Genomic DNA, 72,089 nt, shown 5'->3' with positions numbered 1-72,089 from the left:
ATGGTGCTATGCTAATTCAAATATTTATGACCGTCAATGAATATATTACCAGATTTAATAGATCGGTATATTAGAGCCACTGTGCAGAGACCTATAAACTATTGGACTCAGGCTATTCTAATACACTTTTTTTCTTCGAGCCAAAGTGTCCCCTGATTGTGTGTGTGTGTGGGTCTAAATCTCTTTTACATAAAAATCGAATTATTCATTAAGACATAAATTAGATTTTGACACAAACATGGAAGCCCCCCTCCTTCCAGCCTCTTTCTCTCTCTTTCACGTCTTTTTTCTTTAAAACGATGAAATGGCGAGTAGGCATTGCAGCTGCTATTCAGATGAACGAGATAATTGCCAATGAAAAGTCACTGCGTGGCATTATGTTGTCTGCGGGATCATTGTTCCTTTTTCCCATCGCTGTTGAAGACTATATTGAAGACCCGAGTGTTTCTTTTCAGTTTTTGGTATTCACGATGTGTTGCCTGGTAACTAATAAAGGGGGGAAATCGCCCACTGTATTAGCCAAGATGGGCCGCAGGCCGGCCCCATGCACCACAATGCAACTTTTGTAAAAGGGCGTTGATACAAGTTAATGACGCTCATGTTACAAAGCCTTAATGGACTTCTCCACGCTTTAATATGGCATGGGATGGAACGCAAAGAAGGAAAAGATGCTTTGGCTCAGCACCTTTGCAAGTTGATGTTGTGTGTTTTTGTTCCTCAAAGTGATAGAAAGCCATAGTCTGTCTGTCTCTCTCTCTCTCTCTCTCTCCGGCCTTTTCTTTCTCTGTCTCTTTGAAGAAACAACAATTTAATTCTGCCCTCATGAAGCCCTTGCCGACTTTGTGGTCTCACAACAATGATGGATAGCTAACAATTTGATCCACATTTATTGAATAGGCGCGATTTCAACTGCCCAATCAAAACAGTATCATTACAGAGCATCAATGGAGCACTTTCTACATCTTGGACAAACTTAGACATGCCGAAGGAAGTGCGAGCGTAGCATTGTAAACCCAACAATGCAAACACTTTTGTGATTTCTTTCCTTGACAAAGAGGGCTTACATTCACAGTCTACACTTTTGCAACGTTCCCGTTTGTTGCACTTGCTATTTAACCGAAGCGGACAAAGCAGCAGCCCTGTCACCCCGAGCAGAATAAAAGGAATCAGAGGATTTTCCCTTAAATGGACTAATTTTCCCCTTGAATTATGAAAGTGATGGCTAGGTAACAGCCTGTGCTCTGTACCCGACGCCTTAATTCCTTATAAACCCTTCCACGTGGCTCGACTAGTCCTGGCAATTAGGGCTCATTATAGGCTCATAAAGGTTCTCATTTGTGGGATTACTTAATAGACAATGAAATTTTATCGCACAGAATTATAGAAAAAAATAATATTGGAGCTAGGACGGTGTGATGTGGGCGCGCGCCGCATATCATTCCGCCTGGTTTGTTGGTTTGAGCTCTCTCTCTTCCTCTCTCTCTCTCTCTCTCTCTCTCTCTCTCTCTCTCTCTCTCTCTCTCTCTCTCTCTGTCTCCTCGTTTGAAATCATTCTCCATACCATAACAACCTTGCGCGCCTCCCGTGTCATACGCTGGATTCCCCTTTATTACAGCAATTACAGGCAGCGTGACAGATGCGTTTGTTTTTACCCTTATTTAGCTTAGTTTAAAGTCATATTCCATCGCATTTAATAATAAAAGCAGCCTCAGATGATGATGAATTTAAACGCGTATCATTTTAAGCACCCAGCAGGGGCGTCCAAAGGTCAATTGATATAACACCTATAAAAAATATAATATCGTTGTCTTCATATCAATTTGCGAGATAAGTGACGAAAAATGATAGATCTGCCATGCTATCATTAATCTTGTGGGACGTTCAGCAATGTGACTGCTGGTAAAGGCTGAGGTTTTGGCCCATGCTGTCATGACTTTGGAATTTAATGTTTGGATCATATAATGGCATTGTATGCGCTTTCGGCAAAGTTTAAAAATAAAAAGAACCAATGAAACAGTTGAGAGTTGAGAGTACAGCTTTACAGAGCGCGTTTCTCTCTCCTTCTGTTCTGTCTGGACGTAAGAGGCGTTACTTCACAGATGAAAGTGGAAGCCAGACCCGCTGCCCCGCCTGGAGATCAAACTCGCTAATTATTGTCACAAGATGAGGGATTAACGCATTTCTGAAATAGCTGCCTGTTTACCCGCAGAAACCTCTACAATAAACACTTTCTAATTGAATCCTAATCGCTATCAAATAGCCAGCACCCAGACTCGGCAGCAATTCATAAATCTTTAATTGGCAGACCTGGAATCTTGACCAAACGGACATGGGGGGGACAATTACATGGCAATTATATGGCCACACGATTTGAAACTTCAAATCGTATTTTCAAAGAGATCCTGAAAACACTTCTTACAAATAAAAGGGGATTTGAAACTACACACAGACTAGGCTGTTAAGCAAAGTACAGTTGTGATTGATTCAGAGTAAGTATCTGATCACAGTGTGTCTAGTAATTGGATGCACAGTAAACATTACAGTGCGAAGATAACGAAGGCTACTGTTACTAATATTGCTATGCCTAGTTGCTGGGCGCATTGCGCAATTTTGGATGACTATAACCTCAGGGTGTGTAGCAACACGGTGAACACAGGGAGATAACTGTTGGAAACAAACACGACTTGCGAAATGTTAGTGATTTAACATACCTTCAGTAAAAGTCCACTTCACAATTCTGTGAAAGAGAAGACATAATATGAAGAGAAACAAAAACTTATATTTCATGTATTATTAATGAACGATAAGATCACACGGAGGTTAAAGTGATTTGTTTTGTAGAGAGAGGGTAAGTTCGTCATGTCACAGATGCCCTCCTGGAAATATTAGACAGAGCCAATGCAAAACCAATAGCCCATTATATTCACTTCACGCATGTACACTTTTGTACAATGTTTCATCACCTTGATCTAAAATGTATATTCTGGGAACGGCATAAAGCTTGCAACAGATATGCAGAGTTTTCATGACACTCATCCATTAATAATTTCGTTGTACAACTTGTTTTGATGGGCATCTACAGCTCTATCTTGAGTAAACGAGCAAGTTTTGATTGGTAGCTCTCTGGGGCATCACGTGGCTCGGGTCACCGCCAGTACTAAAGCCCCCATAGTCTGGTGCGCACGTGGGTGACGTTTGGGGCTGGGCCTCTCCAGGGTCTCTTTTGTTGGACCATCAAACTTAAGCACCTTGCGATCTCCCAAGGGCTTCAGAGTCGAGCATATTTTACGATCAAGCGCACCTCGTCCCGGATTTTACGCAGACTACCAGAGCGCCAACCGCAACCGGCAACTAAGCGAAGCAGCCATGTCAAGATCCTTCTATGTGGACTCTTTGATCATAAAGGACACCGTGCGACCTGCATCTTTGAGCGACCATGTAGGACAGGACTTCCTCATCCCCATCAGTATGCACTCTCCGAGCATGATGGGCGTAACGGGACCCATGTGCCCATCTCGGAAGACTGGCACATTTTGCGTCTGTCCACTGTGCGTTACTTCGCACATCCACTCGTCCCGAGGAGGCATCCCACTGTTGAAGGGGCAATTCCCCGGGGAGGCTCAGTACTGCCAGAGGGTCGCACACCAACAGAGTCCGGGACTGGCCCACCCAGGACACGCACCTGTCTGCACTTCCACCACGTACAGCGTCACCGACCCACGAAGGTATCACTGTCTCTCATTAGGTAAGAACCTACACCTATTGTGGCTTTCCGTATAAAATAATGTTTTAGCAGGTCGTTGATAATGTTGAACAACTTGTCTTAAAAAGGAAGACAGAAGGCAGTGCAGACTTTAAGCCTGCTATTTTGCAAGACGACCACATTTACATTATTGGGCTTGCTTTTTCACCAGTTTATGGTTTAATACCTGTGCGTAAAATGCATTTGGATCTTCACATTCCAACAAGAGATTTTTCGATAAAATCATCAAAACCACTTTGTCAATCCTCACATGTGTATCCAACTCATATGACGTTGTTTCTTCACAGGCGCCTCTGAAAGCTCACATATCCAGAACGGCAAGAGGATGCGCACGGCGTTCACCAGCACACAACTTCTGGAACTAGAGAGGGAGTTCTCCTCCAACATGTATCTTTCACGATTGCGGAGAATCGAAATCGCGACATACTTGAACCTTTCCGAGAAACAGGTGAAGATATGGTTTCAGAACCGCCGTGTAAAGCACAAGAAAGAGGGCAAAGGAACACAGAGGAGCTTGCATGCCGGATGTAAGTGCGCAGGCGGCCACGCGCACTACCCGAGGTCAGAGGACGAGGAGTCGTTATCGCCAGCATCAGCAACAGAGGAGAAGGAGATTTCACCCATTTGAGGATGAAAGAATGACTCGACAGACTTTTACGTTTCCATTAGCACTTAGTGTGAATCCACCAGATCCCCTGTGACTGGACACTATTTCTGACTCAAACGTGTGTGCATAAAGTTATTGATGAGTCATTTGTACCTGCAGTTGAGTAACATACTTTGTTTATCATTATCGGAAGTCGTCACTGTTTTAAGGCCTGTCAGAAAGAAAACTGTGAATATATGTTTATTTTAAAGATATTATTGTGATGACACCGGCACGTGAACCAAACTGGCCTAATACTCCCAAACTAGCGATAGTCCACTGTGTATCCCGATACTTGATGTTCCAACAGGAGATAAGCAGTACATTCATCATTGTGTAAATAGATAGAACAGTGATCCAAAATTGTACTGTAGATAACTGAACAACTGTGAGTATTTCGGTTTAAGTTTGATGTTTTATGTAAAATGTAAAATGTGTATATTTGTATTTATTTAAATAAAGTGCTTCAAACCCGTCACACATGTCTCTACGTTACACTTTTCCGTTTTTTTTCTCTAAAAAAATATGTTTTCCACTATGCCAAACTCTCTTTAGATGAAAGCTTGCAAGAGAGAGCGAATATATTCATATTTAGACTGCTACACATATTTTCTGCTGATGTTTTACCATTCCTTACAGAATTCTATTTCTTGTGTAATTTTACCGAGATAATTTTTAAGTAAGTCCAAAGTTCAAAACTCAGGTTAGCTGAACAGCAATTAAGGGTTACAATAATTTCCCGGGCCCACATCTTCTGCAAAATACATTTCTATTATAGGTTTTCGGTATGTTAAGAGGACTTTATTATCCCTTATTGATGAACATAACTAACAATTTTACATAACTAAGGTTACAGATAAGTACACGGTTAAGAGCGAGGAGATAAATTACTTCTTGACAATATACATATGTTTTCAAGTGGGGGTTGGCAGTGCCCATGGCACGGATCGGTGAGAGCGCAGAGCGCGTTTGCGCTATCATTGTGTCCGCCTGTGAGAAGGTGACAGCTTGATAAAGGATTCAGAAGCCAGGGGAGGACGTACCCTCGTTAATGAACTCTCTGCTGCTACTTTCAAACTCTCAAACTCCTTCTCCATAGTTTCTCTCCCTCTTTCTCTTTCGTGCAATATCTTGCTTGTACTGCTTGTTCTATAGTCAAGGTGCGTCGAGATTAATAAATCGGCCTAACTTTAAGAATCACCACTTTAACTGAACTCAACTAATTGGAAATGGCTTTATTCTAGGCTAGCTGCTTTATAACTCTATTGCGGTTTTCCTTTTGTTTTTGCGCAAATCTACATAAATGTCATTGGGGAACATAAAGGATTTTATTTTTTATTTCTGTTCTGTACGAGAGTTACTTTGACCGCTTTAAAACCCTTACTATGCATGGGTGTTCAAGCGGAACAACTCTTTATTATACAATTAGCATTTAGAGTCACTTAAAGCTTCTTGAGTTAATGAAGGACAAAGTAAAGCTGTGTCAAATCTACAAAAAAAATGAACTATATTATTCCATGTGTGTTTGTAAATCTCCATAAAATGTTTTATGGCATATTGAAGACTAGGCTTTATCTATTGATTCTCAACTTCTGAATTATATAATGGCTGTTTTATGACATTGTTTTTCAGCAGCTGTTGTGCAACCTGATAATACATCTATTTGTTATTACACAAAGGTAGCCGACTTTGGAATTTCAGAAGTGGTTTAAAACGCTTCCAAAAACTTTAGTTTAGAATGCAGCCTTATAAGACAATATATTTTGTGCATGTTTAAAGAGATCTTTGTGTTCTGTGTCTACGTTAACCAAAAAGGAGTTTAATTGCAGTTTCTGTCCCACAAGGGCTGATTATGTAGCAATTCCTTGAAAACTACAGAAAAAGGCTATATAGAGTTGGGCAAAGGCTGTGACAGGTTAGATTGTCCTGCCTGAGACACGCATTTAGCTGACGGACCCCCGACGGCTGCAGCCTTCCAGGCCTTTCAGTAAACCGCTCCAGGGTTCCTCGGTGCGCCAGAGACCGATTTAGTCACTGTTTCATTAAGCCCTATTTGAACCTTTCAACTTCTGCTAAATTGAAGGGGCAAGCTGAAAATGAAGGGATTACATAGGAGGGGCGATAGGAAATTAGCAAACGGTTAATTTAACTCGTTTTCAATCCGAGTTTGGGATACATTCCTAATTGAGAAGGGAAGCAGGTGAAGTTTTGGTCCCACGCAGGCCCATTCAGCGTCACAATAAACGGACCCTATTCACGTTCCACTGGCGATCATATATTATCGAGGGAAAGCCACCTAATGAATATATATTGAATTTCTTATTAATCGAATTAGAACTCACCCCCTCGCAGGTGTGAGAGTGAATGACCGTCGCTGACAATGGAGTTTACAGCGTTTTGGGGAATGCCTTTTCAAATCGACATGGCCTGTCCTCGAACTGTCAGTTCTATAGGGCCTGTTTGGGTGATCTTGCTTAGTTAGACAGCGGACTGACATGTGAACGCCAACCAACGGACAAAATGGCGAAAAAAGAAAACAAAATAAACCCATTTGAAATAACACGTCAACGATGTTGGAGGACTATTTAAAGTGTTTCTTCTTCCGTAAAGTCCTAAGTTATGGAAGGAGATTACGGAAGTTAAGGAACAACACTGTATGCCCAAAATGGATTTATACCCTGTGGGGTATAAAATTATATTCATTGTACAGACGCTCATTTTTAAATCATAAGATAATATTGTAGATTGTTATGTTGCAACAAAATGCCCATGATCTGTGAGGCCTTTGTTGAATATGAACATCACTTGGCCTGTTTGCTGTTGTGTCCATTAATGACTCAGCCACCAGCCCACACACACATACACACACACACACACACACACACACACACACACACACACACACACACACACACGCACGCACGCACACACACACACACACACACACACACACCAGCACCTCTTAAACCCCTTTTCATGTAATTTACGATTTTTAAACACCCTCTCAACTCATTAAATGTGACCGTGCATGGCTTTTCCAGCACTTTTTGTGCAGGGGAAATGTGGGATAACTAGACATCGCCCTCTCAAACAATGTTTGAAGAGTAACCGACTCTAACGACTAGATATTGAACAGGTACAATCTAGACTGAATCACTTCTCCAAAGACAGTGCCCTATTCAAATCAAACCATTACGCTCAAGAAAGGACAATTAATAAGTGTTCCTTTCAAACCAGTGCAGCTGCCGAGTCGCTGGGAGGAGCAGGAGGAAACTTCAGGATGAATGCCCCTTAGAACCCGTTTTGTCTTTGGTGGTGGAGACCTCCACTTATTTAGTGCGTGAATCTGCAAGTACAATGTTGCACTGGGCGCTTAATGTGACACCCCTCTCATCCGGGTCCGAGGGCTTTTTAGCCGATGAATCATTTGGAATGGCAAAGGCAGTGGTACTCCTAGAAAACACTCAACTGGCTCGATCAGAGTCGACCAAACTGATATTCTAGACACGTGTCCCATCAAAGCTGTCTTTGGTGACTTAATTTAGTAGGAACTCGGTCACCAAACAATATGTCCTACGCGCTTTTGTCACGCTCTTTAGAATGGGCCCATTCTAAAACTTGTCAGCCACTTTATAAAGGCATCCTTTTGTTGGGCCCAGAGCGTGCCTCCTATATCATCAAGCAGGTTTTATGTTGCAACTAAATTAATATGTATAGCTATTCTAAAAAGCAGAAAGCCTGAATAGAGCAATGTATTGTGATATTAAACTGCACTGAACTATAATGATTATTCTATCATGTTAATATCTATACTACTCACACAATCATTTTGGCAATTAAATACTGTGTTTCTGTACACACTTTGACACACATTAAATTAAAAAAAGTAAAACATAACAAAAACCTCATGGCTAAAGTAGAAAATGTATGTAGCCATTGTTGCAGGCAAGACAGACAGCCAGAGAAAAAAAAGAATGTAAAAAATATTCAATCATTAGGTTGGCTTTAAATTAATGTTTTAATCCTTTACTTAAAACTAACGACCGATCAATACTTGGAAGGCACTGATAGGCTTTAGTTACCTGCCCCACGTTTGCGTGACAGCTTCACACACCGGCAATCAATCTTACGCCACTTTCGTTGACAGCTTTGATAACAACATGCGGCTGGAGTATACTTAACACTGCCACACAAAAGGAGCCGAGAGCGACAACATTCACAAAAACGAGAAATACGGCACTCCTCACACAGTATGAACTTATCACGACTGTAGAAATCAAGGGCTGACTTCAAGCAACAGGACGTGGGTACAGTCGTCCTTTCCAAATGTAAATAAGAAATATATGTTTGGCATGCAAAGATCATCAATAATTAGCCTATTATGTGTTCTGTGTCGACCACGTGACTACTTACAGGTGAGCCACGGGCTGGCAGGTGCACTCGAGTTTGTGCCCTGGGTGGTGAGCACACTTAGGCCACTTGTACAGCAAAAGTCAAGGGCTACATGAATTTACAGTATGGATACCCTGGATATTTTTTACGGCGATAGCTTTCCGTCACAGACACCTGAGGAGTACCCGCAAAATCCACCCGCCTGTCGCTTTTCTCGCAGCTGTGAGCAAGTTCCTTTGGCCCCATATGCCCCGTTCGAGGACGGAGGAAAAGAAGACTTGATACCTTATAACCTGCCACCTTGCCAGCACGCCATTTCCGAACAAATACACACCCATGGGTACCTGGCAGAGAAGGAACGAGTTGTGGATGACTACCAACAGATCCCTCGGCGTGAGCAACCTACTGAGCCCAGTGGACAGTTTGCTTTCCCGTGGATGAGGACCTCCAGGTCCCATCCACAGCATTCACCTTTACAAGGTGAGTTGACTATATGATGTTGATTATCCAGTTAAGTGCCATTTTATATCGGTGCCTCAAGATAATTAATATAAGCTACAGACCTATAAAGGCCTAGAGGAGGGTATGTGAATGAGAATGAGAAGGGCAACAATTTAGGAAAACATAATTGTAATTTGTAGAGGTTTTTTCTTTCTTCTTCCTGTTTTCCAGGAGGTTACCCCGATGACCCCGACGAACACAAGCGAAGCCGAACCGCCTACAGTCGCGCTCAACTTTTGGAACTGGAGAAGGAGTTCCTTTTCAATAAATACATCTCGCGACCACGCAGGTACGAACTGGCTACCACACTAAACCTCACAGAGCGACACATCAAAATCTGGTTCCAGAACCGACGGATGAAATGGAAAAAAGAGGAGACGAAGAAGGGAGTTTCGGAAACCAGGGCCCCAGACCAGAAGCAAGAACAAACTGCCTCAACCAGCTGAGTTTTAAACCACTTTCGGACAATTGTTTTTCTTCAGCACTGGACTATGAGACAACGAGAGCTCATTTATTATAATTGTAGCTATTACAATATTACATTGCCTATATTTAGAGGAAAGAATCATGTGTTTACAAGTTTAAATACTGGCTGTGTTCATATCAGGGTAACGTAGACTATGACATTGCATTGACGTTGATGAGATGTCAGAAACATACACAACACAACAGCATTTTCGTGAATGATGGAAGGGCCCTTTAAAAGTAAAAATATTAAATCTTGTTTCGAGGCTTGTTGAAAGAAAACCGTGTTCCCCATGGCTTGCAGGTCAGGCCCATTCTACCTGTAATACTTTGGCTAAAATGAAGGCTTCTTGTGTGGCTCATAGCTTTATTTTCGTGTTATTCTTAACAATAATGAACAGTCATTAGGATGTTTAATTCCTATGGTATCTGTGTTATTGGGCTTGATTTTATTTTCACGAAGGTATCTAAGTCATTTAAATGAATAGTCACGTTACTAGTTTGAATTCTCATGTAGACTATTCCCACCAACACCGACACCGTTTCTTAACAAAAACTTAAGCTGCTTTATCTTTTATGATGCAAGAGCATGCCCGTTCCAGCAGGACAAATTTATATGATGACGGTGATGGTTTACACATTATGAAGAATGAACAGTCATTAGTAAGCCTTGCCAGGGGCGCAGATAGCACTGGTGACCCCAATCCGTCCCCACCATTCTCCCTACGTAAGGCGACTAGCATCAGTTAAAAACTCTGCACAGCTGATTAGGCGATGTTAGAGTCCCCCCCAGTTTAAAAATCCCATCTGCACCGCTGAGCCCTGCCGTTTTTCAGTTTAGTTGCACTGGAGTCCTGGGACAGGTGCCCCTACCATTTAATCTGGTTCGTACGGGACAAAAGGCCTTAATATTGAAAGTCCACGTGTCCATTCCTTCGCACGAATAGGCTACAGCACAATGGATGGAGGTATGACGAACGCTTCTGAAAGTTATTTATTTAAGGGGTGTAGGTGAGGCCCTTGGCCAACAAAGTAACAATTGAGATTTATTTCAATTAATTTAACAAATAATTTCGCTTTCGTTATAGGGATCAGTTTTGCAGACATTGAGAGACAACCGTGGGATACAAATAATTAACGATATAGGCCATTTGGCACTGTTGCATTGCTGTCTGCCTCGATTTGACTATGAAAACAGAGAGAAAATACATGGCAGGGATCCAACTCCGGTCTGACTTTTGCCCCCTACTAGTATGTGTGCAAACAATGAACTCACCATCCTCACCTACACTCAGATTGTGCAAATCCTTGTCGCATGGCAACACGTCAACAGGAAATCAACACAACCCCAGCGGTGTTCTTTTGGTTTGACATGACGAAGTTCCACAAATACGAGGTGGTACGTTGTGAAAGTGATACGATAGTACATTTGGGACGTTCCCAGATTTAAGGCATGTGATTTTGGAAGTCAAAGAAATGTGTTCAGGTGGTTCAGGACGAGGGGCTTGGGCAAGAGTTGGCAAAAGCAGGTCATATTAAACCACTCTGACACTGTGCACAATGCTCAACTCATCTGAACCTATCCATAATTGGGTCAAGACCTAATTTGCCAGATAAGGCCAGTAAGTAAGATAACAACGTAGCATACGGTTTTAAAGTGTTGTCCAGCAGCCACAAATCATCACACAATCATTTGAGATTACATTGGTGCGTTGTCAGTTTGCCAGAGGAGATGAAGGCGTCATTTCAGAACGCTGGACAGCACTCAAGAGGGCGAGGCCGCGCCATGACTTGACCACTAGGCTTCATCGCCATGTGATCCAATGGATCGAGAAGTCATTTTAGCCCTGGCATATATACAGTCTTGGTATCAAGGCCACAAAGCCAAGGAACAAAACCGTTCTCCGTCCTTAATTAAAAGACGCGCCCGTAATCATGTATTCTGTACGCTTTGCATGAACCTTAACACCATCCATTTCAGAGATTTAGGTTGCAGGAAGGTTGCTCATATTTGGCATATTTATAAAGGTTAGTTATGTTTTTAGGTCATGATTATGTTTAATCATCTAAAGCAATTCATGTTCTTCCACAAAATGGTATGGAATAACGGAACATTGCATGCATTCTGAACTTAGATGGACAACATGAGGTATCTTCAATGCCCCGAACAATGGCCAATAAATACATTTTCCCTTTCCTGTGTCCAAACTGTGAGTGACCCAAATAAATCTGAAAATAACTTCTTTCTGTTTTTTTAAATGTGACACTTTGACAGCCTCACATTAAACACTTTCAAGTCAGCAAAAGAACTCTACTTTAATAACATGACTACTACAGTACAACATCAACACTACATGTCACACCCAAAGAGAAACAGGGCTGGGGCACCATGAATTTCAAAAAGGTTTTAGTCAACGATAAAGAAAAATGTCAGTAAGTACAAGTTACAACGAATAGTGCATTCAGAGACCGGACTGGAGTAGACTCGCGTTTCATCAGCTAATACATGATTGCTGAGTGTTGCCAGAGAAATGTTGGGGAATTCCGCAGGATATTTTTGTTTTATTTACAGAAGTGAACTAATTTTGCCAGTAGAAAAACAACTGTCCAATAAGATGTTCAATGTTTTACTGCAGCTGTAAGTAAAACTCGCTTAAGTTTTACTGCTTGTGTTTTGCTGGGTCTAAAGGACCCTTAAGAATGCGCATGTGTGTGAGGAGAAAGAAAAACAAAGACAGAAAGAAAGAAAGACAGCATTCACACTATTATCTATTTGACACGTAATGTTTTCTTGTCATATTTACGCCACGTTTCAACACTTTGTTGAACTCATAAGGGCATACGCCACCATGTGGAAATATATGTTCCTGCAACATACTTTGGCAGAAGCAACAGTCGCCTAATCTAACCCGTGCCCTGTGACTTTGTTTTGAGTGGCTTTGAGTGGTGTTATCTATAATCGACTCGTTCATTCCATTCATTCAAATGTTGTGAGCAGGTAAACTGTAACTGAGCCACTAACTGTATAACTAGCGCATTTGGTGTGTGTTTTTCTGCATGGGAGGTAGGTGGGAGATTGGAACAGCCTCGCAACAGCTGACTCACTGACGCATTTGTATCATAGCGGACATTCTGGATGAACATCAATACGGTTTTTTTTTTGTAAAACGCATTTCATGCTTACAGTTAGACAATATAGCAATGATTACTTTAAACATGGACAATGTTACCTTAAAGTTTACATTGAAGCCTCACCCACACCTTAGTCTTTCTAGTCAAATTTCAACTAGGCTAATCATTCTGGAAGCCAAGGGCACCAGTGAATACACGTTTAATACTTAGACAACTTACCAGGCTATAGCTAAAGGGCGAACATTACTCTTAAAACTGAAAAAATCACCAAGGGAATAAAATAGCACATTCGTTAGCTTATAATAACCACTGCAAATAACTCGACCATCTTAAAGTATTTGGCGAGCAAACGCATCAAGTAGCCTCTCTAATATGTTCATTTTTGAAAAGGTTTACAAGGCTACTTTGGGTACAAAGATTAGAGTCCTTTGTTGGGAGAACAAGGGACACTGTTCTTTTTGTGCACTTCGGCGAGAAGAACATGTGGAAGCAATCGGGCCAAGCGGCTGGAGATATGTGACTTTGCCAGAGAGCGCTGCGGGGCGAGCTCAGCCGGAGCACTTGAGCGGTACGGGGAGGATGGGATGGGGGTTGGGGGTTGGGGGTCTGCGGGGGGTGGTGAGCAGTTGGGGGTGTTCTGCCCCAGGGACTCCTATCGTTGCACATAGCCGGTCCTGTCTGTGCGGATTCGGGGGTCGCTTAGGGTTTCAAAGAATCTCTCAGAACATTCCAACACACCTTTTCCTCAAGAAACTTTTTATGTGATACACAGAGACGAACTATACATAACTATTACCTCAAACGGTGTCAAATCGAATGAAAGCACATCTCTCATTATTGTGATACTTTCCAAAACAACACATAGGAAAATAAATGTCAGAGCCTCGACTGTTACTAAAAGCTGGACAAAAGTTGAGCTCAAACATGAAAGCTCTGCTGTTTATGGTGTTAGAGCGCCCCCTGCGTCCCTCCCTGTTGGCATCCAGTTGTAGGAGTTTATCGTACCGCGGCCACTCCACATCACTACTACCTCAATTTGCATAAATGATTCGGTCAGACCAACCGGTGGATAGGTTGAATAGTAATTCCGTGAATAACCTATCTTTATATTAGTAATATATAGTAATGAGATAAGAGGAGTCGTTTTAATTTACACTGAATACCCTAGCATTTAAGAATCACGCGTTTATACCGTGCTTGTGCCTCAGCGCATGTACATGTTCAAACTTCCTTCAATAGGTCTCTTGACTTCATTGTCCTTCAAAAGGTCTCCCTTAAATTAAAAGGGCCTCTTTTCCTTCACACTTACGGAAAACATATGGCTCCCGACCCCCCTGTTTTACCATCGCATGCGCCTCCTTCCTAACTGCAGAGTACAGAGAAATCTGACGCCCGCCTGCAACTCGGTGTATAGGCTGGGGCTTTTATTTTGAAAGGAACCCCAGAACTGGAGAAGGAGGAGGGGGTCATTTCCTGAAAGTTATTTACTTTGAGCCAGATGATTAGTTCTCTGGGAAGGATGGACTGTAGCATTGAATCAATTACAGGTCGCTGTAGCTGAGGAGCATTTGTTGAGCGGCCGCGGACCCAGACGGAGGGGCGCGCATATGCTTGCTCTCAACTCGGCTAGAGGATTACCACTGCAACAAAAAGCCAGGACCCTTAACTGCGCCAATTGGAGTACTTTTGTATGGGCTATTGAATGCAATTAGGATTTTTTTTTTTAATCAAAGGGCACAATCAGAAGGAGTTTGAAAAGGTATTGTATTGTTAATTGGTACAACTAATTGGTTGCACTCTTACAGGATATTCCTTTTTCAGCATAACTTTGGAGTTTTGCTAACTTTAACATTAAAATAAACAAGAGCTTTTGGTAGATTGAAAAAATATTCTGAATGCATTTATGTTAGCAGCATAAAACCGATGTTTTCATTTGTTTAAGGCATTTATTGATTATTTGCTTATTTATATTCTCCGGGGATTTACCTTGCCGTTTTGGATTTAAAATTCAAGTCCTTTTCCACAAACACTTTCCACTGGGCGAATTTTGGATAACTGGAAGATCCTCCCAAACGGAATACAGTATTCTCCTATGAAACAAATGCCCACACTGCCGGACGCCGAGCTAAGGGATGTATTTGTTGTGGCCGACTGAGAAGAGCCTCAGTTTGGACTCTTAGCTGGTGGTGTCACCCTGCCGCTGCCATCCACGCACTTTTGGGATGCTACGCTGGCATCTACATGCAAACACCCTTCAAATTGGATTTCAACTCGTTTGCGCTCATGTGTGTGGAATGTAGGCAATTTGAAGAGGAACAGCATCATGCAGAATTTGTTTGGGGACGGATGGCAGTCTATGGAGCAGCAAGGACGGGAATGAGGCTTTGCTGAGCGCACAAGTTTCCCTTCCACTTTGGATGCATAGCGCTGGTACAGGGGACGCTTTCTTTTAGTTGCTCAACTTTCAAAGCACAAGTCAAACGCGTCGGTGCCTGCCCTCGTCGGATAAACGCTCACTCAGCGCGCAATATCACTGAATGAGCAAATTGCTTCTCGCAGTTAGATTAGAGGCAGTCGGATTAAGTTTCTGCAAATTGATAAAAATTAAAATAAAAAAACAACTCCACGTCAGCTTACTCAAGAACTCAAAATTCCATTAGCAAAACGGGCTGTGTTAACAACATTATGTATTCAGTTAGACACAAAGACTGATATTGCCTACTTTGCAACTACTGCGTCAACTGTTTGCTTCGATTTCATATTCTCTAGGTTTTAGACCAATGTGTGACCCTTCTTATATTCCCAGCGAAATATATTTTGAACGTGTGGGATTGAATTTGAACAGAGAAATTGAGTGTGAAGGACTATAAACTGAAACAAACGCTTCTGTCAGCTGTTGCTCCAGAAGTGCGAGCGCAGCAGATGAGCGCGCTTGGACGGGAGACCTTCGTGCATCTGCATGTGGGCGGTAGTGCGGGGTAGCGGGGGAGTCTTGAACGGGACTGTATCCGAAATTTGGCGAACCCCGAACGTGTTACAAAACAATCCTGTCGTCTTTCCGCTCTACGGGCGGATTGATGAGTGTGACCACGCGCCACGGTGCACAAGCTTGTCTAAAAGGATTAAAGCGTTTGTCAGTCTCGGGATGAAATCAGGCAAGAATTCCCACGACAGTGTATGCCGTTCAAACAACACTGTGGAGAAGGGTCGCGTAATTACAGCCTCTCAACACCCCTGGATTTGCCATGGGTAATTACCCCGCCGGGATGCGCCAGAGAGTATTTCCACAAACGGCATCTAGTGACAGTCGACTGTTTCGTTTTTTCATAGGTTCATAGCAACGAAGTTCAAATCACTCCTTTTATTTTTACTGACCTCATCTCTTTCTTTGTCCGCAATAGCAATGTTTCAGATTTCACCAAAGCAGCATTTGAGGGAAAAGTAAAATAGAGACTCCAGTGCATAAGTATGGGAAATTGTTTTATTTACAATTCAATTGATAGTCTAAAAGTCTCATATGAATTGCTCACATCAAGACCATCCGGCTATAGTTCGATGAGAGCACACTGATAGATTTCCTACCTACCCCCCCTCCCCAGTCTGAGTGGCGTCTCTCGTCCTGCTCGACTGCTGATGGGACCCACATAGCACAGACTCTCGAGCCAGACAGACAGATAAAACATTGGCGCGCGGAATGTCTGTAGGCCAGTCCTTCTAGACTCACTCTAACTGCGCGCCTGATTAGAAACACTGTGTAAATTAGTTATTTGGATGCATCTGTAATTGAATAGGCCATCTATTCGGCTAAAAACAGCAATCAAAACAGATCACAACCGACAAAGTGATGATTATATCTACAAAATAAGTCTTAAGGACTTATGAATATCAATACGCAAAAGTAATTGTTGGGGAAAAAAGTGAAAAGTGGAATCAAAAAAGACGCACATTTGTCCATTAAAAAGGTAAAAAAATAATCTAGAAATGAGCAATGCGTGATATATCCTCCAAAAGTATTTTGTATGCGAGTTTTCGTGGAAATTAGTTAAGATGAGTGCGCATAACGGCTGCATGAAATCTTAACTTTTCAGGGAAACCTGAACGGTCTCCTCCGGGGTACACTTCGCAAAAACCTGTAATCTATCTCCCTCCAGTGGTCGTTCAGGGTTGCGTTACAGTTTTGACTGCACACAATGGATTTGGCGCTGCTCAGTTAATTCAACAGAGGCCAACATTTTTATGGACTTTACCTACTCTGGGACCTTACCTTTCCATACCTTGTTCTGCTACAGATTATTGGATGCTAACTTTACAAGAACAGAAATCGCATGCGTTGCCATAGGACTATTAAAAGAACCAAGAAAGAAGGAGCCTACGTTTCTCCTCAAGTTTTCCAGTAAATTATTTTGCATAGGCCGATAGACAGATGTGTTCCTTATTTGGGTCAAACGTTCGTTTACTTTGGATTTTAAGAAGAAAAAACACCATGAGCATCTGTAGGTCCTTAACACCATCTGTCTTGTTTTCTTTTCAGCCGGCAACAACGACGTGATCATGGGGGGTTTCAAGACCCATCTAACTCTTTTGGCTGTGTTAATCAGTATACTACCAGGTAAATTAAGAGAAAATAAGATAAATCAGTGAAATAACATTGTCCATTTACGCTTTCAGTCAGATAATAGTCTATGCATTGTAGTAGGATAAGCCTAGGAAGACTGATACCAAACGTTTCTGGCTAGGGGAGTATAGGCCAAAAAGGAAAATGCCCTTTCAGGAATAAATGGCATAAAGTAAGGTAGAGATTTAATTAGGTTTTCTGATGGTCAGTAACAAATGCGATGCAAATGAATTATTGTATGAACACAATCATAAATTTGCTCTTGGACCGAGGAGCAGAGCATAACACTATCAGAGTGTGTGTGTCCCAATCTAATGTGACCTCACCTTTCTCTCACTCTCCAAACAGCCCGGAGTGATCCCCCGACCATAGTTTCGAACCAAGATGAGTTTGTTGTCGGTCTGCACTCAAGGTTCAACATCAGTTGTACGGGGAAACGGGAGGTTGAATGGGCCGACCCTTTGCCCGACAACGTTTACGTGTTTCCCGGCTACTATACTGCAACACTGCTAATTGGTGACGCAGAAGCCTCCCATACCGGATACTACTCATGTGTTTATGCATCGAAAAACGGCGAACCTGTGGGGCACGAGGACACAGAGGAGGACATGTCTGAAATATACATATTTGTTCCAGGTAACAAGCACAATTAGGCCAAATAGCTTATTTCAACTCTCACTATTCGTGTTGTTATAACCAGTCATGAGTTGTTACGCTTATGAAAACGTGTCTAACATTTGAATACTTAGTAAAGGTTGGTGTCAGGCCTACTGGAATTGGTATTACTACTTCAACTACTACTACTTCTGTCTTAGATCCCGATGTTCCCTTCGTACCCGAGGAGAATACTGAAGTGGAGACCGACCCATTGGGCAACAGCATTCCTTGTCGCGTCACTGATCCACGATCTCATGTCATGCTCAAAACCTTGCCAAGTGACATTGAACTGCAGGGATTGTATGACAGCAGGAATGGCTTCCTTGGTAACTTTTCAACCGGAAAGTTCGTGTGTGAGACCGTTGTCAACGGCGACACAAAGAGAAGCGTAGTCTACACTGTCATTGAAAAGAAACGTAAGTTGAACTGAACTGAATCCATATTCTATTGTTAATATAAGTGCAATACAATGCTTATAAGTCTACCAGTTTTCCTTTACTGTGTGCTTGTCTATAAACGACAAAAACTTTACAAGTGTAGCCTACGGACTGTATATCATACAATTAGTCCGGCATCTGGCTGGGTGGAAAATCACATCCTCAGACCCAGCACTGCTTACAGCTGTGAGAAACGTTTGTTCACCTGCCATTTAACTAGCGAGGCACAAGTCATAACAGCAGCAAGCCAAAGTGACATCATTTCACATCACAGGCACTCAGGGAGATGACTTCATGCATTAGCCTATAACAGCACTGACATCACGCGCACACAAAGGAAGAAAGTTCTACAGTGCTTTCTGTGTGTCCACCCCTGCAGAGCCTGTTGTGAAGCAAGACTTCCATGTGACGCTGAAAGCCAGCGAGGAGGCACTGTTGGTTGGGGAAGCCTTAAACCTCACCTGCGTCGCCCCACTGGGGACCGAGTACCAGCAGCAGTGGCTCCATCCCGTAAAACAGGCAAGGGTCTTCTTCCTCCCCCCACCCCCTTTTTTTATACCCCAAATGCCCCCACCCTTCCTTCCCCCCTGTGTCTTCACTTTCTTCCCCTACCTCTTTCTGATTTATTTCCTCTCCCTCCGTTATACATTGGGCCTCTTAAGGAGGAGTATTTTACAGAGACTGAGACATTGTGGAACTGTGTCAAATAAATCTCCAAGCTGCACTACGACCTCTTTTAAAAAAAAAAAAAAAAAAATGTTTTTACATCTAGACATTCAAAGATTCCAGTAGAGAGGAGCCCATGCTTGCTCCCAAAGGTGGTGCCTCCTTGCTAAACTGTGTGTTAGGGGGCAGTGTCTCATGACCTTTCCAAAAGAGAAGCTGGGGGAGTAGATTAAAAACCTGCACATTTGTTAAAGGCCAGTAGACAAACGTGTAAAATAGAGGGAAGAAGTTCAAAAGAGAGAACGACACACTAAATCACCAGTGACCTCTGACCTTTCTCACCTGCATGACCTTCAGGACAGATGTGTGCCTGCACCCCGGCCAGTCCCCGGTGAACTTAGACAAGTCTGTTTGTCTGTGTGTGTGTGTGTGTGTGTGTGTGTGTGTGTGTGTGTGTGTTTCTTTTGTGTGCAACAACATGTGAAACTGCATGCACATGTATGCTTTCTCTTGCATGCCTGGTGTGTGCATTCATATCTCCAGGGATGTGTTTTGTTTTGTGTGTGTGCATGCATCTGTGTTTGTGATTCAGATCAAAAGACATCAAAAGGCATCTTTAGGGACAGGCTGTGGTTTGTTTATGTCTGAGAAAGCTCGTCTCGGTCTGTGTTTATGTGCAGGCCCACCTGTGTGTGTTTATGGGATGGTATACGTATGTGTGTGTGTGTGTGTGTGTGTGTGTGTGTTTATTTATGCGCTCACAACCTATGTGGGTGGGTGTCCATCTGGATACATCTGCATCTGTGTACCCTGCTGGCATATGTATATCTCTGTTCACCTACCCCCCTTACAAACACACACATACACACACACACACACACACACACACACACACACACACACACACACCATTCAAAAATAAGCATTCTTTCCACTGCTCTCCTCTGCCCCGTCTGGTTTTGTGAAATGGGGCTCCTCTAAGCCGTTTAGCAGAGGTGTGAGCGAGCGAGGGCCGCTGGCCACTTACAGGGGCCTCTCTCTCTCTCTCTCTCTCTCTCTCTCTCTCTCCCTGGGCTGAGGTCTCCAGTGGTGGTGATTACAAGCCTTTAAAGAAGCTCCCGTTTGGCTGATTTATCTGCCCAGAGCTCCGCTGGGCTCCAGCCATTGCTTCTGACGGATTGAAGCTCAGCGCTCACTGCTACTGTTACTCCCCAAGCCTGTCACTCAAAATGAAACTGCAGACAGGTGAAGATGGGGGAGAGGTGAAATCAGATAGTCTGCTAAGAAAAAATATTAGAGATCAGTGAGGATGATTGAAAGTGAAATACTGTTGGTGATCAGGTTGTGACCATGTGTGTTCATCTGCGCTTGCATTGCACTGTCAACAATGTGTGCTAGCCTGAAATGTTGGTCTGTGAAATGATCTTGATCTTCTCCTCCATCGCTGGGTCCTCTTGCAGGCTGTGGATGCTGTTCCGATGAAACAGACTCTTCCGGATAAGGTCCTTTACGTCCTCAGTATCCCCTCGGCCTCGGCCCACGACAGCGGCTCATACGAGTGCGCCGTCACCAACACCATAACCAGACAGACCAGGAGCAGCCAGGCGGCTGTCATCGTTCATGGTAATTCTCCTCTCCCTCAGTCAGACACAAACTCACCTACCAAAGACCTCAGCTTTTTATCTATCTTCTATCCATGATATCAATTTGTGTACTTGTCCATAAACAACTAAACAACTAAAACTTGACAATGAAGTGTAGCTACACTGTTTGATATTATATTTTATACATTTCAGACATTCAAAAAGTGAATAATCTGGTTAGGTGGAAGAGCATTTCTCAGAATAGATGTTACTGAATTCTCTTTGTCGGTGATTTGATATTTGCTGGGCTTAATCGCTGCGTGGGCACGGGTTGGGGTAAGCTGGTGCGGTGAGAGGTAAAGAGCGTTCCTCCTTTCTCAGTCCCACCTTTCTCTCTCTCCCCCTCCTTTCCTCTCCTCTCTTTCCGTGGCTCTCACCCCCTCTGTCTTGAGTAAAGGGACCCCTCTGCTTTCACGATCTGGGCCGTGGGGAGGAGATGGCTTGACCAGATGTTCAGCACGCTCATCTAATTCATATCTTATCCACTCTCCCGGTTTTTCTCTGTCTCTCTCATTCCCGTTCCCCCTCTCTGTCCCTATTTCTCTCTGTTTCTTTCACTCTCTCTCTCTCTGTCTCTGTCTCTCTCTCTCTGTCTCTGTCTCTGTCTCTCTCTGCAGAGAGAATCTCTTATGTGACTCTGGATCACCGTGGCATTGGTGGAGTGGAGGACATCACTCTTCTGGAGGACACTGAGTTCACCATCTACATTGATGCCTACCCAGAGCCCAAGATGATGTGGAAGAAAGATGGCAGGCCACTGGATAAGAGCACTTTTCTCTACGCCATGAACAGCCATGTTCTGGGAAACCGGTAAGCACTACTCCACGAAGCAGATGACCTTTTTTTGATAAAGATTTGTGAACATCACAGAGGGAATATAATACAACAAAAAGTCAGTCATCAACTTTGCCAGTGAAGCCCTTTTGGTTTTGTGGTGTGATACTGCTAACTTCAATATATTGTTAACAGTTGACTCTTCAAGGTGTAACAGTGTGTGGTGTCCATCTTGTTTGTTTTCAGGTATCAGAGCATTTTAAATCTGAAACACCCTACGGATGAGGACAGTGGGAAGTACACTTTCATCGCCACCAGTGGCCAAAGGCTCGCCCACTTCTCTTTTGAACTCAGAGTCAAAGGTGTGTGTGTGTGCGTGTGTGTGTGAATGCTTGCTAATACTGCATGGTTTAGCGGCTAGGTCTTCTCCACCAATGCCAAGTATCTAACTCTGTGTGTGTGTGTGTGTGTGTGTGTGTGTGTCTCTCTCTGTGTGTGTGTGTGTGTGTGTGTCTCTGTGTGAATGTTTTAGAGCCCAGTGCTGTGCTGTTCCAGTCGGCCCAGGCCCCTCTGCTGCTGCCCCAGAGTGAAGAGCTGGTGGTGACCCTCGGCTCCTCCTTCAGACTCACCTGCAGGGGCGTGGCCGAGCTGGTCTGGGTCGCCCCCGCCGATCTATCAGAGCAGACCCTGGATGACAAGGGAGGGCTGTTCGTCAGCACGGTAACCGTGGAGAACTCCACAGTCCTAGACACTGGGGAGTACTTCTGTGGCTACAAGGGATCCAACCACACAGACGAGGACGATGGAAGCGTCATTTACATCTACGTGCCAGGTATGAAAGGACATAAGGAGTACATAAGATATACATTATCTAGATATAGGGTGTTTATAGAGAAGTTATAGTTTGATACATTAAATGTGTATTAAGAGATAAAATAATGTATTATTTCATTTTCCTATAATGCACACACATGCACATAAACACACACACATGGGCATATAAACACACAAAAACACAACCGTACACACACATACATGCGCACACACACCCCAAACACACTCGTAGACACACATGCACACAAGGTCACACACTCACTTACATGTTCACATTTTCCACACAGATCCAGACGTGCCTTTTGTTCCCTCCATGGACCCGTCGTACATCCACGTGATGACGGACCACGAGGAGATGGAGATCCCGTGCCGCGCGTCGGACCCCACCGCCAACGTCTCCCTGGTCAACGTGGAGATGCAGCAGGTGGTGGATGCCGAGTACGACAGCAAGAGGGGTTTCATAGGCATGTTCAGCGCGGGCACCTACATCTGCAAAGCACTCGTCGGTGGACAAGAGCACTTCAGCGAGGAGTACATTGTCCATGGATGGCAAGGTGTGTGTATGAATATGTCTGCACGTTGTGTGTATTGCGGATGTATGTGTGTTTGTGTCAAGAGTGCAATTCAAAGTGCTTTACATAAAATCGATAAAAGCAAGCAGCAGGAGCAATACATGGAGTAAAAGATAAATAAAAAATGATCAACATCGTTTCAGAACCTGGTGTTCTGATAGGCTTCTTGGATTACTAAAATCATGATAAAAGGAATAAAACTAACCCAAGTCATTAAACCCTTAAAACAGTTTAAAGAGCAAGTTGCAGAGAAATAAATAGTGCCAGATAAAATTAATAAAATGCTTTGGTAAAAGGTTTTAAAGGTGTCTAGCGTATTTGCTTCCCTAATATTAATGGGTAATCTGTTCCATAATTTTGGGGCGTAGTTGACAAAGGCTGCATCACCAATCTTCTTATGACTGCTTCTGGTGACCTTTAACAGACCTGTATCTGATGATCGCAGTGTTCTAGCTGGTCTGTAGTTAGTAAGAGAGTTAGCAATGTAGCTAGGTCCTTGTCCATTTAGAGCTTTGTATGTGAGGAGGAGGACCTTAAAGTAGATTCTAAAGGTACCAGGAAGCCAGTGCTAGGACAGGACTAATGTGTTTTGTTTTGAATAGTCTAGCTGCAGAGTTTTGAATGAGCTGGAGTCTTTCAGTTGTTTTCTTGGGAAGACTAGCAAAAAGAGAATTACAGTAGTCTAGACGGCTCGATATGAAAGCATGAACAAGCTTCTCGGCATAATTTTGGTTTATGAATGGTCGTACCTTTGCTATGTTTCTGAGGTGAAAGAAAGTGTGTGTGTGTGTGTGTGTCTGTGTCTGTGTGTGTGTGTGTGTGTGTGTGTGTGTGTGTTTGTGTGTGTTCTATGTTTGTGTGCATATGTGTGTCTCACAAAGTGTTTCATCAGCGTGAAACTACTGTTCAGTGTAAGCCATTGGTGCTTTCCATGCACATGCCTAACTGTGCTGTTGACACTCTCCTTCTGTGTTAGGAGGCTCTGGGCTGCATGTGGAGCTGCTGGCTAAGAGGACCGCCCTACTGGTGGGAGACACACTCACAGTCAACTGTGTGGCTAAGGGCAACGAGGTGCTGGACGACCACTGGAAATACCCAGGAAAAATGGTACGAGAGAGAGAGAGAGAGAGACAGAGAGAGGAAGAGAGAGAGAGAGAGTGTATGAGAGAGAGAGTATGAGAGAGAGAGTACAAAAGAGAGAGAGAGAATTAAATTAGTCATATCAGTCCATTTATCAGTCCATAAGGATCTTAAAGGTTCTACATATAGAGAAACAAGGTTCTATAGGTGGTTCAGTTTTGGCTTTGTGGTACGCCCATGTTGACTTATTTCACCAAGAAAGAGAGGGAAATATAAAAAGAGTGTACTTTCCTGTGTGTGAACACGACTGAAGGACTAGACTTACATCCCTCATCTCTCTCCTGTCCAGTTTGGCCGCGGTGAGAAGACGGTGAGAGAGAACAGGAAGGAGATGACCATCAACTACACCCTGAGGGTGTCCGACGTCACGCTGAAGGACAGTGGTGTCTACGCCTGCTCCATCACCGACATCATGAGCAACGAGAGTCAGACCAAGGAGCTGACCGTCACAGTTTATGGTAGCTCTTCCTTTCATCTTTGTTTGGCTCACACACGGCCCACAGCCCATTCAAATTCATGCCGATTCAGCAGAGAATAACCATGGCAATACACAATAAATTCAAAAAAGTCCATCTTCCAACTTTGACTCACTGTCTAAGGGGATAGCAAGTTGCATTCATATTTATTGATTTACTGAGTAGGTGCCTTGTCCAGAACTACTTATATTACACTGTAGTTGTACTCCAAGGTATCATGTAAGTGTGTTACGTATATATTTTACACAGCACAATATGGTAGTATCAGAATGTGGGCTTTGTCACCACCTTGTTCGGTCAGCTGTGCTACAGATATGTTTATATGCTACAGATATGTGTAATCCATCTTTAATCCATCTTATAATGTCACGTTCGCCATTTCCATGACAATCAGCTTGCTAATGAAAATTCTGCAGGTGCTCCTACCTTGTCTGACCTTCATCTCCATCTGCGTGTGTTTCTTGTGTCCTCAGAGAGCCCCTTTGTCTCGCTGGTCCCGGCCTTCGCTCACACTGAGCTGGCTGAACTGGATGAGGTTCGGGAGTTCAGGGCTGACATCGAAGCTTTCCCCGGCGTCAAAGTCGTCTGGCAAAAAGATGGGGTTGACATTGGCGATAACGGCGCAGAGATGACGACTAGTTTCCATGTGATCAGTGAGACAAAGTGAGTTTGATGATCGACACACAATTTTATCCCTCTTCTAAATTGTCTTATATATGGCAGTGTGTTTTGTCCTTAATTATGAAACATTGGTGTTTTCACTGTGAATTGTAATGCAAGTAAGGCTTCATTTCTAGGTTGAATTCATTCAATCTTTCAAGAAAGTAAAATTCCCCCTCATGTGTTAACAACCTGCCATTTTGTTTTGCACAGATTCCAGACCGTTCTGACCCTGATCCGCGCGAAGGCCGAGGACAGTGGGAACTACACCGTCAGGGCCGAGACCAGCGACCAGAGCAGCAGCTTCAGCTTCTCCTTGCAGGTCAAAGGTGAGATCCAGGAATCCTCTCTGATGTTACTGCCCCCATCCATCACTGTCTCTCAGGCGCGCCTTGCATCTTCTGGCCTCCGAGCGAGTCCAAGTGCTTGGCATTGTCAAGCTGATGATACACTGGGCAGAGCACAACATTGTTGGCCAACATTTCTGAGAAGCGTTTTAAGAACACAGCCAGTTATCTGCCATGTCCAAATATGCTTAACCCATTTTTGGGTTTTTATATTTGTTTCAGCTTTTGACGGTTTCATACCAAATTTGATGTTTTCAGCCTTAATGTCTCAGTAGCTACCCATAAGCCTCTTGGTGTAACACACTGCGTGTGTGTCCCTCTTGCAGTGCCTGCGGTGATTGTGGAGATGATGGACCTCCACCATGGCTCTGTCACGGGTCAGGCCGTGGTGTGCATCGCTGAGGGGGAGCCCCTGCCAGACGTGGAGTGGTACATCTGTAAGAACATCAAACAGTAAGCACACCGCCGCATTCTCCACATTCTCTGCCTTCCTCCACTCTCATTGGCCCATCCATCTCTAGCTTACTTTCTCTCTCTTTCTTCAGCTCTCAGCCTCTGCGTCTTTATTCCATCCTTCTTGTCTTTCTTCCTTCCTTCCTTCCTTCCTTTCTTTCTCTCTTCCTTTTTTTGGCTCCTTCTTTCAATCCACCCTCATTTCTCTTTCCTATTTCTTCCGTCTCCCTGAAATTAAGATATATTTAGCAACATCTGCTACAGATGACTTCATTTTGCCATCATGGTCATCCCCCCTCCCCCCATCTCCCCTCAGCTGTGCCAATGACTCCACCCAGTGGAGCCTGCTACCTGCCAACTCCACTGAGATCACCGTGGACACGCACATCAACGAGGACGTGCAGCTGGAGAGTCAGGTGATCTTCGGTCATCTGGAGCACACGCTGGCAGTCCGCTGCCTCGCCAGGAACGACATGGCCGCCGTCACCAGAGAGGTCAAGCTGGTGTCCAGCGGTAAGCATTCAAGAGTCCTCAAAGACATGACAGATGACATCATTGTGATTCGTCTTTCTAAGCTCCCTATGGGAGTGGGTGGCAGAGTCCTCGAAGGCCCTATCTCCGTTGATGGGTAACTGGGAGCGAGCAGAGCAATAAGCAAAGTATGCCACGCATGACCTAAAGCTAGGTTAACAACTTGGCAAAATAATTTAGCTAATTAAATACCATGAGCAAGATCCTAAACACAAACATGGGTTGAAGAGTGCTTTGCCCGTTGCCAGTTGTCCTTTAATGGCATTTCTTTTTCTTTTTCTCACTCAGCTCCCTGAGAGAAGCTCTTTTTTAAACTCTTTTCTTTTTTTAAACCATCCTGTATTCAAATATTTCTTTGTATTCAAATATGTATTCAGATAGACCCTCTATTAAAATAGGCTCTCTCGCAAGTAATTTGCATTAACTTTTTATATTTTACTCTGCCATTGCCTGGTTTTTTACCAGTTCTTTTTTTAATTTCAACTCTTTAATTTTATCATGACTTTTTTTTAGACATTTTTAGGTTTGGACAGCTCATTAAAACAGTGTCCTCCTAAAAATGGAATGGCTTTTAGAGTCTCTTAAGTGGTCCTCCAGATAATATCCACGTTCCCAGAGGTCATCAGTTAGCTTCACCCTTACTCTGCTTAATGTAAGCCCCCTACCAATCAGTCCACTTACACCTCTTAGAACTGATAACCCTCCCCTGTGTGTGTGTGTGTGTGTGTGTGTGTGTGTGTGTGTGTGTGTGTGTGTGTGTGTGTGTGTGTGCGCACGTGTGTGTGTGTGTGTGTGTCTGTTACTCATGGTGTGTGTCTCGTGCTCAGGTCCTCACTCGGAGCTGACTGTGGCAGCTGCTGTGCTGGTGCTGCTGGTCATTGTCATCATCTCACTCATTGTGCTGGTCATTATTTGGAAACAGGTACTCACTCACTCACTCACACATGGCAGTCTCTCATCCTCACTCACTCTCTCACTGACTCACTTCCTCACTCACTCACTCTCTCACTGACTCACTCCCTCACTCACTCACACACTCACTCACTCACTCACTCACTCACTCGCTCTCACTGACTCACTCACTCACTCACTCACTCACACACTCACTCACTCACACACTCACTCACTCACACACTCACTCACTCATTCACTCAATCACTCAATTAATCATTCATTCGTTCATTCACTCACTCACTCATATTCATTCATGCCTTTACCCATGTGATCACACATCCACCTGTTTCATCAGTTATGTATCATCAGTTATGATTCAAACCACAGTTTCCCTTTCTCTCTCTCTCTCCCTCCCTCTCTCCCTCCCCATATACAGAAACCACGCTATGAGATCCGGTGGCGGGTGATCGAATCGGTCAGTCCAGACGGACACGAGTACATCTATGTGGACCCCATGCAGCTTCCCTACGACTCCCGCTGGGAGTTCCCTCGTGACGGCTTAGTTCTGGGTAAGCAGACCCCGACCCATCAGTTCAAGCGCTTTAGGTCCCAGATCAGCTAACTGTATGGCAAGAGAATTTGGCAAACGTCAGTGGGTTGAAAAGCCAAAAGTGTATATCCGAACACTTCAGCCCCAGAGCTCACTTTCTCTCTCTCTCTCTCGCTTTGTTTTTTCGATCTCTCTCTGGTTGTAATCTGAGTGTGGTCGTGTTGCGGTCGTAACCCTGTTACATTCTGGTGGGACCCTGGACAGGCTGCGGCTATGTTGTGGTCAGATTCCAATCAGACTGAGGCCATGATGTTTCACTAAACTTTAACCGAGAGAGTGAAGAGGAGGGCATCTGGATGGGTGGGGACAGAGAGAAGAGTAGGAGAGAGGGATGAAAGCGGGGCGGAGGAGAGAGACTGGATGAGAAGGGTAGAAAGAGAGAGAAGGGAGGGTGGAGTGTTTATCTTGACTTTGCAGCTCAGTGATCAAAGGAGTCGTCTTTGACTACGGGAAAAGTCGTAAAACACAGTCTGGTCTAAAAAAGCACAAATATGACAGTATGGCTGTATGTGTTAGTGTCTGGATGTGTATATGTGTTAGTGTCTGTATGTCTATATGTGTTAGTGTCTGTGTGTATGTGTTAGTGTCTGTGTGTATACTGTGTTTGTGTCTGTGTGTGTATATGTGTTAGTGTCTGTATGTGTATATGTGTATATGTGTTTGTGTCTGTGTGTGTATATATGTTAGTGTCTGTGTGTATACTGTGTTTGTGTCTGTGTGTGTATATGTGTTAGTGTCTGTATGTGTATATGTGTTTGTGTCTGTGTGTATGTGTTAGTGTCTGTGTGTATACTGTGTTTGTGTCTGTGTGTGTATATGTGTTAGTGTTTTTATGTGTATATGTGTTTGTGTCTGTGTGTGTATATGTGTTAGTGTCTGTGTGTATACTGTGTTTGTGTCTGTGTGCGTATATGTGTTAGTGTCTGTATGTGTATATGTGTTTGTGTCTGTGTGTGTATAAGTGTTAGTGTCTGTGTGGATACTCTGTTTGTGTCTGTGTGTATGTAGTATATGCATATGAACTGTATGTGCTTGTAATTACTTTAGCGGCAGCTTTCAGTGTTAAAGTTAGATATTCATCCCTACTGGAATCTACTGAGAAAAAGAGAGAGAGAGTAAGTGAAGAAAAAGAGAGAGCGAGTAAGTGAACGTGTATGTGAAGTGGGAATGTGAAACTGATTATGCTCTCTGCCTTTCTCTTCTTTCTTGCTTTCTCTTTTTTTTCTCTTGCTCCCTCCACCTCTCTCGTGCTGTCCTTCTCTGCTCTCTGTCTCCCAGGTCGTATTCTGGGCTCTGGGGCCTTTGGGAAGGTGGTGGAGGGCACTGCCTACGGTCTCAGCCGTTCCCAGCCTGTCATGAAGGTGGCTGTGAAGATGCTCAAACGTGAGTCACGCACCGCCGTCGATCCGCTAACACTCCCAAACCCTATCGGTTCCCTATACTATCTCCCTGTGCTGGGTGCTCTTGTGTTCTGCTCTGTGCCCCTGGAAGTGGCTCTGGTGCTGTGAGTGATTGACCTGGGGGTTGGGGTTTTCTCCACACAGCCACGGCACGTTCCAGCGAGAAGCAGGCGCTCATGTCTGAGCTGAAGATCATGACACACCTGGGCCCTCACCTCAATATCGTAAATCTGCTCGCAGCCTGCACCAAATCAGGTGAGCAGAGATGCACACACACACATACACACACACACACACACACACACACACACACAAACACAGCTACATAATAACACACATTATAGCACGCAGAGACACACCCATACATACAAACACACCCAGACACAAACACACACGCAAATGAGCACACACACCCACATTTCCATGGAGATTCACCCACATTTACACATCCGTAGCTACATGCTCCAGGGCATGCCAACAGACCTCATGATGTAATTTAAACCAGCACACACACCCTCACACACATGATACAGGCTAAGGCAGTTAGTGGATGGTCAGAACCAAACACACATCTGGAGCAGGCTAGCGGTGGCAGTTAGTGGGGTCGGACCCAAACACATATCTGGAGCAGGCGTGAGGTGGCAGTCAGTGGGGTGTGTCCCCTGGCCTGCTCTGGTCAGTCTGTGGCTGAGGAATGTTAGCAGGCTTTGGGGTTTTATTGGCGTGTTCAAGGGGGTAGCCTCACCGCAGGGGCTTTTAGTGTCTTTTACGAGCCCCTGATAACACAGACCAAAACACTGACGCCTGGTCCTGTCCTCTTTCCCCTCTATCTTTCTCTTACTCCCTCTATCTCTCTCCTCTCTCTCTGCCTATCTCCTGACTCTCACACCCCCTCTCCCTCTCTCTTTCTCTCTCTGCCTATCTCCTCTCACTCCCTCTCTTTCTCTTTCTCCCTCTCTATCCTTTCTGTCCTTCTCCCCTCCCCCCATCTATCTCTATCTTTCACACTCTTGCTGTATCCCAGGGCCCATCTACATCATCACTGAGTACTGCATCTACGGTGACCTGGTCAACTACCTGCACAAGAACCGCGACACCTTCATGAGCCGCCACCCAGAGAAGGGCAAGAAGGATCTGGACATCTTCGGCATCAACCCGACCGACGAGAGCAGCAGAAGGTGGGTCACGGCGTCAACCTCCCCCCCCCTTCACCGCGACCTGCTGTTTACCTCCTCTGAAAAAACACAGTCCCTGCCTTACCAGCAGCTAGAAGAAAGAAATGCCATCAATCCACACTGGGCGGTGTGGGGCAATCCTTTGAAATTGAGTTAACCTTCCACACAGGGTGCCCATTGAGATAAATATGGATCTGTCCCGTGATCCCTGGTCCCACTCCCAGAGCAGGAGTTATTTTCTGTCGCCGGCATTACCTATCCATCAATCGCACCCATGCATGTTCGGCCGTGCTCCGTACCCACACGTGATCCATCATGTGTGCCTTGGACAGCAGGAGTGGGCTTGGTTGACAGTTAGCTCTTTGTGGAGCGCAGCGGAGTGTCGAGGCCTCTGCTTTGTTAGGGAGTGGAGAGGCCGCCTTGTCTTTTCCCTGTAATCCAATCTTGACAGGGACATCAGGAAGGCAAAGGAGGCTCTTAGATTTCAAATCACGTAATCAAATCAGCGCGGTTTAGCTGTTTAGCACCCATTCATTTCTGAGGGGTCAGCACTAGCCCGGGGCTAGCAGGTCCAGGTGCTTAGAAAATGAGAGAGAGAGACAGAGAGAGAATAGGAGAGACAGAGAGAGAGAGAGAGAGAGAGAGAGAAGGAGAGAGAGAGAGAGAGATTGACTTTATGGTGATCTAATCGCTCATAGGCATCTCCTTGAGGACCCCATTTCCCATAAGCAACCTCACTGTGCGTGTGGGAAGTGGGGTGACCTGTGTGACCTCATCGAACATCGGCTTCTTGCTGTGTCAGACATTAATGGACCCCTTAATCCAGAGGGGGAGTGTGATGTCACTGCCTGCACCTCCTCTGTGGGTCGTCTTAAGCAACATCTGGCCAGGGGGAGGCAGAGATATAAAGATGAGGTCATTGGTCTCTGGTTCCGCCCACTCGTAAACAATGAGGTTATTTCAGTGATGGTCATCTCGTAGTGAAGTCTGACAACATGTTGACAGGGCACTAATCATGAGATCATTGGATTTGGTGTGCTAATGTGTGCTGGTGTGCCCTGTTTTTGTGTGTGTGTGTGTGTGTGTGTGTGTGTGTGTGTGTGTGTGTGTGTGTGTGTGTGTGTGTGTGTGTGTGTGTGTGTGTGTGTGTGTGTGTGTGTGTGTGTGTGTGTGTGTGTGTGTGTGTGTGTGTGTGTGTGTGTGTGTGTGTGTGTGTGTGTGTGTGTGTGTGTGGGTGGGTGGGTGGGTGCGTGTTGCAGTTATGTGATCCTGTCCTTTGAGGGCAAAGGGGACTACATGGACATGAAGCAGGCCGACACCACGCAGTATGTGCCCATGCTGGAGATGAACCAAGCCTCCAAGTACTCAGACCTCCAGGGCTCCGACTACGACCACCCACACTCCCACAAGCAACACGGTAACACACCTCCTCCTCCTTCTTTTTCTTCCTGTTCCTCTTCCTCCTCTTCCTCGTCCTTTCCTCCTCCTCCTACTTTTTCCTCCTGTTCCTCTTCCTCCTCCTTCTCCTTTTTCTCATACTCGTCTCTCCACGACCACCCTTTCTCCCAGAAGCAATTCAACTGAAACACACCACCTCCTCCTCCTTCTTTTCCTCTTCCACCTTTCTCTTTTACATTCTTCCTCCTTTCCTTCGCCTCCCCCTCCTCCTCCTGTTCCTCTTCCAACTCCTTCTCTTTTACCTTCTTCCTCCTCCCCTCCTCTTCCTCCTCCTCCTTCATCCAGTCTTTTTCATAATTTCTGTTTCTCTCTGTTTGTCTATCTTTCCTGTCTTCTCACAGTCCTCTCACATTTTCCCACTCCACTCCCTCCCATGTGCCCTGTTTTCCTTTCTCTCTCTCAATGTTTTGCTCTGGTCACTTTGGCTCGGCTTGCTTGCCTGGTTTGGTTTTGGCCAGCCGAGCTTTGCTAGTGAAGTTTAGCCAGCGATAGCGGAGGGGTCCCCCTTCTTCAGCTCTTAAAGGGGGCATTGCCTTAAGCGCACCCTTCAATTTGAGAGAGTAATTGCAGCGCACACGTCTTAATGCATGGTTTGCCCTGCCACCGGTCAAAGCCAGGACAGTGTGGCTATTGCTATATATACGCACGGTGTGTGTGTTTTTTTTATAAACACACACACAAGTTTCATGGGTTATCCTATGCTGAGTCATCCGGTGGTAAGCAGCTCTGACTCTCTCTCTTTTTGTCTGTGTCCGTGGGTATGTGTGTGCATGTATGTGTGTGTGTGTGTGTGTGTGTGTGTGTGTGTGTGTGTGTGTGTGTGTGTGTGTGTGTGTGTGTTTGTGCCTGCAGAGAGCGAGGGAGAGAGCCTGCTCTCGGATGACAGCAGTGAGGGCCTCAGCACCATGGACCTTCTCAGCTTCACGTACCAGGTGGCCCGGGGCATGGAGTTCCTGTCCTCCAAGAACGTAAGGGCTGGTCTGGACCTCTGCCACGAACTCAACACTACAGACACAACAACAGCAATACAAGACAAAATAACATTGCAAAAGGACAGAGTTTCATGGAGTTTGAGCCACAACTGTTTCATTACACCTCTTTAGGTGTAGTACACCCAAAGATCAAAGCGTAAAACACATAGTATCAATATTGAAAGCAAGTGTGGACTGAAATGTCAGAGTCCATGTTGGCTTTTTGATAATTCAATGCTTGTGCAGATGTATTGATGTTAGGACGGTTAGCTTCTTTGGAGTAGCTCTTGAATGGTGCACTGTGTAGCAGAGAGATTTTAGTCAGTAACCATATAGTGTCTAAAACCAGTGCTTCGGCTCCGCAGGAATTCGCCCTGCCTTTTGGCAGTTGGTGATTTGTGCATTAGTGGTGTTTCTTGAGGCTGTTATTTTCTGTAAACAGCAGCACACATTACCCATGTGCTCGGTGATGGACTGTGTGTACAACTGTTTTTGGTGAGGGAGGGGTGGGTAGGGGGGGTGGGGTGATCCCTGCCGCGTGTTTTCTATGCTAACCGCTAACATGATGGCAGGTTATGGGCCGGGGCCTGTGTTTTTGAAGATGACAGCTCTGCCGCTGGGCACCGGCGCTCTAATGGCGGGGTTAGCGATAGCCCTGAGTGAGTGAGAGGCTGAGCTCACACAGCAAAGAGGCTAACAGAACGTAAATAGCGCGACAGACTGTTATTACCTTCCACTATAGCATGTGATTACATGGTAAAACAGCAGCTGTAAGCTACTAATTCAGTATTACACTGATTATCCCTGACGGTGTATGCGCCGGACAGCGGAGAGTTCCCAAGGACAGAGAAACCCCAAAAGCCAAAGTCGTTTAAAAGAGTCCGAAACCGAGACCACCAAGAAAGGGAAGGAGGGAGAGAGAGAGCAAGAAAAAGAAAATAAATAATGGAGGGGAAAAAAGAGAAGACAGTTGAAGTATGTGAATGAGACTGGGACAAAAGGAGCCATTCACAAAAGAGGGGTGAATGCTGTACAAAAGGATTGAAAGGGTCATTCTGAGATGTTGTGAATGGGTGAACGACATCAGTGAGGTGAATGCTTGTACAGGAGTAAATGAATAAACGAATGAACATTCACTCGTCCTTTGTGCTCCTCTCCTCCAGTGTGTGCATCGCGACCTTGCCGCCAGGAATGTTCTGCTTTCTCAAGGAAAGATAGTCAAGATCTGCGATTTCGGCCTCGCCAGGGACATCATGCATGACAACAACTATGTCTCCAAAGGAAGCGTAAGTGTGATAGTGTGTGCACTTATGTGTGTGGATGCATGTATGTGTATGTGGAAACCTGCATGGGACAGCATGCATGTGTGTGCCGATGCATATAATGCAAGTGTGTGTATTTGTGTGTGTGTGTGTGTGTGTGTGTGTGTGTGTGTGTGTGTGTGTGTGTGTGTGTGTGTGTGTGTGTGTGTGTGTGTGTGTGTGTGTGTGTGTGTGTGTGTGTGTGTGTGTGTGTGTGTGTGTGTGTGTGTGACCCTGTATAACATGTGTATTTCTCCCTGCAGACATTCTTGCCTGTTAAGTGGATGGCCCCAGAAAGCATCTTTGACAACATGTACACCACCCTCAGTGACGTCTGGTCCTACGGCATCCTTCTGTGGGAAATCTTCTCTCTCGGTAAGTATCCACTGACCTGAGATCAGAGTTTAATTTGAAAAATGCCCCTTTAGCCTGGCATCATGAAATAAGTACTGATGTCATGTACATGCTGAAACGATATCAGGACAGTGATAACATGCTAATGTCGTCCTTTATTTCTTTTGCCTTGAAGGAGGAACCCCTTACCCAGGCATGGTGGTCGACTCAAGCTTCTACAACAAGATCAAGAGCGGCTACAGAATGGCCAAGCCTGAACATGCGCCTGATGACGTGTATGTCCACAATCCTCTCAAACCCTATAGTCTAGGCCGTGTCACGTTATCTGACAATGTCCTCATGTACTGTATGTCCTCCTTCTACCTCAGAGAACAGAGCTCACTGTCAGCTTTGACGCTTCCTGAGATATGCTTCAGAGGTTAAATGTTTATTTGCCATCGAAGGATGTGCTATATTCAGTGCAGTTAAATGCACAAACTCAATTTTTTTTATTTTCATCTCTTTCATTGTCAGTGGCACTTACAGTATTTTGAAAAATGCTTCACATTAGACTATCATTGAATAGTCTAGTTGTCTCAGCTCAACATGTTCGTTTTGGACAGAGCTGTAGTTGTGGCTCTGCATGATACACTCAGATTCAATAGTCAAGTAGTTAAAACTCGAGTCATAAATATTCAACCTGGACTGACTGTCCGGTGTACATGTTAAACAGGAATTTAGTCATCTAGTGAACATGGTAGACTCAGATTGAGTATCTCAGGAACTGTGGACAGCGAGTTGGACTTTAACCCTATGTTGTGTAAGAACGTTTCTCTTTTGTGGTTGATGCAGCAATCTGTCTTTATTCCAGTGCAGTAACGAAGCATGTAGAACATAGCAGTTCCTTGCGCAATATCATGTCATGACCCTCTTCTCCACATGCATAGCAAACAAAGTCTTCATACCTTCCCCCCACTACCTGGGCAGTGTCTCGCAATGTGCCCATCCTCTCCACATGTAAAGCATATGCTAACCCCCACTAGACTGCTTCTCCTAGAGCTTTTACCTCTTTGTTGCCAATTAGAAGGACTAGAGGATTCCGGTTCTCTTTGTCTCGTGTTTTGTTGGGAACTTCCTATAGCTGCAGATGGGTGGGATTTTATCATAGTCTGAGAGATGAGTCACAAGCATTTCTATGACAGAGCGAGTTTGGGGGTCACTTTTGTTGATCAAAGCAAATTTCTTTCTTGTTTTTTGGCATCTTGGAATAATTCTCGAACCGGGACCCTGCCCACTCGTAGGGGCGATCCTCAGTGTTCTCTATTCCGTCCAACATTTCTATTTACAAATGAGATCTTCCATTCTAAAGTTCTAAAAACGTCTCATGTTCTCTCACAGGATATACTTGCCTGGCTCAGCATGTTAATCTCAGATTAAATAATCTAGTAGTTCTGAGTCACTGTGTTAAACTCAGATAAAAGTCCTGAATTTGTGCACTGTAAACCTGCACAAGTTCAGAGAACTCAAAACTTTTGATGTAACCGATTACATAAGAAAATTTGAGTACATATATTTTTTTTTTAGGTAAACTTAACTCAAAAATTATCGGCTATTCTGATTTTTTTGTGTTATAATTTTCATAAATTTTGAGTTCTCTGAACTCATATTATTCCAAAATCGTAAAGGAATTAGCCTCGTCAGATATTTGTGTTTCTCTGGGTCTTTCTCAAACTAGTTATTACGCCCTTACAAGTTTTTGAAAGGGTATCTTCCTTACGTTCCAACTTCTTGCGCAAGCTCTTACTGTAGAGAGAACTGTCATTGGTCGACCGCCTTCCCAGTGTTGCCACTGCATTTACATTTACATCTGTGATTTAGCAGACGCTTTTATCCAAAGCGATTGACAAGGAATTTTGCATTTATAGATCATGAGCAGTTTAGGGGTTCACAATTATACACTTGGTAAGGAGGATTGGGGAATCGAACTAGCAACCTTCCAACCTCTGGATTACTAAACGACTCCTTTACCTTACGTCTGCTGTGTCTGTCTCTCATCACAAGAGCTTTGCAATGGTGTTCTCAACGACGTTGATGACGTCAGATACTAAATTTATTTGAGTTATCAGGCAATGTTAACTCAAACAAATACATTCCAATACAATTAAAACGTCTGCATTTGCTCAGAAAACTAAGTTGGGTTAAACTTAAGTTGGGTCAACTAAATACCAGGTTTTAAGTACTGAATACATAATGTTAATGAGTTAGTAGAACTGTCTGGGTTTACAGTGTGGGCAAGTGTGTTAACTGGTGTGACTGCTCTCCTGCAGGTATGAGATGATGTCAAAGTGTTGGAACAGTGAGCCGGAGAAGAGGCCTACCTTCCTCAGCCTGAGCGAGACTGTGGGCTCTCTACTGCCTGGAGGATACAAGAGGGTACGTGTCAACCACCTCCCTCCTCCTTCTCTCTTCTTCTCTCTCTCTTTCCATCTCTGTGGATTTCTCCCACTCTCTCTCTCTCTCTCTCTCTCTCTCTCTCTCTCTCTCTCGCTCTCTCTCAAACTCACTTACATGCATACACTTTATCTCTCACTCTTTCTCTCAGTCTCTTTATATATATTCTTATTATCTCTCTCTCTCATACACACACAAACACACACACACTCTCTTTTTTCTCACTCAGCTCCTCTCTCATTATACACCCTGGCCTTTAACCTCTGAATGACCCTCTCCTTACTCCCTTTTTTTCACTCAATCCTCTGCCTTACCTTTTCACCTCTTTCTTACACTCACACATTGACACAGGTCTTGATCCCCCCGCCTCTTTAGGATTGTCTCTGTGATCCGTTTCTCTCACTCCATCCATCATTCTGTCCGTTTTACTGTTCCTCCATTTTGGAACCACAGGGACTCGCTAATTTCCCTCTAAGCACAAATAAAATGGTGAATTTCTCCATCCCAGCACTTTATGGAACGCCAACCTCTTTCTGCCAGTCAAGCATGCTGTGTTTCCTTTGGTTTTTGGGACAGAGAGAGAGAGAGAGAGAGAGACTAAGAGTAAGAGATAGAAGAAATAGAGTTTCCTTGGGCTTCTGGCAGTGAGCGAGACAGAGGGAGAGAGAAACTGAGGATGACAGAGAGAGAGTAAGAAAGAGAAAGTGCAAGAGATAGAAAAGGAAGAGTTTCCTTGGGCTTCTGATAGTGAGACACAGAGGGAGAGAGTGAGACAGAGAGAGAGAAGAAGCAGAGAGTACACTTGGCCAAGTGTGCGTTTCCGCCGGCAAGCAGCTGAAGTCTCTGACAGTGATTAGCTCCGCCGCTGGTAGTTCACAGCTGGCTAACACCCCTGTGCGCCGCGGCACGGCCTAGCCCCAGCCGCCGAGCTAATGATGGAGCTCCAGGGTTAGGCCCCGTGGGTTAGCCATAACTGCTCTATTAAAACTGACGCCACACATGGCACTTCAAACTCCGTTTCCCAGTGGCTCTAGGGGCACGAGTTTTGTTCCTCTGCTGTGGAATAACTAGCTCCTGTTATAGCACCTCGGGCCAGGGTGTGGTGGGAAATGTGGTTGGTTTACGGGCTTCCTAAAGGCCGCTGGGGGGAGAGACCAGCCGCAGATCAGCTGCGGTAATGGAGCATACGTCTGACTGGGTGGAGCGTGTGGCAGCAAAGGGTACCATTACCCACATTTACTAGGGGCAGGTAGTGCTTTCCTCCGCCACACTGCTCCAACACAGTTGCCATTTGCAGCTTCTGTGTAAAATGGATCTATAATGAAAATGTAAAGATATGAAATGGAGGCCTGCTGCTAACAGAAATGTATGTATTCAGGGGATTTTTAAATCTCTACAGACCTATTGAAACCCTGAAATAGATACATTATCCAGCTTTTACCACCCTATTTTGCAGTACTTCACTTCCTGCCTTAAAATGAGAGAAAAGCATTTGATTTGAAGGTTAAAACATGATCTTATCAGGCCACAACAGCTATTATAGGCTGCAATGTGTCATGTAATGTTGTATAACCAACCACAGCGAGTTTATACATTATAAGTCCTGTGTTGAGGTTTCAGTTTAAAGAAACAAACCAACAGTGACCTGACAGTGCCCTCTACAGACATCACAAGGGAATAACACCATCCTCCTCAGTAGGCTCTCATGAAACCTCTACATGTACATTTTCGAGGATGAGGTTTTCGCTCATGTTGTCTGTCATCTTTTTTTTTTCGCCCAGAGCTTTGAGCGGATGAACAACGACTTCCTCAAGAGTGACCACCCAGCCGTGACCCGCATGCAGCACATGGGCGGCGACGACGATGACGATGAGGCGTACATCGGCGTCACCTACAAGAACCAGGGCAAGCTGAAGGACCGCGAGAGTGGTTTCGACGAGCAGCGCCTCAGCTCGGACAGCGGCTACATCATCCCCCTCCCCGACCTGGACCCCATGTCCGACGAAGAGTACAGCAAAAGGAACCGCCACAGGTAGCCCCCCCCCCCTCCACACACACTCACACACACACACACACACGCACACACACACGCACACGCACGCGCACACACACACACACACACACACACACACACACACACACACACACACACACACACACACACACACACACACACACACACACACACACACACAAAGGACAGCTGATTATGAAATAGACCTGGTAAAGATCTGACCCACATCTGCAACATATTACCAGATCTGGGCCAGTCTTCTTCCATGACTGGATCCACAATCTTTACCAGGAAGTAGAAGAACTAGTTAAAGTTAATGCTGTGTCAGTGTGTAGATGGGATGGAAAGCAGAATAACAGAACTCAACGTTCACCATTCAAATGTGAGCATCCATTATCATCTAATCCCATTAAGATCCGCAAAAATCTCACTTGTCTGTCGACTCTGTCCCTTGTAGCTCTCAGACCTCTGACGAGAGTGCCATAGAGACTGGCTCCAGCATCTCCACCTTGGCCAAGCGGATGGAGGGCGAGACCCTGGAGGACATCACTCTGCTGGACGAGATGTGCCTAGACTCCAGCGACATGGTGGAGGACAGCTTCTTGTGATCCCAGCACAGTCCTCCAGAGTGAACACTGTTGTATGATGTCCCACTATGCGGGGGTGGGGGTAGAGACTACTAGCTACTACCAGCCCATTCACTCCCCAGACACTCCAAAGACTTTGTGCCCAAAGATGCCGCCCCATCCTTCCTCTTCATCACACCCTGTTCCCTCCTGTTTCCATTCCGAATCACCCTCTGAGCAAAAACAAAAACCACTTCACTTCTTCTGTGGTGGAGAGCCAACGCGAGACTGTACGATTTCTTTTACTCAGACATTGCCCCCTGTGGTTGAGGACTAATTGAGGACCTGAGTGAGAAGTTCTCAGCAGAAAGTGTAACAACGCCGTCTCTCTCTTTCTCCTGAATAACCAGTGCACCTTGCACTCGAGATAATACGACAACCTATGGACATATGTGTGTGTATGTATCTGTATGTTTGTAATGTACAGAAATTCAGTGGGCATTCCTGACACAGCAAAATAAGCAAGACCTGAACAAAACTATCAAAACAAACCAAACGAACATCAGGACCTCTCTCTTAAGTAGTCCATCAAGACTGTCAAAAACCACTACAGACACTTATTTAAACGAGAAAAAAACAACTAATGGTCTCACCAGATCCATCCTCACCTGGGTCTTTGTGGTGCTCAGTATGGACTGCATTTAGACACTCCGTCAGCCACACACAAGACGATTCTCCTCTGTTCCGGTTGACTTCCATTACGGACCGATAACTTTCTTTTGAATTGAAAAGCACAATCGCTGAACTATGAAATCTATGTTTTATAAGCAATCGCAGTTGTCAGCAACTGAATACGTGCAGCCGTTTGAATTTATTTTTTTACTTTCTAGCACATATAAATATGTATTATTTGTGAATATTAGATAAGTGTGTGTGTGTGTGTGTGTGTGTATGAGTGTGTATGAGTTTGTAAAGAGGAGTTGTTTTGTAAAAGAAGAATATGACTAAGGCTTATAAGTTGCATGCAGCTTTGTGACTTAGACCTTTGTAAATTATACCGTGACACAGTTTTACAGTCCAATAGGAACCTATGCAGCACAGGAAGCAGCATGTTTATTATCACATCCAGCCAAACTTAGAGCAGAATTGATCTAGCAACCTATCAACACATCTCATCTTTTGTCTCCAGCATCTTTAGATCTTTACTTTTGACATCATACTACTAGACTATTTCATTAGTTTTTCAGTCTATATTTTCTTATTTTAGAGTAAGTCATCATTATACTGGCAATTGTCCTGCTATTTTCTACAACCAAAACCAATATTAGCTTTATATTAACCTTTGATATACAGAAACTCCATTTTGAGAAATGGCTGCCATTGGCCAGTGTTTTTAACCAAACGAGTTAAGGTACATACCATTCTGTTATTGTGAATAAGCTGAAATGTGTTTAGATGCTGTATGTAAAAATTGAGAGCTTCCATCCTTCACCATTATTCTGAGGAGTGATAATAATATGCTTTAGAGTTATAGTGAGTATTGCCTGTTTTGGAGCTGTGGTTTTGCTGGAGATTGGATGTGCTGGAATTATGAACTAACTGACGGAACCCTAGGAGGGCTTGCCTTGGCTCCTGTCACATACACAAAGATTGTTGATACTGATTCAATGTCAAAGCATCATTTTGCGAGCATTGTGGGAGAAAACATGCATGGCAAACCACCTCTCTTAGAAAGTGTGAGGTCAGTGGAGGAAGTGATGTCAAAAAGACAACAAGGCATTAAGCAGCAAGACTTTAGACGCTCTGTGACGCGTGACTGGACCTTCTCCAACATGTCCGTACCAGAACACTTAGGCAGTGGATGTACGTACTTGAGACCACCCCATATCTCCATAGGCCAATTGTTTTCATGTTTGGGTCTCTACTTGGCAGCCATGGCGTAGCAGATGTTGAGTAAAAGTCGTTAGTGTCGCTGTTATAGTGATACTGTTTGTCTCGTCTTCTTGCTTTCTCATGTCAAGGCCTTCATTTTAGTTTCGACAAAAGCCTATGTGTAAGCCCAACAAATTCACTTCCCACAAGTGTCCATAGTCTCCCTTAGGGAGTTATAGCATCTTTGTTATAGTATATTTGTGCAAATACTAGCTCTTGGTGTTAGTGTTGAATTAGCCTTGTTCATGTCACCAATTTGGTGAAAGTGCTTGCATTTAAAATATCATGCTTTCCCAGGCTTCACCAAACTTACCAGACCTGCCCCACTACCCATCAGTGCTGATCTCCTTTTTTAAGTGTGATGTTAATGGAATGAAATAGTTTATGTGTATTTTGCTTTTGTGAATATTCCCGTTTGAGATTCTCAGCTATGTCACTGCCCGACTGCCTCTGTCCCCACTGGTGACTGTGATATACCTCACAGGCGTATTACATACTGTTGCACTTTCCCCCCTCTGGTTGCCACCCTTGGGTTTGCATTTTTGTGTCTGTTTCTATGGCGACATGAATGTTGATGTTAGAGAGAAAGGGTGAGATGATAAAAAGGTATGAAGTATATTCCATGGTACAGTATCTGTAATAATAGATAGTTACTCCCAATACCAGAAGTTATCCTCCTGATTTGTAATATGCGTTATGATTATGTACATTCAGATGATCTATATTTCAATAAATGATTTAAATAATGTAGATGTAACTGTTTCATTTTTCAATCTTCATATTGCCTCCTGTGTTTTTGTGTGAAGAATAGTTCCTAGCGTTCAACTCAAGGACACAGAAAGCAAATGATTTATGAAATTCTCACATTGATAAAGGTATAGATATTTCCTTATTCAGCTGGTTTTTATATAGATTCCAACCAGTGAAAGTACTCCTCTAATCAACAAGCTCTTCAGAGAGCACCTACTTTCCTAACTTGCACTTCCTCTCCCTTCCTCTTCCTTTTCTACCTCTCCTTATATTTCCTCTTATCTCCTCGTACTTAACTCGCACTTACAGTAGTTACATTCCTGCACTTTTTATTCCTTATTCCTTACTAGGTCTCTGTTGTTCGTAGCTGGATTGTTTTCTCCTTTGGATAAAAGCGTCTGCTAAATGACTAAATGTAATGTAAATGTAATCAACAGATTTCAGACCAGATCTGGTACTGGCCTGGAGGAGATGAGGGCCAGATCTGGTAGTGGCCTGGAGGAGATGAGGGCCAGATCTGGTACTGGCCTGGAGGAGATGAGGGACAGATCTGGTACTGGCCTGGAGGAGATGAGGGCCAGATCTGGTAGTGGCCTGGAGGAGATGAGGGCCAGATCTGGTACTGGCCTGGAGGAGATGAGGGACAGATCTGGTACTGGCCTGGAGGAGATGAGAGCCAGACTTGCAGCCTTGGTAGATTCCTTCCCATCCTCCTGAGACGACTTCAGTGTGTCAAAGTGAAACACCAACACCACGCAGAAGCTTGGCTATTCACATGAATATTAATAACAATGTACCTCTATCACAGAATGTATTCAGTGTAAACCAACTTGTAGCACAAACTCTAAATTATTGAATTAATCAAGATAAGACATTGTTTGATAAGAACAATTAAGTTTTTTTTTTTTCAACCAACACCTTACAAGTCAGAGAGCCGAGCTTAAAGAAAAGAAAAGAGAGAGAGAAGAGAAGTGGTGCTGTAACATATAATTTCTCTGAACAGTGTAGCCTGACTGGCTTAGAGGCAGAAAAAAGAAAAAAAAGTGTTTATAGCTGTTATTTCAGCATACTACCACATGGTGGCAGTATAAATTAGCAAAGCCACTCTTGCAAGGTGAAACATTTTTACACACTATTGGGGCAGTATTTACAGTTTTTCTCAATTGTTTACACACTAAAACTTATGGAACTTATGACACAATGACCACAACCTGTAACTCATGTCCCAACTCCCTAAACCAATTCTGCTGAACTATAAACACCATTATCTGTTTTAGACCCAGATTTCAATTGTAAACACACTTTCTTCAAAACACTACACACAATTATCTGCTTTAGACCCAATTCTAAACCACACTTTCTTCAAAACACTACACACAATAATTTGCTTTAGACCCAGATTTTAATTCTAAACAACACTTTCATCAAAACACTACACACAATCCTCTCCATTATTGCACACTTCATCAATGCCAAATTTCCTTGTGTTCAGACAGAAAACAATGCCATCCAAATGGCAAAACTTCCATTTCCGATGCTTTTGCAATTTGCAATGAAAGCTTTAGCAATATAAGGGCCAAAGGTGAGCTCCTGGTCTAGAGAACAATGGATGGCAACATTGAAGTGAGAGGTGATTAGAGAGGCAGAGGAGTGAGAGTAAGAGGAGGAGGAGGAGGAGGAAGAGGAAGAGCAAGGAGGAGAGCCATTATCTCTGATGAGATTCGGGCAACTGTGGTCAACCATGTGGTCAACCATGGTTTGACCATGCAGGAGGCTGGCCAGAGGGTTCAACCAAACATAAGCCGCTTCTCAGTTGCATCCATTCTCCGGACATTCAGAAGAGAGAATAGGTAAGAAACACTACTATGACAGGAAAACACTTTGTTTGAATGCCTCATCAGGAGCATAATATTCTTGTATTTACAGTATTTTACATTGTACTGTATTTGTAAAATGAAACAAATACAAAGTGCAACCATTGATGACATATTCCTAAAAATCAATACAGTGAGCCTATCCACAGTGAACCATGTTCTAAGGTGGAACACCTTGAGAATGAAGCAGGTGTACAGGGTGCCTTTTGACAAAAACCCTGTCAGAGTCAAACAATTACGCTATAACTATGTGCAAGTAAGTCATATACATTTCCACAACTGATTGCGTCCTATCAGCACTGGCACATTACTGTACTGTATTGTAATCCAATTCAATGTTATTTTCAAGTGTTTCACAACACTGTGTAGGTCTATTTCTGATACAATATTGTCATGTTTGTTTCAGAGAGTTCTTGAGCTAGAACAGGATGCAGCCTAGTTTTTTTATTTTTGTTTGTTGACTGGTGGTGGCCTATTTTCTATTGTTTGTTCTGTGCAAATCATTTACACAGTTGTGTTTGCTGTGATGTATAGGCTACAGCACTTTTGGAAAAAATAAAGAAATATTTTAGTTGTTGTATTTTTGTGTTGTTTTATATTTGTGTTAAAACATTATACAGTTATATTTTACTACAGGAGTAAGTGTACAGTAACACTGAACATGAAAAGGCATAATGTTCCTGATAAGGCCTTCATAATGTTTTCCCATTTCAATGTAGTGTTTTAGGGTTAGGCACATCAGTGTTCAATTGATGCTTAGAATATCTACTCATATAATGGTCTGTGTTTGTCATTTGAAAACAAAATACCCTTTTGAGGTGACATAACACTGTTTTGAAAGCAAAGCAGCATTTTGCAGGAGATATAAAGGGTTTTGCATTTTGTGTGAGTGGTTTAGGGATTTGTGAGAAAACGAGGCATGCTTTCAAAAAATGTGTGTAAGCAATCGAGAAAAACTGTATACTTTTGCAGATTCACAGCTGAATTGAACTACCAGTGACTGTGGTGGTTTATACTATATTGGATAGCTGGTCCTTGTGTATGACAGAATGGCATCTTCTTGATCATAAAGTGTTAACACATCTTCAGTGGTAAGCACTGTCTACATCTCAGATAGAGCCTGCCTGTCTTTTCAGACTCTGCAGGATGGGGTCTGAGATTGGCACCTGCCATGGCATCATTACACACACACACACACACACACAAACACTCATGCGCGCGCACACACACACAAACACATGCACTCATGTGCGCACACACACACAGACACTCACTCACATATACTCTGTGCAAAGACACACACACAGACAAAGACAGAGTGAATTTTAAAAACCTTTATTGAAAAACAATTTAAGGATCAAAGTCAGATCAGTCTATACACCAGTTAAAAGAGTCTAGAGTCTGTTAGGAATACAATTGCCCCTCCAAGCAGAAAGCAATACAAGTGGGTAAAAAATTAGGCCACGTATCTTTCTTGTTTTGCCTCATCTTAATACCATCTGCACAGGGTGCACAAAGCAAATACACAATGCACTGGAATACATGAATGCACATCTATGTGCCCGTTGATTAAACGGCATTGCATAATGGGGCCATAACTCAATTCGAGGTCACAAAATCTTGACGTTGTTCGTAAAGCACTGGTCTGTCTCTTAGAGTTGTGGAATAGGTAGACCTACACTGGCCTTTATTGGACAAACCAATAAACTCCACCACCAAAGGCTGAACACAATTAATGGTGTTGTTGGGTAAGTTGTTTTCCCAGTTTTGCAAAGCATATGTGAGGTTAGGAGTAAAGGCGTATAGCAGCAGCATCTTCTCAGTTCCCTCATCAGTCGTAGTCAACGACCTGTACTTTTCCGTTGATTCGACGCGGTTGGAATGGATAACCAGGTGAGCGTAAAAGAGATAGGCGTTGAGCAAGTGATTTCTCTCTGTGTCGTTGACGTATTGTCCGTTCGCCTGAGCTTCATCCAGGACCTCTAGCGCGTAGTTGTGAAGAGTGCTTTTTACCTGTAACAAGCAACGGTTAGTTTCCAGCTCCATCTTCTTTTTGTCGTTGCCACTTCTTGGCAGCCGATCGAGACAATCGCTTATGGCAGCGCGCATCTTGGACAGAGCCTCGCCCTCACCGTGGAAGATCCGCCGCATGGGGTCTGGCAGCGGTGTCTGCCCCTTCATTTGCGCGGCCACGACATCGAAGAGCATGGCTAAGGCCAATGCCACCACACCTACCCCACCAAACACCACCGTTCCACTCCCTCCAAAGGTTGCCTGCAGACTCTGGTCGTAGCCAACCACCTGCTCAGGGGTGAGGGAGTCCCGCACCGAGGCATAATGGTAGTCCAGATGGTGGGAGGAGTTCACAGAGAGGTATTTCTCAAAGAGCGGACTAGCAGGGGCTTCAGACATGCCTCTGTAGGCAAACCCGACAGCCTCAGGGTAAGGTGTACTTGTGCATTCCATTATTATTAGCTGAAGCTGCTCGCCCAATTGTACCAACACGGAACCAATTGCTTCAAATGCAGATTCTAAGGCTTTGAACACAGATGATCCCATGTTTTAAGTCTGGTTGTACTTCCCTGGGCTAATTTTCTGATTTCTGATGTTATTGTCCTGACAGAAGTCAACTACTGACCCGCAGTATTCTGTATTTATATAATTTGTAACTGCTGACCTCAGCGATTTGACATGTGGCAATGCCTACCCCAAACTCCTTGTTTGTTTTGATTGCCTCATATTGATAACATACAAGGGTCAGGTGAAGTCTGTAAGGTTGTACTTTAACTGTAAAACTGAGTCTACTGTGTTCAACCCAGGGTGAGGTGGGTTTGTCCCCCCCCCCCCCCCCCCCCCTCTGGTTGCCACCCTTTGGGTTTGCTTGTTGCAACTGAGGATTTGCTGTTTTGTGATTAAGATCATAAGGCGTGAGCTTTGTGTCTGTTTCTATGGCGACTCTGACATGAATGTTGATGTAAGAGAGAACGGGTGAGAGGATAGAAGGTACCTGACCTGATTTGTAATATGCGTTATGATTATGTTCATTCAGATGATCTATATTTCAAAAAATGATTTTACAGTAATCATGTAGATTCAACTGTTTAATATCTCAGTCTTCATATTGCCTCCTGTTTTTGTGTGTGAAGAATATTTCCTAGTGTTCAACTCAAGGACTCAGAAAGCAAATTCATTTATGAAGTTCTAAAACTGATAGAGGTATAGATATTTCCTAATTCAGCTGGTTTTTATATAGATTCCAACCAGGGAAAGTACCCCTCTGATCAACAGATTTCAGGCCAGACCTGGTACTGGCCTGGAGGAGATGAAGACCAGATCTGGTACTGGCCTGGAGGAGATGAGGGCCAGATCTGGTACTGGCCTGGAGGAGATAAGGGCCAGATCTGGTACTGGCCTGGAGGAGATGAAGACCAGATCTGGTACTGGCCTGGAGGAGATGAAGACCAGATCTGGTACTGGCCTGGAGGAGATGAGGGCCAGATCTGGTACTGGCCTGGAGGAGATGAGGGCCAGATCTGGTACTGGCCTGGAGGAGATGAGGGCCAGATCTGGTAGTGGCCTGGAGGAGATGAGGGCCAGATCTGGTACTGGCCTGGAGGAGATGAGAGCCAGACTTGCAGCCTTGGTAGATTCCTTCCCATCCTCCTGAGACGACTTCAGTGTGTCAAAGTGAAACACCATAACCACGCAGAGAAGGACGTCTAAATAAACCACAAAAATCACATGAATAGTAATAACAACGCATCTCTATCACAGAATGTATTCAGTGTAAACCAACGTGTAGCACAAACTCAAAATTATTTAATTAATCAAGATAAGACATTGTTTGATAAGAACAATTAAGATATTGTCAGAGAGCCGACCTTAAAGAAAAGAGAGAGAGAAGAAAAGTGGTGCTGTATGATAACATATCATTTCTCATTGTAGCCTGACTGGCAGAAAAAGGGGAAAATAATAATAAAAAAAAGGATTTATACTTGTTATTTCAGCATACTACCACATGGTGGCAGTATAAACTAGCAAAGCCACTCTTGCCAGGTGAAACATTTGTACACTGTTTTGGGGCAGTACAGTAAATGCCATTTGTGGAGAATACCTTTGCAGTTTCACAGCTGAATTGAACCACCAGTAAATTGACTGTGGTGGTTTATACTATGTTAGATAACTGGTCCTTGTGTATGACAGACTGGCATCTTCTTGATTATGAAGTGTTAACACATCTTCAGTGGTAAGCACTGTCTACATCTCAGATAGAGCCTGCCTGTCTTCTCAGACTCTGCAGGATGGGGTCTGAGGTTGGCACCTGCCATTGCATCATTACACACACACATGCACTCATGCACACACATGCACTTACAAACACACACACACACACACACACACACACACACACACACAAACACACACACACACACACACACACACACACACACACACACACACACACACACACACACACACACACACACACACATACACACACACACTCTTTGTTTATTTTCATTTATTATGTATTTTTTTTATAGGGGATTGTTACAGTTTTTTCAATCATTTTCAACCTTGTCTCAATATGTCCATGTCCACTTTTGCAAAACTCTTCACACAATAGGATTAACAGACACACAACTCAGCACATCAGTTAACCTTGCAAAAACCACCTCCATAGTGCCGGTGCCAAAACACTCCACTGCAGTGAGCCTTAACAACTTTCGCCCTGTTGCAATCACCCCCACCATCATTAAGTGCTTCGTGAAGATGGTCCTGGCTCACCTCATAACCTGTTTACCCCCCACACTGGACCCCTTCCAATTCGCCTACCGCTAGAATAGGAGTACGGAGGATCCCTTTCTCACCTGGACAATACAGTGAAAACACCTTGAGAATGCTGTTCATAAACTTCAGTTCATCATCCCCTCCAAACTGACCACGAAACTCAGTGACCTGGGTATTTACATTTCCCTCTGCAACTGGATACTGATCTTCCTCTCAAATAGACCCCAGTCTGTTAGGTTAGAGAACCACACCTCCTGAACCCTCATCCTGAACACCGGCGTGCCACAGGGCTGTGTGCTGAGTCCTCTCCTATACTCCCTCTTCACCTACGACTGCAAACCTGTACATGGTTCTAATACCATTGTCAAGTTTGAAGACGACACAACGGTGATTGGCCTCATCAGCGACAACGATCAGTCCGCCTACTGAGAAAAGGTCCAGCACCTGGCGGAGTGGTGCACCGACAACAACCTGGCTCTCAACACCAAGAAGACCCAAGAGCTCATTGTGTACTTCAGGAAGAAAGCTGGCACATGTGACGCCAACAAAAGTGTGATCTTTGTGTTTTTCGTAATTTACTTTTATTCTGTGTAACAGGTTGCAGGGTGGGCAGTGCAGTAAACTGAGTAATCAGTCACAATTGGCAGTGAAAAGAAGGTTTTTAATTCGGTAAAGGTACAACTTAGGTATTGCTTCAAACACAGGCAAAAAGTAGGTTCTTCAAACCAAACTTAAAAGTCCAACACAAAATGTTCTTTGTCCCTCTTCCTTTATGGTTGTATAATAAACATAAACCTCAATTTACTTCCCTCAGTTCAGTCAGCTTCCAGTTGGCAGTCCAGGTCCTTTCAGGCTTGGGATTATCCTTCTCCCTTCCTGTTGCGCTTCACTAACACACCGTTCACACGTGCGCGTAAAGGCCGATTTATGGTCAGAGGCGTAAGCGCAAGCGCAAGAGGCCCTGCAAGCCCCTTGCGCGACTTGCGTGCGTCGGGCAATTTTTCTAGACTTGTGCCATTTTACGCAAGCCTATTGTTCTGGCGGTGAATTGCTTGGCAACACCCCCAACCATTTAGACGCAACGCGTAAGCACGTAGCAATTCATGCTCCCTTAACTGAGTATATCTCGGCCTTTAGAAGAATGCGTTGATGCGTCAGGGTTAACGGATCCCCATTCACTTTGAATAGGGTGACGTCATCCTTTGCCGTACTGAACGGACCCACAATTCAGTTCGGCAAAGGATGACGACACCCCATTCAAAGTGAATGGGGATCCGTCGCCCTTAACGGCTCAACGCATTCCAATGCATACGTGTCGTGTGAACGGTGTGTAAGCGCTTCAGCAATCGTTCCACACACGCTTCAAACGCACATCAGGTGCTCTCAGTCCTCTCTTGTGGCTCTCTCCCACACAACCGGCACCACCTGTCTTTACTGCTCCTACAATTAGGTGCCTTCAGCACCTACACCTGGGTGCCTGCTGCATTCTGGGGGCTGTAGTCATTTGACCGGCGGCCGTCTTGTGGTGTGGCAGCCAGTCCTCTAGAGTAAGCCACACCCCTCGGCTAGCTGGCCCATCGTGATGCCAACATCTGACAATACTGCTTTTATTAATTTTATTTTGAAGGAAAATAAAATTGCTCCATGCCAGGAAGTGATAAACGTTCAACGTCCAACGTTCGTTGTAAACTGAAAAGCCAAGTTCAATAAAGAAACTGCGGAGAACGCAAAAGTTGAGAAGCTGTTGCCCTGCCTCATCAATTATTTTGCTGAAATTTCAGAAAATTATCTGTCAGCTAGGTGCTGTTGCTGCGGTACCTGTTAGAGATTTTTGGTGGCCAGTACGGGGAGCGGCAACAAATGCGCAGGCTACAAGCACCTTCAGAATCAACTGTTTAAAGCAGCGCAGGGTTTTCCCTTATCGACTGACGACGGAGAGATGTCCTGCTATATCCAACCGTCAACCTAGATGGACAGGCACTGCCTTCGCCATACTGAGCACCTGTGAGGAATGGAAAGCTGAGACTGCTGTACACGTTGAACAACACTGAGAGTTGAGGGTGAACGAGATTCCTGGAAGAGATAACCGTGAGGAAGAGGGAAAAGAAGTCATGGCGGACAGTGAGAGAAAAGGCTTTGTGTGGAGCATCAAGAAGAGTCTACTCATTCTGAAAGATGATGAACTTTTCCAATTGGCAACGCACGTCGGTCCTGCACCAGGGAAGGATTCATCCATCCACGCTTCAGGTTGGAGATGAAGAGGGTTGCTTTGAGTACATTTAGCTTTCAAGAACAGTGAGACGTTGGTAGAGTCTGAGGATTCAGGTGTGGCTGTGTAGTTAGACCTTAATTACACAGTTTAAAGTTTTTTCCAGTCATTTTCACACTTGTTTCGATACCATGTACACTTTTTCAAAACACTTAACACATTCAGCATATCAGTAGACTATGTGAACTAAACTGTAGATACTCTTTCATTGCTTAGATACATTGTACATTGAGCGATTAAGTAGTTTAATGGGAGAAAGCACATGCTGTAGTAATGGCAGCATGAGTCACTTTTTGGTGAAGTGAGGTGTGTGTCTGTAAATCCCACCGTGTGAAGAGTTTTGAACAAGTGGCCATGGTATTGAGACAAGTGTGAAAATGGTTGGTAAAAAACTGTAGTATAGAGTCAAGGAGTATCTCTTTCAAAAAGAATGAGTGGAAATCGCCCTCTATCACATACATGGAGAAGCACATGTGTTTCCTGTTACACACACACAAATACACAACACACACACACACACACACGTAGAGTCTCTCTCTCTTTCATATACATACACACACACACACTGAGGTGTGGACACACACAAACACATGCACAGATAGTCAAGCCCAAAAAAAGCAAGATAGAGGACTGATTCAAAAATAATCATTATCCGAAAGGCTCTCCTTCACAGTCACCTGAGGCAGCCAATCATCTTGCGACAACAGGCTTCATCACGTAATACAGCTTAGCCCATGGTCATACCCACTGACTTGCTTTTACATCAGTCTTGGACAACTCCTTTTAAGCCCCTTTGAATGACTGTCCTCAGAAACCCAAATCTAAAATCAAAAATCCCAAAAAAATAATTTAGCTACAAAGCATACAACTCCTATCTCCACTGGTCTTGTGTTCATCCGCAAACCTCATTCCCTCGCTTGCTCTACCAGTTCCGTATACTTCAGGTTCTTCCTTTCAAAGGCTTCCTGAATTGCCTCTTCAAAAGGAAATCTTTATGCATGTACACTGCCTTAATGTGAACAATGGACCAGTTTGGGCTCAACAGACTGCATGGCCTTCAATGATCTTCAAATGACACACATCACTTATTACTGTGTTGGTTACACAACTTTGCGTTTTCTTCTAGTTTGCCTTTTTGTTTCCTCAAGCACTTCTGAGCGTTGTGGTTTTGACTTTCTACTATTGTGTGTTAGAGTTTTGGACACTTAGGGCCTGATTTACTAACAGGATTGCGCCCATTTCAGGCGTAAAATAGCGGCCGTAAACATAAAACGGTATTTACTAAGGGGGCGCATTTGAGTAGAGGCGCATATTAACGCTTTGTGGGTGTGGACGGGGAGGGCACGGAAACGTGGGTGGAAACATGGGCGTGAAGCGCAAATATATGGGAGGAGAGAAGATAAGTGTGCCTAATGATGTATTGCGTGGTATTTACTAAAACTGCCTGGCGAGCGCACGTCTCTAATTTGCGGAATAATTATCCGCCTCATAAAAGCACGTCTTAACCAGGAAACGCATTTCCATTGAGTCTAAAAACGTTGATATGGCAGCAGTTATAAGAGCAAGGCGAAGATATAGACAGAGACAGCGCACAGAAATATTTTTTTCAATTCGTACTACATTTTTTCAGTTAAGCGATCCACAAATCATTAGACGGTAGAGGTTAACCAGCCACGCAATACTTCAATTACTGAACCAGATCAGAGACGACATCGAACCCTCCAACCGGAGATCACATTCCATTCCATCAGTTGTTAAACTCCGGACAACATTGCAAATATTGGCATCGGATCATTTCAAACAGTTATAGCATCAGCAGTTGGTATACCTCAGCCTTCACTCAGCCAAATATTCAACCAGGTACTCGACGAGTTGCTACGGCGCACTGGTCAATACATTTCCCCACTGCCATAGCTGAAATTAGAGACATCAAACAGGACTTTTTTTGAAATCGCAAACTTTCCGAACGTAATTGGAACCATTGATTGCAGCCACGTCCATATATATTGTAGTGAACCCATGTCCCTTGTAGAAATTATTAATCTCGCCATGTACACATCTATATTGTTATAATAGACAGTTTATGCATTAATGCCACCAATAGCATATTCTTTATAATCGTGTTCTTTTAAACATCTCGCTGTAGGTGATGGCGGGCAGAACAACAATATAACAGCGCACACATTGAATCAGGTCCAGTGATTGAGCGAACGTGAACCAATATATCTATCTCCTCTTCGCTGAACCTTCATTTTCTCTTCCTAAATAAATACCACGGAAAATGCGCAAAAACACTGTGCGTTAATGTGCGACCGCAGATTAAGCTGCAGTCGCAATGTTAGTAAATCAGGCCCTATAGGGCGGAGTAAACACAGATTGCCCAGCGCGGATCTGATTTGATAAATACCACGGAAAATGCGCAAAAACACAGTGCGTTGATGTGCGACCGCAGATTAAGCTGCGTTCGCAATGTTAGTAAATCAGGCCCTTAATCTTCTGAGCGTTTGTCACCAGTTCTACTTTTGTGTTCATCCCGTTTTTTCCCCCTGTCCCGCTGGTTCTGGCTATTTCAAATCAACCCCATCTTCTTACGTCTTTGTGTCATGTGCTCACTGGAAGACCCACACAGGTTTTGTAGCTTGAGTTTTGCACAGATGATGGCTTGTATGGCTCTGAATAGAGTGAAGCTGCAGTACCTCTTTCAGAATGAATGAGGGGATATCTCTCCCTCTCACACGTGCATGGAAAAATGTGCTTCCTTTCACACATGAAAACACAGCTACAAGCACACACACACTCACAAATACATAGTTTCACTCTCTCACACACACACGCACATGTGCTAAATTGCTTATTTTGTAAACTCCAAACAACTTTGTGTTAACAGGTGAAAATAATGAAAATTAAAGCTGCAAGCAGCGTTGAACGGGCCCGAGCACGCGCGCACGTCGGGGAAGGCGCTGGTCGATGGGCGACGCGCACCGCACAGCCGTCCTTCAAGCGTAGAGCAAGCCGTGAGAATGCCACGTACATCAAAACATTGCACCAATACAGCGTAAAGAATAAAGAAAGCGACGTTTCCAACCACAAACAGGTGGCGCTATAGGCGAGTGGCATTATAGGCATATGTCCGTGTTCAGGCTGTGTCCAGTGTCCACCCTATGAAGTTTGGTCAGGATCGGACAATGTGCGATGTTTCCAACCACCAACAGGTGGCGCTATAGGCGAGTGGCATTATGGGGATATATACGCGTTCAGGCCGGGTCCAGCGTTCACCCTATGATTTTTGGTCAGGATCGGACAATGCAGGCTAGAGTTTTAAGTGACTTTGTGGTTTGAGCGAGCACTGGCGAGTCGTAAAAGTTTGAGGGTCTGCCACGCCCACACCTTTGAGATTTTGGACAATCCCTCAATACAATTTGATCCCCCATGGCGGAAGAGTATCCTGACCAAGTTTGAAGGGATTTCCATTAAATCTGTAGGAGGAGTTCGATCAGACGCCAGGTGTGGAAACAGAGTGACGATTCCAACCACCAACAGGTGGCGCTATAGGCATGTGGCATTACCGGGTCCAGCTTCCACCCTATGACGTTTGGTCAGGATCGGACAATGCAGGCTGGAATTAGAAGTGACTTTGCGTTTTGTGGCGAGCACCGGTGAGTCGTAAAAGTTTGAGGGTCTGCCACGCCCATACCTTTGAGATTTTCAAAAATCCGTACATACAATTTGATCCCCCATGGCTGAAGAGTATCCTGACCAAGTTTGAAGTCATTCCCATTAAATCTATAGGAGGAGTTCGATCAGATGCGAGGTGAGGTGAGGTGATTCAGTCAAAACGCAACTTCCTGTTGACCTGCCACCATGGCGGCAATACACTTTTTGTTGCGTCTGGGCATGATAAAGGTGTGTACCGAATTTCGTCAAGCTATGCCAAACTAACCCCAATGCATAGGGGTATTTGCAATGTTCTAGGGGGCGCTATAGAGTCATTTTGCCCCGCCCGAAAATTCTTTCAACGCAAAAGATCTTAGAATTCCCGGCATAACGTCCCTGCCAAAATTGGTGCGTTTTCAAGAAAGTTTCGCACAGAACAAAATAGAAAAACAATAGGGCTTCGCTGCTTTCAGCAGCTCGGGCCCTAAAAATGTAGTTGTACTCCAAGCTTCTGTCCTGGTCTAGCAAACTCAAAAGTGTTTTTATATGTCGGTTAATCATAATTATTGCCAGGCCTTGTCTCTGTGTGCCTACACGTGTTTGTGTGTGTGCAGGGGCGGCCTTTCCTACAGGCGGTATAGGCGGTCGCCTAGGGCGCCACTCAGAGGGGGGCACCATAAACTGCGCCCACTTTACTGGGCAGAGTTTTTCTGCGCCCCCTTATATATCTCCAACCAATATTTTGACATTACAAAAAAATCTAACGTTAGGGTAAAATGAGCCAAAAAACGAAAACGGAAGGGGTACGTACCTCCTTGGAGTTGTCAGATCATGCTAGCACAGTGAGGCGTTGGATTATAGTGTGTGTGTGTGTGTGTGTGTGTGTCTAATGAAGAGGCTAAAGCCATCCGGGGCGCAATTTAAGAAGAAAAGAAGAAGAGAAATGTGGCAAGGATAAAGGCTATTGCGTAATTTTCGATGTGTCATGAAAGCTCTTTCAGCTCTTTCAAGTAATCATAACAACGTTAGTTTTGGTCGAGCGAGCTAGCCAGTTTAATTAGACATGATTGAACTTATCAAGAGCTATGCATCTTGGAATAAAAAAAGTATGTCCGGCTGTCCAAATACACCAAAATGCTTAATAACTAGATGATAGTTACATTTAACAAATAATGATAATACTGTAACGTGCCGGCATAGTCACCCCATAATGCCGTGCGGCGGGCGCATACTTTTCTATGTGTGATGCACAAGCGCTCAACGATTGCCCCTAACAATGTACCTTACTGTTCTTATTGCATGTCGTTGTTCCTTGTTGGGACTGAGTTTATACAGGTATGTGACGGTTACACAGTCTGTTCGAGATAACTTAAAGCCCGTGCCATTTTGACACTGTGTTGTGTTTAGTATAATAAAAAGCCATAACACATTACGCACTTCCGTGATTTGTTACAATACCTTTGTAATATCATTTTAGATTCACTTTTAGAAGACTAAGACTAAGAAATTATCTGCCGGCGATTGGGAAGATGAAGTGGAGGTGTGTGTGTCCATAGAACACTCTATAGCCCGCACACTCTCCACGTCGATCAACCGGTTTGTTAGTCCATAAACAGTTGAACAGGGGGGCGTGGCCTGTGCGTAGTTCAGCACAGCACAGGCCAGACATTTTCTCAGTGATTTTGTTCTTCAATTAATGTTTGTTCATCGTTGCGATCGCTGTTGTGTTTATGTGAAAGAAATGCAGGTTTTACAGGGCAAAATAGCGTTTGAAAGCAATTCCGTTTTCATGGGGAACAAAAGTATATTTTTGGGGGGGGGGGGGGGTGAAGGCGCCAGGAGTGAAGCTCGCTTAGAGCGTCAAATGTGCTAGGGCTGCCCCTGTGTGTGTGGTGTGTAGGTGTGTGTGCGTGTGTGTTGGGAGTTAGGAATGGACCTCACATTCACAGAACTGTGAATCGCACTGCCTCTGTGTCATTTTCCACAGAGCCTGCATGATTTCCATTTGCTTTGATCAGTGTGCTCAACAACAAATATCTAACCAGTTATGATGTGTTCACAGCCCTTTCAGCCAAGCAACTGCCAGCTGTGGCACAGCCCATACCATGTCAGGCCTCAGTGCTTGTGGCCTCCCTTTTCTAGAGAGGCAGTCATCAAACTATGCAGAAGTAAGCTGAGTAAAGCTGACAGAGCCTGAGGAATCACAGCTTTAGTCCAAGACTGGACATAAAAACATTCTGGCGCAACTCTTTAGAATGCTACTGACCAGATCATGGAGTTATCAAGTTTACATCAAGGACAGAGGCAGGAAAAATAATCACAGTTCTTAAACATATAAATGAGATGGAGCAGTACTGATTGCATGGCATTTGGGACTCAGTAAACACACACACAAACACACACATATATACACACACACACACACACACACACACATGCACAAACTCGGAGAGAGAGAGAGAGAGATTCTAATGTAATTTATGCAGGTAATTATACTAATATAAGACCAAAGCAAAAAAAGCTTTCAAGCACAGAGGTGTTAAATTCAGTATATGTCTAGTAACACAAGTAAATATCATTATACTACCACAATGCCAAAAGAGAGAATTAGCATTTACAATCAATATTTTTGTCACCTCAGTATGAACACATTTGAAGAGAGGCTCATTGATTTGTCTCAACACTCAAGATGGAAATCTTACAGACTTCATAACTCACACTGCCCAAAAGGCCAATGAAGAGAAATGCTATATTCATGTGTTTTGGTTTGATGAAAGACCATCGTCGGATCAGGTTTCAGTATGTTTTGGTTGAGACGAGTGGACTAGAATTAGATTAGCGATCTATGTAGCTTTTTTTATGAGCAGCCTAGGCTTCACTCTCCCAAGTGAAACGCGATCTGTGCAGACTGAGAGAGTGGCGCTGCTCACCGCCGTTCCGCACTGCTCGGCTCAGTGGGGAAACATTAGGCTGCTTGGCCATCGGACGGCTCCATTGTAAAAAAAAAAAAAAAAAAGGCATTCATCTCCGGACGCCAAAGCCTCCCCAAGGCCTGTCTCCCGTTACCGGAGCGTCTCCACGGACCAGCGCTCAGATGGCTCTTGTTGTTTAAGCCCGGTATCGTGTCCAGATTAAAACGCCATATTTGTAAGTGATATCCCCCATTGATTTATCACTTTGACCACGAAGACCACTACAATAAACACAAAACCTGGGTCTAACACGTCGGGACGACGGCTCCATGGATCAACATATACCTTGCTGTTGCCTCAGTTAAAGCACTCCTAAAACTTTATTAAATACTTAAATAATAGTGGTTAGTAAGCCACTTCTGACCAGTCAGCACAATAAAGCACCAGTCCGTTTATAACTCCCTTTTCTGCTTTTTTGCCTAAGTTATGCCCCTTCATTTTTGTTTTGCGCCACTGTATGGAATTACATTATGACCATTTTAAATGATGTTGCCAACCTACATAACTACTGTCTCTCCACTCTCAGTGAATAGGTAGCTGTCTGTCTGTGAGTTTACTGGTCAGTTTAAGGGGAGGACCTCTATACTGTAATAAATATGCTGTTTCTGGTGCACATGCATATCAGGGAAAGTATCTAATCATTCTGATGAAGCTAAAAGTCACGCATGTAAGACGTTTGTTCGCAGGTAAGAATCTCATGTCAATGCTCATAAACATACTTAAATTATTTTCACAGTGTACAGTTTCATGTTACCTAAGGCACTTGGATTCCAGTCAGACTCAGGGATACTACCAGCACGATGAACCAGTTTAGGCAACAGAAGTGGCCAGACTCAGTCAGTGTTGAGGGCCAAATGCGCAATGTCGGCCGATGCCTATGTGGACAACCCCTCTACTGGTATTCGCCTCATGCTGTGATGGTGGATGCATGAGAGTGCATTTAGTCCTGTATGCTTTATTACAGCATTCCGCGCAGCCCTGCATGCAAATCATTTCCAAGGTAATCTGTCAGATAAGACTCAACTGAAACCATAGAAATAAGGCCTTAAGATGCAGTAACATGTTCCAAACAAGCACATTGGATTGGGGTAAGGACAACTCATTTACACCTCCCTCTCACGGAATCTAACAAACACAAACACACACATACACACACAAACATACACACACACAAACACACACACACATACACACACACACACACACACACACACACACACACACACACACACACACACACACACACACACACACACACACACACACACACACACACACACATTCACACACGCACATTCACACACACATGCACACAAACACACAGACATGCACACACATCTAAATGAAGCAGGTAACTCAGCTACGTCATATCTGTTTATTTTTATTTTTTTCAGACATTGAAATTGTGACACATTTACACACATACAAGTAAAGGCTGGCACTGGATCCCTGTTCTCAAGCACACAGGAGCACAGAAACCCAGAGGACACGCTATTCTGCTGCTGCTATGGAAACTGGCTTAAGGCCAAATAAAGAAGGAGAAATGGAGAGATAGGGCGTGAAAGAGAGACAGAGAGAGAGAGACAGAGAGAGAGAAAAAAAGAGAGAGCGCTGACTAGGCGCATGTCTCATGACTGGATTTTGAAAGCATCATATGAGGCGTCTCTCCCAGAGGGCTGCCCCCAGGCGCACAAACATGATTCAGCCATCATTAAACCTGCATTACCTTATATATCTACTTTCCACGAGACTCGTCCTCACACATGTGCCTGTGTCAGCCTCAGCACAGACCTGGAGATGCATGAACAGTCTCCCATATATGCTCCATGGACACAACGACCCAATCAACACATCCCCCACAGCCCTGAAAAGGCTGGCTTTCAAAAATGGGCACTGCATATGAGTGCACTTTTGGCTGTCCTGTGACTTCCAAAGACACTGGCGCTGTTGTCTTGACAGTGTCCGTGAAGTAATGCTGTTGTTATTTGATAATATTCATCTGTTTTTCATATCTGATCATTATACTTGCCGCTGATATTTTAATGTTGGTTGGGTTATATTATTCTCAGGAATCATGACAGTATTAAATTGATCTGCAGTTTTCTTATCAAGTTTGTTCAGCACTGTTGAACAACTTTGATTACTGTAATGCTATTGAAATACACTTGACTAAACTCAACCCAAAATAAGATGACTGAATGATTCTGCCAAGCTTCAGGTAAACGAATGCAGCTGAGTGGCGATCAGTAAGGTAATGATTAACTTTCTGTATGAGCTCGGCTGCATTTGGGTACGTTTAACTGTTTAACCTATCTGCTGGAGAACAAGATACCGTAGCCGTCTGTGGCCCTCCATCTGTAATTATAGCCTACACTGTGTATTCTGTACAGCCAAAGTATTCTTGTTAAAATGGGCCTTGCTCAAACATCGAGCAGTAATTTTGTTTTTATGGGGCACACTTGGGCAACAGTGGCCACAGCCTATGCCTATGGCTTTCCATATTGCCTTAGGTTGAAGGCTGACAAGTACAGTTTGGTTAGCCATACAGATCACCTCCTGCAAAAGTGAAGCAGAGTGAATTAGTTCTCTTAACCTCTCACATGTGTCATATATTTCCTTCTGCTTCAAAGATGTTTTGTTTTATAAGAAAAGCTACACTGAAATGGCTTTTTCGACTATGTATTTTTTGAATGTCCAAAAAAATCTCCTGAAATCATGACTGCCTAATTAAGACATGGCATAATCCTTTAGAAAAGCATGCATGACAGTTTAAACTAGTTTAGTTCTAACTTAGAACGTATAGACACGTTTAGTTTAGACTAGCTGATGTCAGTCACTTGTGAGGAATGGTATGTGTGCACTTTTTCCACAATCAGTCACCTCATATCTACTTCATTTGTCCAGTAAAGATGACATTAACATGCCAGATCACTTGTCACAAATCATGCTGACTACTACCTCAGACTTACACCATGATCATGCCAAATTCATAAGATATGGCTCATGTAGGATTGGCAGCCCTAGTCATTTGTGCCACAAATTAGAATAATGCATAGCCTCTTTAACTTAAGTATATATTTACAGAAACAGCTAATCTCCTTTTTTATAAATAACGATATATATTTCATGTTAAAGAGCAAAATAGTAAAACATGGGAGCTTTCAAGAGACACTGTCTGTCACATCACATCACATCCATGAAATAAGCTTCCATTGAATCTGTGGTCTCATATAGTCTTGGAGCGAGAGGAAACCTACAGTAGGCAAATCTCCATGAAAAGACAGCTAGTGATGGAGCCCCTCTCGCGTGTGTTTCGGAATAAACCAAAGGCAGACATGTTCAATATCCGTTGTGCCCTTGGTGGGGTGCCTGACCCCATGAAGATTTTTAAAACACATTCCTTTTTTTGTGTGGATATTTCTTTAGCTGGGGCTCTTTGAGCTCAGACGAAATGCTATGCCTTAAGATCTGTGTCTGAGTCGTTTATACCAGCCCCTATAAGTCAAGTCCACATGCTCTTTCCATTTGTCTCCTCTTGGAGGTCTTCATCCATTCAGTTTTAGGTCGAGGCTCCTCATCGAGAAAAAAATAAAAACAATGCCCTCCTTTTAAAAGCGTGCTGAGAATCTTGAAGGGAAGAATGAACCAAGAACTTAAATTCTGAGGGGTTTGTGAAGTTCATGAGATTTAGCTGATGTGGGGTTCCGAAGGTCAAAGATCAACTATGTGTTTCCCCCTATAGAGAGTCAGGGTCACGGCCTAACTGTCTAATGGGGGAGCAGTGTGCGGCCCGTGCACAGTAGGAGATACTACTAAACACTTCATCACTAAAATTCCACATCAACACAAATCCATGTCAAGTTCTTGATGTTTCTCCGCTTTTGGCTTCTAGTTCATGCCACTGCACATCTATCTTCATTTTTATTTTTATATTCATGGTGTCCTACTCCTGTTCCCATCATTGAGTAGATCGCCGGGTACAGCCTACTCATATTACAAAGCGTTCACCCACAACAGGCTTGACTCTTTCGTCTGTCTAAGGCACACATACACACACACAAATACACACACAAGTAGGCCAGCCAGGTGTTTTGAATGGGTTCTCCATGATGTTTTCATTGTGGTAGCCTGGAGCACTGACCTGGATAGAGAGATTTTACTGCATCAGTCGGGACCTTGTCTCTCCCTAACGGAACATTATGTTTTCAAACTCAAAAAGCACCTTGTTGGCACTTAGAGTACAGCTCTGACTCTCAATTTTTCTTTTTGCCTTTGAGGGTGTGTTTGTGTGTGTGTGTGTGTTTTTGTGCGTGTGTCCGTGCGTGTGTGTGTGTCCGTGTGTCTGTGGGTGTGTCAGCCTGTGTGTGTGTGTGTGTCCGTGTGTGTGTGTGCCTTTATCATCAGAGTGGGAGAATCATGTGAGTCCTCATACTCTTTGGTCGTAGCCTGAAGACACATGTCCCCTCTCCCAGAGTAACCTCTTATGTTTGATGGAGTTCATAAAACAGCCTCATGTTTGATTCTTTCTGTTTGATTATTATTATCCATTTTCATGTGTGTTCATTCAGGGTACTTTGAGGCCACTTGTCCAGATATAGATAGGGGCTTCTTATGGTTCTCAGCCCTTTTATTTCCCAATACATTTTATGTAATTTGCTTATAATGTGTCCTTATCATACAGATCTATATTCACTCATATATGATGAGCTACCAGGCTGTATGCAGTGAAGCTGTGATTTAGGCTGAATTTTAATATGGGGGGGCCAGTTTACTATTGGATGTAAATTAATAAAGAAACTTCAGCTGGTATATTAGAGTGAACATGCTAAATCAAACAAAGCTTCGTCTATTCTTACCAGGACAATAGCTACATAGTGTTTGTCTATCTACTCTTACTTACTTAGGCAAAAAATAAACCGTGTGTGTGTGTACTGTGTGTGTAAGAGCATGACTTATCAGAAAACCCGATCTCACTCGACCCTTTTTACAACTTAAACCCCCAACAACAAAGTTTCTGTTTTGGAGACAATCAACTGACACTATTGTGCTCTATAGCTTGAAGATGTGTGAGTGCACACACACACACACACACACACACACACACACACACACACACACACACACACACACACACACCAATATTCCCTGTCTTTCCCTCCCTCTCCCTCTCCTTACTGCTCTCTCTTTCTTTGTCTGTCTCTGCCTTGCCACACATGTGTCCAATACACAGGAACAAGCAAACATGGAAAATACACACACACACACACACACACACACACACACACACACACACACACACATACGCACTTTACCAAAGCCAATAGTCTTCCAAAAGCCTCACAAAGCTAATTTGTTTCACACGGACACAAGAGAACACTAGAGATCTGTACAGTCACACATGCTCGCCAACTCCAAGAGCTTTTCCGTAATCCTTCTTGCTGTGCCATCATGGGCTCTACCATCCATGGCAGCCTCAGCACCGTGGCGATTTAGCCTCCCTGCCTCCCTGCCTCCCTGCCTCCCTGGCACCCTGGCACCCTTGCCTGGGTTCTCAGAGGCTTGTGTGGTACTACAGATGTGCTCCTCTCATCCCGATAAAATCATCAATGAAAGGTGTGGTAGTCTCCTCTCATCCCCTGTTCTTTCTGAGAGGAGGAATGAAAGACTAAAATGCTGACTTCTCCTGTCTAACCTGCTGATATGTCACATGTCAATGCAATGCTTCACAAGAGGTGTGTGTGTGCGTGTGTGTGTGAAGGTGGACTCAGCTCAGGCTCAAGGTGTGTGTGTGTGTGTGTGTGTGTGTGTGTGTGTGTGTGTGTGTGTGTGTGTGTGTATGTGTGTCTTTATGTTGTGTGATGCCTTTATGTTTTGTAAAAAATCTGTATTTTGTGAATACTTTTCACACTGTTGTTGTTTTCTAGTTTTTCTATCATTATCAATGCAAAATTCTTCATTTACGTTTGTTTTTTCGTTCCCTTCTTTTTTATTGTTTGTTCTTCTTCTTCTTTAGCCTGTGTTTCTCCTATCAGTGAAACCTATCAGTGAAACACAGTGCTGATCAAACAGATATCCGACATAAATCAACTTGAACAAATAGCATGGAGGCCAGAGAAACACTAGCACTCTGTGTTTCAGTTGACTTTCACATGCCTGCTGAGGGCTCTGAAACACACACACTGGTTCTCACATGAAGAGCTTGGTCATTATTCAATCCAACAGTAATCTTATCTGACTGTTACATTTTTCAGATGGTGAAAGGAACTTGGTCACATCTTTTTAATATCTGTTAATATTAAAAGCAGGCATTTTACTAAACTCTTGCCTTTTATCTCAGCGATGTTAAGCTGTTAAAGGCGACATTATCAGTTCTTGCTCACCCCGGCCAGACATAGGCGCCCTACATTCAGACTCCATCCCCTCCTGTGTACTGTGCACACACAGTACAACTGGCAGGCCAAGTTTCCAGATTGGTCAGTGTGGTCAGCTACATTTTTTAGTGCCTGGTTACAGATGAAGGTTGGATTCTGCAGAAAGAGTAGCTCTTGTTTTTGAATGCTATTGCAATGCAAAGATGGCTAGGTTATCTTTTGTGCAGAATGTCAAAACAGCCTTTGTGAAGTGCTTTCAGTAATGTACTGATGATGAACCTGCATGGCCTGGCAACCAACGTATGCCCTGTGGTTCAGTGAGACTGCTGTGGGGGTAGACATTTAACCCCACACAGAAATGGCATTCGTATCAAACTATACATAGGGAAATGCTATGCTTTTTCAATGACACAGTAAAATAGATGGGAGACTGGTTTGAATTCCTAACTACATGTTAGTGTGTGTGTGTGTGTGTGTGTGTGTGTGTGTGTGTGTGTGTGTGTGTGTGTGTGTGTGTGTGTGTGTGTGTGTGTGTGTGTGTGTGTGTCTGTATGTGTGTGCGTGTGTATGTGTGTGTTTTGATCTTTTATGTCCATAAACATATGAGAAAACGCTTCATCACTGAAAAGCCTCCATAGCCCGAGACAAATTACACAGGGTAATTAAAGGGTACAATCACAGGAAGTACTGCAGTTATGTGATTGCTATTTTAGCATTTTAGAATGCTGGTCTATTCATCAGGCCATCCATTCACAAATGTTCATTATCACTTGATCACTGTAACACAGAGAATGTGTGAGAACATAGTGGGGGAAACCTCTCATTGTCTATTCTTAGTTTTGTTTGCTCAACTTTTATAAAAACGGCAACTGGATTTCAAGTCGCATTAAAATATAACTTTGCTTTGTCGGGCTAACTGTAAGTTCAGAGCTCCAAAATGCTTCATGAATGTGACTGACTCATTTGGATGTCTTGACCTTGATGTGGCACTAATAATGGTAGAGGTAGTTTGCTAAATTACTAAATGTAAATGTAATGTAAATGTAATGGAGGTAGTTCTGGTCCACTTGGTTAATTTGTCTGTATTGCAAAGCAATCTCCATTTGAGATATTGATCCTCCCAAAGAGGGCAAAAGTAAATCTTTGGGGTGTTGAGACGATTACACCTTGAATGTGCATTGTGCTGTTTCAACTGTGTTGTACTGTCCAAGTTATATTTTGAAGAAGTCGGACTGATGACGAGGGCCTACACCAGAGACTTATCTCCCTGTCTTCATGATTGTACATCTATTTCACTGCAGCACCCTGTCTTGGATTACATCCTTTTTTTTGTGATAGGACTAACAAGATATGTGCCTTTCCCTCAGCAACTGTGCTGCCAAATGAACTGAACTGAACTGGATATCCATTATTTCCCATACTTTCTGACAGCATAGCCTGGGGTTCCTATTCATGCAATATGCATTTCATTGCATGCATGTCATATATATCATACCCATGATAATCCTGTGGAGTGTGCGGTAGTTAAAATATAATTGGAGTACTTCATCTGTGGTCACTCATATAATGGCACAGTGCATTTGGAAAGTTTTCAGACCCTTTCAAGTTTTCCACATTTTTTGTAACGTTTCAGACTCATCTTAAACTCAACTTCAGACTCAATCAATCAATTAATCATTCAATCAATCTAACACAGCACACCTCTCACAGACCATGACACCCATGCAGCCACTGTGAACAAACACATCCTATAAGCTCTGATTGGGGGGAAATCAATTTGGCTGCTCCTAATGTAATACACTCACACTGAACCCCTACCACTACTGCACTTTTGTTGCAGTCTTGATACAGAAACAACAGATCAACTGTTTGTCACATGTTTTGTCAGCTTCATGCCAGAGTGTGTCATTATGAGTTGAGTGTGAGTGGAATGGGCATGGATGCTGTATGAACTGCATGTACAGTATGTGGGTGTGTGTGAGAGAGAGGGAGAGTGGGTGTGTGTGTGTGTGTGTGTGTGTGTGCGTGTGTGTGTGTGTGTATGTGTGTGTGTGTGTGTGTGGTTTGCTTTGGTTTTTGATGTCAGAGAACATGGCCTCTGAAGGTTAAACGTTTTAGTTTTTTAGATTTAGTGGTAAAACTGTTTACTGAGATCTTGTGACTAAGAAATAGCCCCATAAACATGGCCAGAGACACACACACACACACACACACACACACACACACACACACATACACACACACCCTTTAATCTCTGTTCATTAGCTGTTGAATTATTACTCTAATAAAAGTGTTGCCAGGACACCGAAAGGTGTAAGTTGCAGCACACTTGTTAGCGTGCCGCGTGCTCCCAGGGCCATCGTAAATAGAGATATACTGGCGTTTTACATGCTCATGCCCATTACCGCAAAGTCTATTTGTTTTCCATGAAATGTTTATTCAGTATCCTGTATGTGGATATCTTAATTTCAGGGAAACGCTGTCTGCTGAGCAGCTTCAGCTTTCCTGGCTTGTTTGATGACATTGTCTTTCAGCTCAAGTTGCAGCACTCAAGATATTTATGTGGCCACATTTCAGTTGTGTGTGTGTGTGTGTGTGTGTGTGTGTGTGTGTGTGTGTGTGTGTGTGTGTGTGTGTGTGTGTGTGTGTGTGTGTGTGTGTGTGTGTGTGTGTGTGCGTGCGTGCGTGCGTGCGTGTGTGTGAGTGAGAGAGAGCAGTGGCATACAGTCTGATTATGTGCACTACAAGTTTTGGTACCAACAGGGTGTGGGACAGCAACACTTGAGCCATTAAATGATCCAGATGATAAGACATAAACACTCCACTCACAACTGACCTGTGTATACACACACACACACAGAGACACACTCAAGCAATTTTATTAACAGTAATAAACAAATTTGTTACCAAATTTTGTTGAGATTTCCCTCTAATGCAGTTGGTGTCACATGTTGTCATTTACTGTCATCTGTGTTTACAGGAAGAACGAACCTGCCATCCTGTTCTGGCTCTGTTCTTGGAAGATGGTTTGGAGGGCTGAAGAGTACCCAGTGTCTCTCTTCCAATGATTAGCGGTGGTGTCTCCTTCACCGCACCAGTGTGCCAAGCAGCAGACACTAAAGCTTTCATTAAAAGTTTCTCTTGCCAGCGTTTTTATCCTGCCCGTGGTTTGGTCCACCTTCTTCAGTACCGTTATACTATAAGACCTCTAGTCATTTCAAAACTAGTTACAGACAGTACTGTGAAACAGAAAATTGGACATTATTTTGTATATATTCCCTTTTTTAAATAAAATTATTTTGGAAAAGGATGGATCATCTGTATTATCTTATAATTCATTGTCTATTATATACACACGTTATAACCAGGGGCGGAGTGGCCATCGGGACGACCGGGAGATTTCCCTGTCCCCCGACAGGCCAAAGAGCTCACGAGAAGCAGCCTGCAGACTGCCCTGCGCAGCCGTGTGAAGTTCATGTGGGTCCATTGAGTTACAACTAATAAAATCAGGTCAGGTTCCCGTGAAAATCTCCAAGTCCTCCGCTAGTGTAACTGAAAGTCGTCCAACCAATATACAGCCGCGGAAAAAATTAAGAGACCACTTCAAAATTATCAGTTTCTCTGGTTTTACTATTTATTGGTATGTGTTAAAGTAAAATGTACATTTTAGTTTTATTCTATAACCTACTGGCAACATTCCTACCAAATTTCAAATAAAAATGTTGTCATTTAGATCATAAAATCCCATAAAAAAAACTCTGAAATGTGATCAAGAGGAAGATGGATGGTCACAAGCCATGAAAAGTAGCCAAGCTGCTTGAATTCTTGCGCCAGGAGTAGCATAAAGTCACCCAACGGCAATGTGAAAGACTGGTGGAGAGCATGCCAAGACACATGAAAGTTGTGATTTTAAATCAAGGTTATTCCACCAAATATTGATTTCTGAACTCTTCCTAAGTTAAAGCATTAGTATTGTGTAGTTTAAAAATGAATATGAGCTTGTTTTCTTTGCATTATTCGAGATCTGAAGACACTGCATCTTTTTTGCTATTTTGACCAATTGTCATTTTTCTGCAAATAAATTATCTAAATGACAATATTTTTATTTGAAATTTGGTAGGAATGTTGCCAGTAGGTTATAGAATAAAACAAAAATGTACATTTTACTTTAACACATACCAATAAATAGTAAAACCAGAGAAACTGATCATTTTGAAGTGGTCTCTTAATTTTTTCCGCGGGCTGTATATAGCACTTGTTGTCTCTCTACATCTCACTTATGGTGTGTCGAACTCACTTTCATTAATCCAGCCTACTGATTGATCTAATTCTTTTTATTCAGACTTCACATAACTTTCATGAACAAAAATATAAATTGGCCAGCGATTTAATTTGTTTTTTTGTTAATGTAGAATGGTCGGGGCAAAGCCTCATGGGAAATGCCTTTATCCAGTGAACGTAGGGAGATGAATGAGCGGCTGTCAGAGAGAGAGAGCAGGTGAAGCAGACCTGATGGAGGGAAAGAAGAGAAAGGAGAAAGGAAGGGCCGAAAAGGCCAGAATGAAGACGAGGCGGATGCTGGAGGAGAGTGCATCAAAATGGTCAAGAATTATGGATTTATTCCAAAACAACCAACCGGCGTCAACTAGTGATGCGAGCGAGTTGACAGGACACATTGTTGCAAATTAGCATAACATTTGAGCCAATACGGGACGTGATTTGTTCCGTAACTATTTCCATAAATGTACATGTATATGCATATACAAATACACATGTCTGTCACCCACTAACAATAATGATCAAAAGCCGCCTGTTTGTTTCTGTTGTAGTTGATATATGGGAGGTGGAGGGGATGGGTTGGGCCAGTTTTGGGCATGTTGTGGGCCGGTGGTGGGCCGGTGCAGTCAGAATTGTCCCGGTGGATTTTTGTGTCCCAGTCCGCCCCTGGTTGTAACATACAGTCAGTGTTGTATAGTAACGAAGTAGAAACGAACGAAGTAGGACTGTGGTAGAACAGACTCCAAGCAGGTTTGGCGAATCAGCTGTCCTAGCACACGTTAATGCGATTTTTCCGTTCATAAAAGCCCCCTTAGTTACCGTTGCTACGTCAGCTAAAACTCCGAGGACTGTACCCAAAAGCATGGCTACGACGAGGACAAGCCGCGCTATATCTGTCAGTGTGTCAGTGATTCTTTTTGGAGTAATATATCCGCGATATCCTCCAGATCAAGGCAAAATGGACTGCAGTATGCAGTGGAAGAACATATCAAAAACATTAAGATCAACAACGAAGGGGACACAACAATAATCAAAGCAATAGCATACAGGTGTCAATCAGGGAATAGCTCAGCCTGCAATTTCAGACGGTAACATTAACATTTTGACGTCAACATTTTGATTTTAACATTAACACATTTGTTGAAGAGAGTGGTAATAATACCAGTTGACATTAACCATAACTGTTTGTGGATGTTATCTTAACTAGATAGTTAGTTACCACCTAGCAAAAGTGTAGATCGCTATCTAGATATAAGCAGCTTCATTTGCAGACAAACAGTAGCAGCCTATGTGTTTGTCTTTGTCGATGTAGGCCTATTGAGTAGAGAGTGGGGTTCAAATCAGCCCATGTTTATAAGTTTGCTCATTTTAGTCTGAATAAACTTCATTATTCTCAAAATTCTGACCCTTTTTTTTTTATTAACAGCATTTACTTTTTTTTTTTACTTTGTACTTTTACTTTCAATACTTAAGTACATTTAATATCAGAAAATTACTTTTGATACTTAAGTACAGTAAAGATCAGATACTTTAATACTTTTACTTAAGTAATATTCTAAAAGGTGACTTTTACTTTTACTTGAGTAATTTTCCAGTAACGTATCTGGGCCTCGTTTCCCGATAACGATGTATCTTAACGGCCTACGTGGATTTTCGCGACATCGTACACTAAGTAGCACTTTGTATTTACGTGCGTTTCCCAACCATCAACTTAAAGTCAGGTGCACGAGCGCAACGCGCACGAGTTCTTAAGTAGCTCTTAGGAGCTGTTTACGTCAGGTTAACCTGTTTACGTTAATTGCTGTGAAATTAGCTAGCCTATGCGTGCATCGAACGTGCAATGTGCACTAAATTCGGGGCGGGGATAGTAACGCCATCTCCAGCAGAGAAGCCTATTTAAACTGTGTTCCCATTGTAAGGACATTTATTACGATCTGTCTGAGAGTGGGCTGTCAAAGCTAGCATCATCAAAGTCATACAGTACAGTAGGCTACATACATTCAATAAAATTAACCTACATTTGAGTCCAACTGCATGACCATTCTTGCCCTACACTTACCCTTACAATAAAGAAGTGATCCTATTTCAACCATAACTTCATTTTAAATAATGTCTTTCTTTATGACATTTAGTTTATAGTTTAGACAGCAACGTTGACATCTACAGTATATTCAACTGCATCCACTACATAATCTCAAACTTTATTTGTTGGTAACTCTCCAAAAAGGCTACCATTAACACATTTCTTAATGAAAAGGAAACATGCATCACAATAATACTTCAGTGTAACCTGTACCTATGTGGAGTGCAAATATGTCTTGCCATTACACTACCCAACAGCCCTACGTCTGCTAACACTACAGAATGCATAATTCCTACGGGCAATGCACTAGTTTTGTATAGCCTAATCTTTATTTTCAAATACTCAATATTCTTTATTTCTATTTTGATGGGAATAGGCAGGTGAAACAATGACATTCTCATGATGTGCTATACACAGAAACATCGTTTGGATTTCTTCTACATAATATACAACCATCTAGCTAGAAGCTACCATATAAGCCAATGGAGTGGTGGCATAAGCGCTAAATGTGCCATCAAACTACTGTTTGAAAGCTTCAGTCAAGACCTGAATACTCTGCATTGGTCGCGTAGCACATTTCCGATCAAACCGAGTCATTATAAACATATAAAAAGTTGTGTAGATAGCTTTATTCATGTAAAATATTCCTCGCTTCAAGTAGCCATGTTTTTTTTTTTTAATTCCCGTTTCTTCCGAACGACGGTCGAACGACGCCCCTGGTGGATTACATCGCTAAGTGTAAAGTTACTACTGGTCCTGACCACACGTAGAATTCCTCTCAATGAAAGATACACTTAAGCTAAGTGTGGCGTTGGGAAACCCGTCTGCAACGTAGGAATCCTCTTACGAGCGATTTCAAGTGCTTTTTAGGCTAAGTGCGCGTTCGGGAAACGAGGCCCTGTACTTTTACTCAAGTATGGCTTTTGAGTACTTTATACAACACTGCATACAGTCCTCACACAGTACGGAATATGCACTGTGGTTCTACATAATTTTAGAGCTGAAGGAAAGGCAAGTTATGTAGTATAGCAAATGTACTATACTATATATATAGAGCAATATATTACATCAGAACATAAAAGATGTAACTAGGACGTTAGGAATGATCCAGAATGACTACAAGAACTACATAACTATGAAGCCTAGTCAAACTGAAAACAAATGAACTGGTTCAGGAAGTGAGTAGATCCCATTCTGCTTCCTCTTTTCTATTAGTTCTTCTTCTTCTGTGCACACAT

At 43.6% G+C, this 72,089-nt stretch overlaps 3 protein-coding genes across 3 annotated transcripts in view; all 3 read left to right on the top strand.

The window, feature by feature from the left end:
* Window positions 1-3,366: 3,366 nt before the first annotated feature.
* gsx2 (GS homeobox 2) lies at window positions 3,367-4,391 on the top strand (the record flags this gene model as incomplete). The annotated part of the gene is made up of 2 exons (XM_080832744.1): window positions 3,367-3,745; window positions 4,051-4,391. 2 exons carry the CDS (start codon window positions 3,367-3,369, stop codon window positions 4,389-4,391), a joined length of 720 nt encoding a protein of 239 aa, XP_080688870.1.
* A 10,110-nt stretch (window positions 4,392-14,501) lies between these two features.
* On the top strand, window positions 14,502-42,490 carry pdgfra (platelet-derived growth factor receptor, alpha polypeptide). The gene is made up of 29 exons (XM_080833338.1): window positions 14,502-14,658; window positions 17,431-17,508; window positions 17,863-18,150; window positions 18,330-18,587; window positions 18,988-19,127; window positions 20,735-20,897; window positions 21,535-21,727; window positions 21,938-22,053; window positions 22,224-22,523; window positions 22,813-23,079; window positions 24,074-24,204; window positions 24,527-24,695; window positions 25,187-25,376; window positions 25,587-25,702; window positions 26,047-26,173; window positions 26,490-26,686; window positions 27,532-27,626; window positions 28,035-28,167; window positions 29,487-29,591; window positions 29,753-29,863; window positions 30,633-30,786; window positions 32,043-32,200; window positions 33,094-33,209; window positions 34,376-34,498; window positions 34,777-34,888; window positions 35,043-35,142; window positions 37,174-37,279; window positions 39,079-39,329; window positions 39,769-42,490. The coding sequence occupies exons 2-29, from the start codon at window positions 17,451-17,453 to the stop codon at window positions 39,917-39,919; spliced, it is 4,428 nt and encodes a 1,475-aa protein (XP_080689464.1). The 5' UTR covers window positions 14,502-14,658; window positions 17,431-17,450; the 3' UTR covers window positions 39,920-42,490.
* A 16,490-nt stretch (window positions 42,491-58,980) lies between these two features.
* The window catches only part of kita (KIT proto-oncogene, receptor tyrosine kinase a), a gene marked incomplete at both ends in the record, with an annotated part of 48,447 nt that continues 35,338 nt past the window's right edge, over window positions 58,981-72,089 (top strand). The window contains one exon of the mRNA XM_080860284.1: window positions 58,981-59,017. Coding sequence (XP_080716410.1) covers window positions 58,981-59,017 — 37 coding nt within the window. The remainder of the gene's footprint in view (window positions 59,018-72,089) is intronic.

The sequence above is a fragment of the Sprattus sprattus genome (genome assembly GCF_963457725.1).
Source record: "Sprattus sprattus genome assembly, chromosome: 2".
In the NCBI taxonomy this organism is placed as follows: Eukaryota; Metazoa; Chordata; class Actinopteri; order Clupeiformes; family Clupeidae; genus Sprattus; species Sprattus sprattus.
Note: the sequence above shows the minus strand (reverse complement) of the source record. Positions and strands in the feature narration are given on the sequence as shown.

What these genes read in the sequence shown, in the direction of transcription:
- pdgfra (XM_080833338.1), top strand. Translation starts at nt 17,451, where the DNA reads ATGGGGGGTTTCAAGACCCATCTAACTCTTTTGGCTGTGTTAATCAGT. An exon ending in GTTAATCAGTATACTACCAG is followed by an intron (nt 17,509 to 17,862) that starts GTAAATTAAGAG and finishes CTCTCCAAACAG; the next exon opens with CCCGGAGTGATCCCCCGACC. An exon ending in ACTATGTCTCCAAAGGAAGC is followed by an intron (nt 34,499 to 34,776) that starts GTAAGTGTGATA and finishes TTCTCCCTGCAG; the next exon opens with ACATTCTTGCCTGTTAAGTG.